Genomic DNA, 72,089 nt, shown 5'->3' with positions numbered 1-72,089 from the left:
CTGCAAGATTTCATAAATAATGCAGTAACTGCTAATACAATTCCAATAGACTCTTAGCATCGCTACGAGTGAGAAAGTCTCACCGCAGTCAACTACTTGAACTTGTCGGAAAACATCTTAATGACAAGTCGAGCTTTCTTAATGGTGATACTTACCATCATTGTCCGTCTTCCTTTTAAAATCCATCTGTACCCAATAGCCTTACGACCATCAAGTAGTTCTTCCAAAGTCTATACTTTGTTTTCACACATGGATCCTCTCGGATTTTATGGCCTCGAGCCATTTGTCGGAATCCGGGCCCATCATCGTTTCTCCATAGCTCGTAGGTTCATTGTTGTCTAGCAACATGACCCCCAAGACAGGATTACGTACCACTCTGAAATAGTACGCATCCTTGTCGACCTACGAGGTTTGGTAGTGAATCTGAAGTTTCATGATCATTATCATCAGCTTCCACTTCAATTGGCGTAGGCGCTACAGGAACAACTTCCTGTGCCCTGCTACACACTGGTTGAAGTGACGGTTCAATAACCTCATCAAGTCTCCACCATCCTCCCACCCAATTCTTTCGAGAGAAACTTTTCCTAGAGAAAGGACCCGTTTCTAGAAACAATCACTTTTGCTTCCGGATCCGAAAAATAGGAGATATACCCAACTGTTTTGGGTGTCCTATGAAGATGCATTTATCCGCTTTGGGTTCGAGCTTATCAGGCTAAACCCTTTTCACATAAGCGTCGGTGCCCCAAACTTTTAAGAAATGACAGCTTAGGTTTCTCTAAACCATAGTTCATACGGTGTCATCTCAACGGAATTACGTGGTGCCCTATTTAAAGTGAATGCGGTTGTCTCTAATGCCTAACCCATAAATGATAGTGGTAACGATAAGAGACATCATGGTTTGCACCACATCCAATAGGGTGCAGCTATGATGCTCGGACACACCATCACACTATGGTGTTCCAGTCGGCATTAGTTGTGAAACAATTTCCACAATGTCTTAGTTGTGTACCAAACACGTAACTCAGATATTCATATCTATGATCATATCATAGACATTTTATCCTCTTGTCACGACGATCTTCAACTTCACTCTGAAATTACTTGAACCTTTCAGTAATTCAGACTTCTGTTTCATCAAGTAAATATACTTAGAATCTACTCAAATCATTTGTGAAGTAAGAGCATAACGATATTCACTGCGTGCCTCAGCACTCATTGGATTGCACACATCAAATGTATTACTTCCAACAAGTTGCTCTCTTGTTTCATCTCACTGAAAACGAGGCCTTTCAGTCATCTTGCCCATGTGGTATGATTTGCATGTCTCAAGTGATTCAAAATCAAGTGAGTCCAAACGATCCATCTGCATGGAGTTTCTTCATGCGTATAAACAAACAGACATGGTTCGCATGTCTCAAACTTTTCAAAAACGAGTGAGTCCAAAGATCCATCAACATGGAGCTTCTTCATGCGTTTTATACCAATATGACTCAAATGGTAGTGCCACAAGTATGTGGTACTATCATTACTATCTTATATCTTTTGGCATGAACATGTGTATCACTACAATCGAGATTCAATGAACCATTCATTTTAGGTGCAAGACCATTGAAGGTATTATTCAAATAAACAGAGTAACCATTATTCTCCTTAAATGAATAACCGTATTGCGATAAACATAATCCAATCATGTCTATGCTCAACGCAAACACCAAATAACAATTATTTAGGTTTAACACCAATCTCGATGGTAGAGGGAGCATGCGATGCTTGATCACATCAACCTTGGAAACACTTCCAACACATATCGTCATCTCACCTTCAGCTAGTCTCCGTTTATTCCGTAGCTTTTTATTTCGAGTTACTACCACTTAGCAACCGAACCGGTCTTTAATACCCTGGTGCTACTAGGAGTACTAGTAAAGTACACATTATAATGTATATCCAATATACTTCTATCGGCCTTGCCAGCCTTCTCATCTACCGAGTATCTAGGGTAGTTCTGCTTCAGTGACCGTTCCCCTCATTTCAGAAGCACTTAGTCTCGGGTTTGGGTTCAACCTTGGGTTTCTTCACTAGAGCAACAACTGATTTGCTGTTTCATGAAGTCTCCCTTTCTTGCCCTTTCCCTTCTTGAAACTAGTGGTTTTACTAACCATCAACAATTGATGCTCCTATTTGATTTCTACTTTTGCGGTGTCGTCAATAGCTCAAGGATCATCATATCTATCCCTGATATGTTATAGTTCATCACGAAGCTCTAGTAGGTTGGTGGCAGTGACTTTGGAGAACCATCACTATCTCCTGTGGAAGATTAACTCCCACTCGATTCAAGCGATCGTAGTACTCATACAATCTGAGCACATGCTCAACGATTGAGCTTTTCTCCTTAGTTTGCACGCTTAAGAAACTTGTCAGAGGTCTCATACCTCTTGACGTGGGCACTAGCCTGAAATCCCAATTTCAGTCCTTGGAACATCTCATATGTTCTGCGATGTTTCAAAAACATCTTTGGTGCCTCAATTGTAAACCATTTAGCATTACGCACTGAAGTATCATGTAGTCATCAAAACGTGTATGTTAGATGTTCGCAACATCCACAACTGACGCTCGAGGTTCAGCACACTGAGCGGTGCATTAAGGACATAATCCTTCTGCGCAGCAATGAGGACAATCCTCAGTTTACGGACCTAGTCCGCATAATTGCTACTGTCAACTCTCAACTAAATTTCTCTAGGAACAAATCTAAAACAGTAGAACCGAAGCGTGAGCTACGACATAATTTGCAAAGACCTTTTGACTATGTTCATGATAATCAAGTTCATCTAATCAAATTATTTAATGAACTCCCACTCAGATAGACATCCCTCTAGTCATCTAAGTGATACATGATCCGAGTCAACTAGGCCGTGTCCGATCATCATGTAAGACGGACTAGTCATCATTGGTGAACATCTTCATGTTGATCGTATCCACTATACGACTCATGTTCGACCTTTCGGTCTCTTGTGTTCCAAGGCCATGTCTGTACATGCTAGGCTCGTCAAGTCAACCTAAGTGTTTTGCATGTGTAAATCTGGCTTACACCCATTGTATGCGAACGTTAGAATCTATCACACCCGATCATCACGTGGTGCTTCGAAACAACGAACTTTCGCAACGGTGCATAGTTAGGGGGAACACTTTCTTGAAATTTTATGAGGGATCATCTTATTTATGCTACCGTCGTTCTAAGCAAATAAGATGTAAAAACATGATAAACATCACATGCAATCAAATAGTGACATGATATGGCCAATATCAGTTTGCTCCTTTTAACCTCCATCTTCGGGGCGCCATGATCATCATCGTCACCGGCATGACACCATGATCTCCATCATCATGATCTCCATCATCGTGTCTTCATGAAGTTGTCTCGCCAACTATTACTTCTACTACTATGGCTAACGGTTAGCAATAAAGTAAAGTAATTACATGGCGTTTTCATTGACACGCAGGTCATATAACAAATTAAGACAACTCCTATGGCTCCTGCCGGTGGCATACTCATCGACATGCAAGTCGTGATTCCTATTACAAGAAAATGACCAATCTCATACATCACATATATCATTCATCACATCCTTTTGGCCATATCACATCACACGACATATGCTGCAAGAACAAGTTAGACGTCCTCTAATTCTTGCAAGTTTTTACGTGGCTGCTATAGGTATCAAGCAAGAACGTTTCTTACCTACGCCAAAACCACAACGTGATATGCCAATTTCTATTTACCCTTCATAAGGACCCTTTTCATCGAATCCGATCCGACTAAAGTGGGAGAGACAGACACCCGCTAGCCACCTTATGCAACTAGTGCATGTCAGTCGGTGGAACCTGTCTCACGTAAGCGTACGTGTAAGGTCGGTCCGGGCCGCTTCATCCCACGATGCTGCTGAATCAAGATAAAACTAGTAACGGCAAGTAAATTGACAAAATCGACGCCCACAACAACTTGTGTTCCACTCGTTCATAGAAACTACGCATAGACCTAGCTCATGATGCCACTGTTAGGTATCGTTGCAGAAATAAAAAAAATCTATGCATCACCAAGATCAATCTATGGAGAGACCAGCAACGAGAGAGAGGGAGTGTGTAACACCCCGGATGTAACTTTCCATATTTGTAACTCCAACTCCTGCCATTTTCGGCTATGTGTTATGATATTCCCTTCGTGGTCGGGTTTTGTATTTCATTTTGAATTTTGTTCATGTCTTGCATTTCATATCATGTCATCATGTGCATTGCATTTGCATACGTGTTCGTCTCATGCATCCGAGCATTTTTCCCGTTGTCTGTTTTGCAATCCGGCGCTCCCACCTCCTCCGGCGCACCCCTCTTGTTTTCTTTCGTGAGCGGGTGTCAAACGTTCTCAGAATGGACCGAGGCTTGTCAAGTGGCCTTGGTATACCACCGATAGACCATCGGTCAAGTTTCGTTCCATTTGGAGGTCGTTTGGTACTCCAACGGTTAACCGGGTAACCGCAGATGCCTTCTGTGTGTTGCAGCAAAACCCCCTCTCTAAACAGCCCAAAACCCACCAAACTCTCTTCCATGCTGTAGGTCGTTCGATCACGATCGTGTGGGCGAAAACCGCACCTCATTTGGACTCTTCTAGCTCCCTCTACCTATATATTTGCACCCTTCCCGTTTAACATTCGCGGTCCAACCCTAACCCTAACCCTCCGCGCCGCCGGACGCGTCCGCCGCCGGCCGGACACAGCCGCGCCGCCGCCCCCGTCCACTCGCCCGCTGCCACCTGTCGCCGACGCGCCTCTCCACCACGGGCCAGCCGCCGCCCAGGGCAGGCCCGCCCGGGCCCGAGCTCCGCCGCCCGTGGCCGCTTCCTCCCGCACGCGCCCCGCCCGCGAGCTCCTCGCCCGTGGCCGGCTCCTCCCGCCGCGGCCCCGCCGCCCCCGGCCGGCGCCGCCCCTCCGGCGCCCTGGCTTCGGCGCCCCGCCGCCATCTCCCTCTTCCCGAGCTTCGGCGGGCAGCAGCTCCAGCGCCTCGAGCTTCCCCGTTGCTCCCGATCCAGATCTGAACCAGCAAGGTTGACCCCGAGACCCCGAAATTTCTCTAAAACATCAACATATTACCGCATGTGTCCATGTTCAACGCATCATAACTCTCTGCATTTAGCTCCGCTTCGCGCGTGTAATATATCGAAATGTTCGTCTCGTGATGCTCTACATTTTGTTTAATTGCACCATGTTCATTAGAGGCCATCTTGATGCCCAAATCTCTGGTGCAAGAGTACTAGTTGCTGTTATCTGCTGTTACTTAGCAGAACTTGGAGATTTGTTATTTTTGTATCATTTAATCTGTGCATCTTATGGGCATGAGCTCTACATGTGTTTTGTTGTATGCCATGCCATCTTTCGAGTGGTGTATCCCGTGTATTTTTGTGATCTCTGTGGTGACTTGCACAAGAATGCAAACTAGGCCCCGTAATGTTTCTGATTTCAGGGATTTAGTGATTTCTCAGAGTCCGTCTGCTGTTATTTTGTTGCCATGTAAACTTGATGCTACAGAGAGATCCATGCATAGTTTGGAGCTGTTCAGTAAGGATGTTTTGTAGATATTGTTGTAATTGATCCATTCCTGCCCTTGTTTGCAATTATGGAGTGCCATAGCATGACTCAATCTTGCTCTACTTTTGCTATAAAATATTTCTGGCAGATTGTTTACGTGTTATTCAATTTTGCCCAGCTTGTTGTAGTGGATCCATACATGCTATGTATTTTCTCTTGCAATGGACAGCTTCATAAACATGCCATCTTGCTATAGGTATGCTTGTTTTGTCATGCATTGCTTTGTGGTGAGTGCATCAAGCTCACCAAGATGCCTTCATATTATTGTTTCTGTCATGCTCTGTTTTTCTGCTAAGTCTGAAACCTGATAACGAAACTTGCTATGTTTACATGGTTGCCATCATATCTTCTGGTCCTTTTTGGCTTATGGTCAGTAAGGGAATTTTGTCCTATGCATTTAGTAGAACACTGCCATGCCTTGTTTGCCATGTTAAGTTCCTGTAGCATGTTGATTTCATGCTCTGAACATTGCTACCTGATGCTGTTTTCTGCCATGTCCAGTAATTTCACTAAGTCTGTGAACCTGTTATCTTTTGCACTTTTGCCATGCTTGTTCGAGCTTGTTATGTTGTGATCTAGCCATAGCTCAGTGTTCATCTTTTGTCAAGCATCTCCTGTAGATTACTGTCATATGCTTTGTTTCTATGTTGTGGTGCTGTAGCATTGTTAGTTGTTGCATTCCAAGTGCTATCTTGCTGTTAATCGCAGATTCGTGTCATTCTTGTTTTGCTTGCCATTTGCAAACCGTGCATCCGTTTCCGGTGATCTTTATATCGATTTCGACCGAAATCATCTCATCTTTCCAGTGGCATGCTTGGTTTGCCAAGTTACTGCATTGTTCATATTTTTTCATCCGGAGCACGCATATGCATCGCATATCATATCTTGCATATCATACATGTTTTGCATCATGTTGCTTGTGCATTTCCCGTGATTGATTGTGGTTCCGTTGCTTGTGTTCTTGTCTTAGGTAGAGCCGGGAGATGAGTTCGTGAACGAGGAACCTGTTGAGTACGCTTACGAGGATCAAGGTTTCGACAACTCTGAGAACCTTGCAGGCAAGATGACCACCCCTCGAGATCACTTCTATCTTTGCTTTGCTAGTTGTTCGTTCTATTGCCATGCTGCGCTACCTACCATTTGCTATATCATGCCTCCCATATTGCCATGTCAGCCTCTAACCATCCTTTCCTAGCAAACCGTTGTTTGGCTAAGTTACCGCTTTTGCTCAGCCCCTCTTATAGCGTTGCTAGTTACAGGTGAAGTTGAAGTTGGTTCCATGTTGGAACATGGATATGTTGGGATATCACAATATCTCTTATTAAATTAATGCATCTATCTATATTTGGTAAAAGGGTGGAAGGCTCGGCCTTATGCCTGGTGTTTTGTTCCACTCTTGCCGCCCTAGTTTCCGTCATACCGGTATTATGTTCCTTGAGTTTGCGTTCCTTACGCGGTTGGGTGATTTATGGGACCCCCTTGACAGTTCTCCTTGAATAAAACTCCTCCAGCAAGGCCCAACCTTGGTTTTACCACTTTCCACCTAAGCCTTTTCCCCCGGGTTTTCGCGAGCTCGAGGGTCATCTTATTTTAACGCCCCCCGGGCCAGTGCTCCTTCGAGTGTTGGTCCGAACTGAGTAGACTGCAGGGCCCCCTCTTGGAAACTCGAGGTCTGGTTTTACTCGTAGGATGTCTCATCCGGTGTGCCCTGAGAACGAGATATGTGCAGCTCCTCTCGGGATTTGATGGCGCATTGGGCGGCTTTGCTGGTCTTGTTTTACCATTGTTGAAATGTCTTGTAAACCGGGATTCCGAGACTGATCGGGTGTTTCCGGGAGAAGGTTTATCCTTCGTTGACCGTGAGAGATTATGATGGGCTAAGTTGGGACACCCCTGCAGGGTATTATCTTTCGAAAGCCGTGCCCGCGGTTATGAGGAAGATGGGAATTTGTTAATGTCCGGTTGTAGAGAACTTGTCACTTGACCCAATTAAAATACATCAACTGTGTGTGTAGCCGTGATGGTCTCTTCTCGGCGGAGTCTGGGATGTGAACACGGTTTGAGTTATGAATGACGTAAGTAGGAGTTCAGGATCACTTCTTGGTCATTACTAGATGACGACCGTTCCGTTGCTTCTCTCTTCGCTCTCATTTGCGTTGGTTAGCCACCATATATGCTTATTGCCGCTGCAGCTCCACCTCATTACACCTTCCTTCCTATAAGCTTAAATAGTATTAATCTCGCGGGTGTGAGATTGCTGAGTCCTCGTGACTCACAGATTCTACCAAAACAGTTGCAGGTGCCGACGATGCCAGTGCAGATGATGGGATCGACCTCAAGTGGGAGTTCGATGAGGAACGTGGTCGTTACTATGTGTCTTTTTCCTGATGATCAGCAGTGGAGCCCAGTTGGGACGATCGGTGATCTAGCATTTGGGGTTATCTTATTTTCATTTGGATCTTGACCGTAGACGGTCTATGTGTGTATTTTGGATGATGTATGATTTATATTTATGTATTGTGTGAAGTGGCGATTGTAAGCCAACTCTTTATCCCCTTCTTGTTCATTACATGGGATTGTGTGAAGATGACCCTTCTTGCGACAAAACCACAATGAGGTTATGCCTCTAAGTCGTGCCTCGACACGTGGGAGATATAGCCGCATCGTGGGCGTTACAAGTTGGTAATCAGAGCCATCCCCGACTTAGGAGCCCCCTGCTTGATCGAATCGCAGGCGTTGTTGAGTCTAGAGCAAAAATGTTTTGAGTCTTAGGTTTATATATATCGGAGAGTAGGATTCTTTTTACTCCTCAGTCCCTTCGTCGCTCTGGTGAGGTCTCCTGACGTAGAAGTTTTGACTCTTCTCTCCTCGAATTTCACTAAAAAAAAATTTAGGATCACGCGGGTATCTTGGAATCTTTCCGATGGTTTTGTGACGAGAACATTGTTCTTGGTGCCTCCTGACATTAAGGGGTTGTGGCAGTGTCCCGGGGAGTTGAGCTCCGAGGTGTTGTCGTCACAATTTTATCGTTGCAGTTCTGGAATACCCAAGTTTCGCCGACATCGAAATCTCTTTTATGCAGTTGTTGGTGAGATCACCTCGACGCCACCCAGTACTGGGGCGGGAGTTCGGGAGTATTGCCATAACTTGTATGACGGATGCTTTTCGAAGGTTGAGGTAAACGATTTCCGAAGGTTTCTTGGTTATGTGTTGACGGATGGATACAACTGGATCTAGGGATTGTTAGTTTGGGTGATATATTTTGTGTCCCCTGTATCCCCAACACCAGATTGCATAACCAGAAAGTTTCGGGAGTTTATAAGTGGGAATTCAAGTAGCTCTTAGGATATCTTTCCGACAGACGCATGATATGAGATTGGGGTTCGACGTCTATTGGTCCGCCTGTACACGGTTGGTTTTACAGTGGTCTCGTAGTGTCTTAAAGGGTCCTTGGCTATGCCGACTCGGGGACGCTTTGTATGTCATGTGCACAGCCTTGTACATGATGGTGTTGTACGATTGAGCCCGTGTGGGCCCCACCACGAAAACTTCGGACGAAATCTCTATCATATGTTTGTTCCGGCTTATTCTGCAAGCCAATACTTTGTTTTGTTTTGAATTGTGGTATTCGAGTTGCTTCGAAGTCATATGTTGATTCCATACCTTTTTCAAGTGGATTCTCAACTAATGGAAGTTTGATCATATCGAAATGGACTTCGTGACTGGTTTTCCAAAGTCCAAGCGCGGAAATGATGCTATCTTCGTTGTCATCGACAAGCTTTCTAAAGTCGCTCATTTCCTTCCAATCAAAGAATCCATCTCAGCAGCTCAGTTGGCAGAGCTATACACCTCCAGAATTGTCTCCTTGCACGGCATTCCACAATTGATTTCTTCTGATCGTGGAAGCATCTTCACCTCTAAGTTCTGGGACTCCTTCCAGAAGGCCATGGGCACCAACATTCGCTTCAGCATAGCCTTCCATCCTCAAACTAGTGGCCAAGTCGAGCGAGTCAATCAAATTCTTGAAGATATGCTCAGGGCTTGTGTCATTTCCTTTGGCATGAAATGGGAAGATTGTCTTCCATATGCCGAATTCTCCTACAACAACAGCTTCCAAGCGAGTTCGGGCAAAGACCCATTCGAGATTCTCTATGGCAGAAAGTGTCGTACTCCTCTCAATTGGTCAGAGACTGGTGAACGCCAACTTCTTGGCAATGACTTAATCACAGAGGCTGAAGAAATGTGTAAAGTCATCCGTGATAATCTCAAAGCCGCGCAATCGCGCCAGAAGAATTACTATGATAGTAAGCACCGTGATGTGGCTTTCGAGATCGGAGACCATGTCTACCTCCGCGTCTTCCCAATGAAAGGTACTCGTCGCTTCGGTATCAAAGGGAAGCTTGCCCCTAGATACGTGGGTCCTTTCAAGATCAATGGCAAAAGAGGCGACCTCGCCTATCAACTTGAGCTTCCTTCCAACTTCGCGAACGTGCACGATGTGTTCCATGTGTCACAGCTCCGCAAGTGCTTCAAGACTCCTGAGCGCACTATCAACTTCGAAGAGATTGACCTCCAAGAAGATCTATCTTATCATGAGCACCCCGTTGCAATTCTTGAAGAAACTGAGCGCAAGACTCGCAACAAGTCAATCAAATTCCTGAAAGTGAAGTGGTCGCACCATTCCGACCGAGAAGCCACCTGGGAATGTGAGGACCATCTCCGTTCCGAATATCCGGAGTTCTTTCAGTTCTAGATCTCGGGACGAGATCCTCTCGTAGTGGTGGAGTGTTGTAACACCCCGGATGTAACTTTCCATATTTGTAACTCCAACTCCTGCCATTTTCGGCTATGTGTTATGATATTCCCTCCGTGGTCGGGTTTTGTCTTTCGTTTTGCATTTTTTTCATGTCTCGCATTTCATATCATGTCATCATGTGCATTGCATTTGCATACGTGTTCGTCTCATGCATCCGAGCATTTCCCCGTTGTCCGTTTTGCAATCCGGCGCTCCCACCTCCTCCGGCGCACCCCTCTTGTTTTCTTTCGTGAGCGGGTGTCAAACGTTCTCAGAATGGACCGAGGCTTGTCAAGTGGCCTTGGTATACCACCGGTTAAGTTTCGTTCCATTTGGAGGTCGTTTGGTACTCCAACGTTAACCGGGTAACCGCAGATGCCTTCTGTGTGTTGCAGCAAACCCCCCTCTCTAAACAGCCCAAAACCCACCAAACTCTCTTTCATGCTGTAGGTCGTTCGATCACGATCGTGTGGGCGAAAACCGCACCTCATTTGGACTCTCCTTGCTCCCTCTACCTATATATTTGCACCCCTCCCGTTTAACATTCGCAGTCCAACCCTAACCCTAACCCTCCGCGCCGCCGGACGCGTCCGCCGCCGGCCAGACACAGCCGCGCCGCCGCCCCCGTCCACTCGCCCGCTGCCACCTGTCGCCGACGCGCCTCTCCACCGCGGGCCCGCCGCCGCCCAGGGCAGGCCCGCCCGGGCCCGAGCTCCGCCGCCCGTGGCCGCTTCCTCCCGCACGCGCCCCGCCCGCGAGCTCCTCGCCCGTGGCCGGCTCCTCCCGCCGCGGCCCCGCCGCCCCCGGCCGGCGCCGCCCCTCCGGCGCCCTGGCTCCGGCACCCCGCCGCCATCTCCCTCTTCCCGAGCTCCGACGGGCAGCAGCTCCAGCGCCTCGAGCTTCCAAGTTGCCCCCGATCCAGATCTGAACCAGCAAGGTTGCCCCGAGACCCCGAAATTTCTCGAAGTTATCAAGATATTACAGCATGTGTCCATGTTCAACGCCATCATAACTCTTTGCATGTAGCTCCGCTTCGCGCGTGTAATATATCAAAATGTTCGTCTCGTGATGATCTACATTTTGTTTAATTGCACCATGTTCATTAGAGGCCATCCTTATGCCCAAATCTCTGGTGCAAGAGTGCTAGTTGCTGTTATCTGCTGTTACTTAGCAAAACTTGGAGATTTGTTATTTTTGTATCGTTTAATCTGTGCATCTTATGGGCATGAGCTCTACATGTGTTTTGTTGTATGCCATGCCATCTTTCGAGTGGTGTATCCCATGTATTTTTGTGACCTCTGTGGTGACTAGCACAAGTATGCAAACTAGGCCCCGTAATGTTTCTGATTTCAGGTATTTAGTGATTTCTCAGTGTCTTTGTCTGCTGTTATTTTGTTGCCATGTAAACTTGATGCTACAGAGAGATCCATGCATAGTTTGGAGCTGTTCAGTAAGGATGTTTTGTAGATATTGTTGTAATTGATCCATTCCTGCCCTTGTTTGCAATTATGGAGTGCCATAGCATGACTCAATCTTGCTCTACTTTTGCTATAAAATATTTCTGGCAGATTGTTTACGTGTTATTCAATTTTGCCCAGCTTGTTGTAGTGGATCCATACATGCTATGTATTTTCTCTTGCAATGGACAGCTTCATAAGCATGCCATCTTGCTATAGGTATTCTTGTTTTGTCATGCATTGCTTTGTGGTGAGTGCATCAAGCTCACCAAGATGCCTTCATATTATTGTTTCTGTCATGCTCTGTTTTTCTGCTAAGTCTGAAACCTGATAACGAAACTTGCTATGTTTACATGGTTGCCATCATATCTTCTGGTCCTTTTTGGCTTATGGTCAGTAAGGGACTTTTGTCCTATGCATTTAGTAGAACACTGCCATGCCTTATTTGCCATGTTAAGTTCCTGTAGCATGTTGATTTCATGCTCTGAACATTGCTACCTGATGCTGTTTTCTGCCATGTCCAGTAATTTCACCAAGTCTGTGAACCTGTTATCTTTTGCACTTTTGCCATGCTTGTTCGAGCTTGTTATGTTGTGATCTAGCCGTAGCTCAGTGTTCATCTTTTGTCAAGCATCTCCTGTAGATTACTGTCATATGCTTTGTTGCTATGTTGGGGTGCTGTAGGATTGTTACTTGTTGCATTCCAAGTGCTATCTTGCTGTTAATCGCAGATTCGTGTCATTCTTGTTTTGCTTGCCATTTGCAAACCGTGCATCCGTTTCCGGTGATCTTTATATCGATTTCGACCGAAATCATCTCATATTTTCAGTGGCATGCTTGGTTTTCCAAGTTACTGGCTTGTTCATATTTTTTCGTCCGGAGCACGCATATGCATCGCATATCATATCTTGCATATCATACATGTTTTGCATCATGTTGCTTGTGCATTTCCCGTGATTGATTGTGGTTCCGTTGCTTGTGTTCTTGTCTTGGGTAGAGCCGGGAGATGAGTTCGTGAATGAGGAACCTATTGAGTACGCTTACGAGGATCAAGGTTTCGACAACTCTGAGAACCTTGCAGGCAAGATGACCACCCCTCGAGATCACTTCTATCTTTGCTTTGCTAGTTGTTCGTTCTATTGCCATGCTGCGCTACCTACCATTTGCTATATCATGCCTCCCATATTGCCATGTCAGCCTCTAACCATCCTTTCCTAGCAAACCGTTGTTTGGCTAAGTTACCGCTTTTGCTCAGCCCCTCTTATAGCGTTGCTAGTTACAGGTGAAGTTGAAGTTGGTTCCATGTTGGAACATGGATATGTTGGGATATCACAATATCTCTTATTAAATTAATGCATCTATATATATTTGGTAAAAGGGTGGAAGGCTCGGCCTTATGCCTGGTGTTTTGTTCCACTCTTACCGCCCTAGTTTCCGTCATACCTGTCGTGGAATTGTCACGGCAGATGTCCTCAAGCTAGGACTTAGTCGTGGAGCCATCGTCGCTAGGAAGCTTGAAGGGGTTAAACGGGACAAGGAACACGAAGGTTTATACTGGTTCGGCCCCTTACAGTGAAGGTAAAAGCCTACGTCCAGTTGAGGTGGTATTGATTAGGGTTTCGATGACCAGGGAGCTTAACTGCTATGCCTGGCTCTCGACGAGATCTTGCTTACCCCTAAACCGCTGCCGGGTCGTCCCTTTATATAGAGAGGTTGACGCCCAGCAGCTTCTGAGAGTCCCGGCTGGCTCATAAGAGTGTCCGGCTCGGACTCTCAACTATTCTTGCCTTATACTACAAGTTTTACCATAATGACGGTTGTAACTACGGGCTTAAGTCATCTCAGAGTCTTAAGCCCATCTTTTGGCCCACCGTCTTCAAGCTTGGCGCCAGGCTTCAGGTGATGACCCTTATGAGTAACCCGGCCCCACCAGGCGGGTGACTCCAAGGTTTATATCCTCAACATTAGGCCCCAGATTGATTTGAGCCGGCTCATGTCAATCTTCAATTCTTTCGACAGAAAAACCTCCGGCTTACAATTGTGTGAGGGCCATAACCCGGCGTGACGTCACCCTCTGGATTCCGGGTAATCCGCCGTGACGTCATCTTCCATTAAGTCCATCTTTTACTCCACCATATCCGCAACGGATCTTATCTTTACTGCCATCCCGAAAATCGAGGCACCTCTCAGGCGAGATAATCATGCCGTGACCTCCTCGTTTCTCGCGCCCACTTATGAGTCTGGCCTTATAAATAGCCCGACCCTCGGGTCTTTTCCATTCTCCCCCTTCTGTCGTCCTCTTCGTCTCGCTACTCTTGCGCTGCTCGAGCTCCACCGCCGCCGCCGCAACAGAGCTCCGCGTCCTCGTCGACCTTGGCCGCTGCAACAGAGCTCCGCGTCCTCGTCGACCTTGGCCGCTGCATCACTCTGCATCTGTAAGTTCCTCGCCACTCCATAGAGTAGATCCACATTAGGCTCTTGCTGTTCTTCCCGTGTTCTTCGCCGTTCCTCGCAAGTCCCGGTAGTTTTTATTTTTACCGCCTTTCTTGATCTCCAACTGCATAGGACTGCTGCGGTAGTTGTTTTACGCCCATTCCAATGTTCATAGATCCCTTCTTACTGCGTACAGGCTCTGTTCAGGCTTATGAACTTCCTCGGCGTCTGTTTTAGGTCTAGAAATCTTTCCTTTTATTCAACCATTTTGATCCAAAATTTTCACCACGATCTGTGAAACTTGTTTTCACCACACTTAGTAAAAAACTGCATCTGCTGAGCTATGGCGGCTTACATTTCTGGCTCAAAGAAGCCACGCGCCGTGAAATTTTTGTTGGGGAACGTAGCAGAAATTCAAAATTTTCTACGCATCACCAAGATCAATCTATGGAGTAATCTAGCAATGAGAGGAAGGGGAGTGCATCTACATACCCTTGTAGATCGCGATGCGGAAGCGTTGCAAGAACGCGGATGAGGGAGTCGTACTCGTAGCGATTCAGATCGCGGTTGATTCCGATCTGAGCACCGAAGAACGGTGCCTCCGCGTTCAACACACGTGCAGCCCGGTGACGTCTCCCACGCCTTGATCCAGCAAGGAGAGAGGGAGAGGTTGGGGAAGACTCCATCCAGCAGCAGCACGACGGCGTGGTGGTGATGGAGGAGCATGGCAATCCCGCAGGGCTTCGCCAAGCACCGCGGGAGACGAGGAGGAAGAGGGGAAGGGCTGCGCCAAGAGAAGAAGAACTTCGTGTTCCGGGCTGCCCCTTTGCCTCCACTATATATAGGGGAAGAGGGAGGGCTGCGCCCCCACCTAGGGTTCCCTCCCCAGGGGTGGCGGCAGCCCCCAAACCCATCTAGGGTGCGGCCAAGGGGAGGAGAGGGGGGGCGCCACTAGGGTGGGCCTTAAGGCCCATCTGGACCTAGGGTTTGCCCCCTCCCACTCTCCCATGCGCCTTGGGCCTTGGTGGGGGGGCGCACCAACCCACCTGGGGCTGGTCCCCTCCCACACTTAGCCCATGCAGCCTTCTGGGGCTGGTGGCCCCACTTGGTGGACCCCGGGACCCTCCCGGTGGTCCCGGTACATTACCGATATCACCCGAAACTTTTCCGGTGACCAAAACAGGACTTCCCATATATAAATCTTTACCTCCGGACCATTCCGGAACTCCTCGTGACGTCCGGGATCTCATCCGGGACTCCGAACAACATTCGGTAACCACGTATATCTATTCCCTATAACCCTAGCGTCATCGAACCTTAAGTGTGTAGACACTACGGGTTCGGGAACCATGCAGACATGACCGAGACGTTCTCCGGTCAATAACCAACAGCGGGATCTGGATACCCATGTTGGCTCCCACATGTTCCACGATGATCTCATCGGATGAACCACGATGTCGGGGATTCAATCAATCCCGTATTCAATTCCCTTTGTCTATCAGTATGTTACTTGCCCGAGATTCGATCGTCGGTATCCCGATACCTTGTTCAATCTCGTTACCGGCAAGTCTCTTTACTCGTTCCGCAACTCACATCATCCCATGATCAACTCCTTGGTCACATTGTGCACATTATGATGATGTCCTACCGAGTGGGCCCAGAGATACCTCTTCGTTAACACGGAGTGACAAATCCCAGTCTCGATTCGTGCCAACCCAACAGACACTTTCGGAGATACCTGTAGTGCACCTTTATAGCCACCCAGTTACGTTGTGACGTTTGGTACACCCAAAGCATTCCTACGGTATCCGGGAGTTGCACAATCTCATGGTCTAAGGAAATGATACTTGACATTAGAAAAGCTCTGAGCAAACGAAATACACGATCTTGTGCTAGGCTTAGGATTGGGTCTTGTCCATCACATCATTCTCCTAATGATGTGATCCCGTTATCAACGACATCCAATGTCCATGGTCAGGAAACCGTAACCATTTATTGATCAACGAGCTAGTCAACTAGAGGCTTACTAGGGACATGGTGTTGTCTATGTATCCACACATGTCTCTGAGTTTCCTTTCAATACAATTCTAGCATGGATAATAAACGATTATCATGAACAAGGAAATATAATAATAACCTATTTATTATTGCCTCTAGGGCATATTTCTAACAATTTTGCCGGCTCATTTATGATAACACTGTAGACAATTTGAATTACTCTCGCTTCCTTCAGCGGCTTAGATAACCCGATGCATTTAGCCATATGTCATTAGGCCCCTTCATAAGCCGCCACTTTAAACATTGAACTGTAAATTCCCTCCGGCTTATAATTAAACCGGACATATTCTTTTATCATAGGCTTCCGACTTGCACCATGCGTCCCAAATCTCCCAAAGCACCCATCACTTGCAATTGGATGAGGTCCAACGTCACCGACGAGACCTTAGTAGATTTCGTGAAATCGGGTTACCTGCCCAAGAAGGACGTCATGTCTTACCGCGCCCCTGACCCGTCAGAGGAGAGACCACAGCCAAAGGACGGGAAGGTGGTAATATTTGCGGATCACATGAGCCGGGGCTTCGCACCGCCCGGCTCAAAGTTCTTCAGAGATGTACTGAATTTCTTTGACCTGCGGCCACAAGATATAGGACCCAATTCGGTGTCGAACATATGCAACTTCCAAGTGTTCTGCGGGGTCTACCTTGGAGAGGAGCCCAGCCTTCTGCTCTTTAGAGAGCTGTTCTATTTGAACCGGCAGAACGAGTGCGCCAACGGGCCGAGCTTAGAACTTGGTGGAATCTCCATTCAGCGACGGAGAGACTGCCTTTTTCCTTACGCCGAGCTGCCAAGCCACCCAAAGGACTGGAACCAGACGTGGTTCTACTGCCAAGACACGTCGCCGACTGACGAGAGCCCGCTGCCCGGCTTTCGCCCTTCACGTCTGGAACCAACTCACCCTCTGTCAGACAAGTTAACTCAGGCGAAGCGCCAACCTCTGATCCCCACCATCAACAAAATCAAGGCTCTCCTGGGAAATGGCCTTAATGGCATTGATCTGGTCCAAGTCTGGATCTCGTGGCGGGTGATCCCCTTAAGCCGCCGCCCCGGCTTAATGTGTGAGTACACGGGCCGGAAAGATGACCCCCTGAGACACAGCCGCAACGATCTTCCTGAAGACGTTGCTGAGGACATGACCAAGGCTCTCTTGAACGAGAGCTTGGTAGACTGCGGGAGGACCGGCTTAAGCCCCTTCTGCAAGACCAACCCGGCCCCAGCGGTAAGCCGCTGATCTAAACATCTTATTTTCTTCTGTAGATAGCTTTCATCTGAACCTTTAAGACATCGTCATTGTATGTTCCAGGCTGATGACAAATTCTGGAAGGTCAAATATGACCATGAGGCGGCCAAGAAGGCCAGAAAGGCTAAGAAAGCCGCCAAGAGAGCCGCTCCCCGCAAGAAGGGAAGCAGGCCCACTGCCTCAGAGCTGCTTCAACTGAGTGACAACTCCGAGTCAGAGGTAACCCCTAATCCTGTAAGCTCTTGTTGTATTTCTTGTTTATTTCTGTCCACCTTATCAATGTTGTTTATCGACAGGATGACACCGGAGCAAGTAACCCGGTGGTTGAAGAGGTAATGACACTTTCCTCCGACTCGGAGCCCTTGCCAAGGCTGAAAGTCCGAAGGGTAACCCGGAAAGTAAGATTTTCACATCCTTTAGCTTATCAAGATCCTCAATTTCTTTTGAAGCGACAGATTCATGAGAGCCGGCGGCACACCCGGACCAACAAGGACGCTGACCTCTCCTCCGGTTTACTTGACGCGTCGAGGAAACGCCGGACCGAGGTTATCTCCCACTTGTACCCTTTTCATCCTTTGGCGAGTGTTATACGTCAACCGCTCAGTTCTTCTGATTCAAACTATCAGGAAACCTCACCCTCCTCTGGTGACTCGATGCAATCAAACCTGCCGGCCTTCAGGACCGTACCCGGGTAATGATGATCATCTCTTGTTGTGCTTATCTTTACTCATACTTTTGTACTAACCTTTTTGTCCTTTCAGTGCCCAGGCAAAGCTCAGCAAGAGGGCGAAAAAGAACAAGCCGGTCGAAGAGCCGGACTTGCTTGAACCGGAGGCTGCAGCTCAAGAACCGCCAGTTGCCTCTGCTCCTACAGCCACCGCCCCAACCGACAAGCCAATCGCAGAAACTTCTACTAACCCGGAGACCTCCAGCCTGGCTCAGCCGGCCGATGACCCGGACGTGGTAATCACCCGGACAGAGTTTGTTGAGCCGGGGAGACCCACTGCGCTGGCCAAGTGCTCCGCCAAGGAGGAGTTGCTAGAGCACCGCCGGGCCAATCTGGACCTCACCGACTATGCCAATCTGAGCATCGGAGAGATCATCTCCGGCTATGTCAGTCAGGTGCACAAGAGCCGGGATTTAGAGATCGACATGGTGAATCAGATTCAGCAGAAGTCTGAGGTACCACTCTTCTTGCTTACTGCATAGTTATCTTTACCATACTCTAGCCCCCAAGTCTACTACTGATGATAGAATATGTTGTAGACTTATCTTCCGGCTTACTCGCATGAACCGGTAATTTGTAAATAGAAACGTTCGATATGCATTAGCCCCCAAGTGCCAAGTGTCTTTGCATGGAAAGTGCTTGGCACTTTAAAATTGCATAATAACTGTTCATACTATAACCCGGAAATTATGCAGGCTGCTTGCAAGAAGTTTGAGGCTGACATCTCCGACCTGAAGACCCGCCTGAGGACGCAAGAAACTGAGACCCGGAAGGCCAACGCCAAATTTGTGTCCAGTATTGCTGCTCAAGAGAAGCTGAAAAAGGACTTTGAAGCTGAACGGAAAGCTTGGGCCGAAGAGAAGGCTACTCTGGTGAGCCGGGCCGAACAGGCGGAGAAAGCTCTGACGGAGAGAACCGCCGAACTTGCCGGCTTAAAGCGCCACGTGTCACAGATGGTCGCCGCCATCTTCGGTAAGTTATTCCACCGGCTTTCATCAAATTTATGATCTTTATGGCTCGTAACTCCCATCATTGCCAGCGGCTTATTTTACTCTGTTTAAACAGGTCCCAGAAGCGCCAACCTCAACCAAAGTGTGCTGACCAAGTTGAAGGCCGTGTACACCCTGGTGGAGCAACTCTACACCGGGTCACAGCGCGCCTTGGCCGTGGTGGCTTTATCCAATGAGGTGCCGACTCACGTGGCGGAAGTTCTTCGCCGGCTTGCCGTTCTTCCTCAGCATGTCCAAGAGCTGCAACGGGCCTCTGCAAGAGCCGGAGCCATAGCTGCTCTGAGCCGGGCCAAGGCGTTCCTTCCAGAATTAGACCCGGCGGACATTGCCCTTGGCTATCCCAGCTTGAAGGAAGACGGCACCCCCTTCGACCAAAGGGACTTTGCAGCCTGCGTGAAGATCGTGCGCCCGGTGGCCACCCTGATCGGAAATGACACGGATCTGACCAAGTACCAGCCGGGTTACGATGCCGAGAATCAGAGGATCCCCACTCCGCGTTATGAAGCCATCAGCTTAGTCCCGCCGACTCGTAAGCACACCTTTGCCCGGAAATTGACCCGGCCGGGTTAATTGACGAGGAAGCTCAATTTGAAGCTCTAAGCGGCATTGACTGGAAATTGTCAACTTTCCAGGTCTTGGGAACAGCCGGAGGAGCGGAGAGGGATGAGCCGGAAGCGTCGACCCAGCAAGCATCTTAACTCTGTAGGCGGCTTATTTAAACAATGCTTCACCCTTTTGGACTCGATGAGTCTTGTAATAGAATAGGACCAACACTTTAACTTTGCCGTGCCATCGTGCACGTGTTGAATGCTGAATGCCATTGAAGTTGCTTCCTTATATTTCTCCGGGTCATAATTGATCATTCATTTTCCTTAAGCTCAAATGGTTGCTTTTAACTATCCTGCATAGAAAAACAAATCACAAGTCTCTAGGCAGCTTACCGCACTGAGAATCATAGTCTCATACATATATAACCCGGAATATGAATCTAAGTCACCAAAGATTGGTTCTCAGTTATGTCCTTGATATAACCGTAATAACACACTTACCGGCCATCAAGCACACTTCCGGTTTATATAACCCGGGTAATGAGGTTGGTACCTCTACTCCGGTTTACCAGTCTTAATAACGCCGATTGTGTTCGACCAGCACTGTGAATCAAAGTTAAGCCGGCAAAGTGAGACCCGCCGTGCACACTATTGAAACAATCAGAAGAACTCGTTGTAGATCAGAAAAGCTTAGGGGCTTATGGTTCGAATACGACCAGAGACCCGTCCCAAAGGGGTTATGCTAAGATTCGAATGCGATCATATAGCCCCCAGTGGGTGTGGCGATGCCAATCAAGAGGGTACCGACAGCTATGTTCTCTTTGGTTCGAATACGACCCATGTTTGAACAGGAAGCCCCCAAATGACTTTAAGAGTTGTTTAACGACGCTGATTCGAATACGATCCACGTCGGTTCCCAAAGGGGGTTGAACTATGATTCAAATATGATCAAAGAAAACTCCCCAATGAGCTCGGCACTTTGCCAATCAAATGGGTATCGACAGCTATGTTCTCTTTGGTTCGAATACGACCTATGTTTGAACAGGAAGCCCCCAAGTGACTATATTGCGTATGGCTAGATTCGAATACGATCATAAGCCGGATCCCCCTTCAAGTTACCAAGTGATCTTGCAATGAAAACAACACGTTCAGCTTTGGAGGAGAAAAAAGGACAGAGGTCCTGCTTTATTGCTTATCATAATATTTACATGGCTTAGAGAAATATGTACATTATGAGAGCCAGTGGCTCAAGTGTATTAAGGCCGAAGCTGAGCTATGTTCCACGGCCGACGGGTCTCTTCCTCCGACTTACGTGAATCTTTGTGCTCCCGAATGTCAATGAGGTAATATGACCCGTTGTGCAAATTCTTGCTGACCACAAAGGGCCCTTCCCAAGGCGGGGACAGCTTGTGCGCATCTGTTTGATCTTGGATGAGCCGGAGCACCAGATCGCCTTCCTGGAAGACCCGGGATTTAACCCGGCGACTGTGATAACGGCGCAGGTCTTGTTGGTAAATCGCTGAGCGAGCTGCTGCCACATCACGCTGTTCGTGCAACAAGTCAATAGCATCTTGGCGCGCCTGTTCATTATCCGCCTCAACATAAGCCGCCACTCGAGGCGAGTCATGACGGATGTCACTGGGGAGGACTGCTTCCGCTCCATAAACCATGAAGAAAGGTGTGTAACCCGTAGACCTGTTAGGTGTAGTATTGATGCTCCATAACACGGAGGGCAACTCCTCCACCCAACAACCCGGCGTCCGTTGCAAAGGGACCAAAAGCCGGGGCTTGATGCCCTTCAGAATCTCCTGATTAGCTCTCTCAGCTTGACCATTGGATTGAGGATGAGCCACTGATGAAACATCAAGCCGAATATGCTCTCGTTGACAAAACTCCTCCATGGCGCCTTTGGATAGATTGGTACCATTGTCAGTTATAATGTTGTGCGGAAAGCCAAAGCGAAAGATCACCTTTTTCATAAACTGAACCGCCGTGGCTGCGTCACACTTGCTAACTGGCTCTGCTTCAACCCACTTTGTAAATTTGTCAACTGCCACCAAGAGGTGGGTCTTCTTATCCTTGGACCTTTTAAAAGCCCCAACCATATCAAGCCCCCAGACCGCAAAGGGCCAAGTAATTGGGATCATCCTCAGCTCCTGAGCCGGCACATGAGCCCGTCGCGAGAACCTTTGGCAACCATCACATTTACTGACCAAGTCCTCCGCATCTGCATGAGCCGTCATCCAATAAAAACCATGATGAAAAGCCTTGGCCACAAGGGACTTTGAGCCAGCATGATGGCCACAATCCCCTTCATGAATCTCACGCAAGATCTCTTGACCTTCCTCAGGGGAGACACAACGCTGGAACGCTCCCGTAACACTGCGGCGATGCAGCTCACCATTGATAACAACCATTGACTTAGACCGCCGGGTTATTTGTCTGGCCAAAGTTTCATCCTCAGGCAAATCTCCCCGGGTCATGTAAGCCAGATAGGGCACTGTCCAATCCGGGATGATGTGGAGAGCCGCCACCAGTCGTGCCTCCGGGTCAGGGACAGCCAAGTCTTCCTCTGTAGGCAACTTAACAGAAGGGTTATGCAAGACGTCCAGGAAAGTATTAGGCGGCACCGGTTTTCGCTGAGAGCCCAGCCGGCTTAGAGCATCAGCCGCCTCGTTTTTCCTGCGATCGATGTGCTCTACTTGGTAACCCTGAAAGTGCCCAGCAATGGCATCAACTTCACGGCGATAAGCCGCCATGAAATGGTCCTTGGAGTCCCACTTTCCTGATACTTGTTGAGCCACCAAGTCTGAGTCGCCGAAGCACCTTACCCGGCTCAAGCTCATCTCCTTAGCCATCCGAAGATCGTGGTGCAAGGCCTCGTACTCAGCCGCATTGTTAGTGCAAGGAAACATCAACTGTAGCACATAATGGAACTTGTCACCCTTAGGGGAAGCCAACACGACTCCAGCCCCCGAGCCCTCCAATTGCCTGGACCTATCGAAGTGAATAGTCCAATATGTGTTATCCGGCTTTTGCTCGGGCACTTGTATCTCTGTCCAATCGTTGATGAAATCCACTAAGGCTTGAGATTTAACAGCAGTGCGTGGTACATATTTCAGACCATGAGGCCCGAACTCTATAGCCCACTTAGCCACTCTCCCTGTGGCCTCTCTATTTTGAATGATATCTCCAAGGGGGGCAGAACTGACCACGGTGATAGGGTGACCCTGGAAATAATGCTTAAGCTTCCGGCTTGCCATGAACACACCATAAACAAGCTTCTGCCAATGTGGATACCGCTGTTTGGACTCGATGAGCACTTCGCTGACATAATAAAACGGCCGCAGAACCGGATGCTCTTTACCCTCTTCCTTGCGCTCCACCACCACAGCCACACTGACGGCTCGTGTGTTAGCAGCCACATACAGCAATAAAGGCTCCTTGTCAACCAGGGCAGCAAGGACTGGGGGCTCTGCCAACTGCCTCTTCAAATCCTCAAAAGCAGTATTAGCTGCATCATTCCAGACAAAGTCATCAGTTTTCTTCATCAACTGATATAATGGCATGGCCTTCTCACCCAAATGGCTTATAAACCGGCTTAAAGCAGCGATGCGACCCGCCAAGCGCTGGACGTCGTTTATACACGCCGGCTTAGCCAGGGAGGTGATGGCCTTGATCTTTTCCGGGTTAGCTTCAATGCCTCTGTTAGAAACCAAGAAACCCAAGAGCTTGCCTGCAGGAACACCAAAAACACACTTGGCCGGGTTAAGCATCATCTTGTAGACCCGGAGATTATCAAAGGTTTCCCTCAGATCATCTATCAAGGTTTCCTCCTTCCTGGATTTAACCAAAATATCATCCACATAAGCATGAACATTGCACCCAATCTGGTTATGAAGACAGTTCTGCACGCAACGCTGATAAGTCGCCTGTGCACTCTTGAGTCCAAAGGGCATAGACACATAGCAGAAGGCTCCAAAGGGAGTGATGAACGCCGTCTTCTCCTGGTCCTTAACTGCCATTTTAATCTGATGATATCCAGAATAAGCATCCAAGAAACTTAAGCGCTCGCAACCCGCCGTAGCATCAATGATTTGATCAATACGGGGAAGGGCAAAAGGATCAGCCGGACACGCCTTGTTCAAGTCCGTGTAGTCCACACACATCTGCCAGGTGCCGTTCTTCTTGAGTACGAGTACCGGGTTAGCTAACCACTCTGGGTGAAAGACTTCAACAATAAACCCGGCCGTCAAGAGCCGGGCCACCTCTTCACCAATAGCTTTCCGCCTCTCCTCATTAAACCGCCGAAGGAATTGCCTGACCGGCTTAAATTTCGGATCAACATTGAGAGTGTGCTCAGCGAGTTCTCTAGGTACACCTGGCATGTCAGAAGGTTTCCATGCAAAAATGTCCCTATTCTCACGGATGAACTCGATGAGCGCGCTTTCCTATTTTGGATCCAGATTGGCACTGATGCTAAACTGCTGAGATGAATCACCTGGAACGAAATCAACAAGTTTAGTCTCATCAGCCGACTTAAATTTCATTGCTGGCTCATGCTCCATAGTCAGCTTTTTCAGAGAGGTCATATCTGTTGGGTCAACATTGTCCTTGTAAAATTTTAACTCCTCTGTTGCACAGACAGATTCTGCATAAGCTGCATCGCCTTCCTCACACTCCAAGGCCACCTTTCGGCTGCCATGAACCGTAATGGTCCCATTGAGACCCGGCATCTTGAGCTGTAAATACACGTAACACGGCCGTGCCATGAACTTGGCGTAAGCCGGCCGCCCAAATATGGCATGATACGGGCTTCTTATCTTGACCACCTCAAAGGTCAATTTTTCCACCCTGTAGTTGTGCTCGTCTCCAAAGGCCACTTCCAACTCGATCTTGCCGACTGGATAAGCCGACTTACCAGGTACCACACCATGGAAAATAGTGTTTGACTGGCTGAGGTTCTTATCAATCAACCCCATACGACGGAAAGTCTCATAATAGAGGATGTTGATGCTGCTGCCTCCATCCATGAGCACCTTAGTGAACTTATATCCTCCCACCTGAGGAGCCACCACCAAGGCCAAGTGACCCGGATTATCCACCCGGGGAGGGTGATCCTCCCTGCTCCACACGATAGGTTGCTCAGACCATCTTAAATAGCGTGGAACCGCTGGCTCAACAGCATTCACAGCCCTCTTATGAAGCTTCTGATCTCGCTTACACAGACTGGTGGTAAATACATGATACTGTCCACCGCTAAGCTGCTTTGGGTTGGTCTGATAACCCCCCTGCTGCTGTTGATGACCCTGGCCAGACTGCTGATTAAAGCCCCCTTGACCGCTCTGAGGATTAGAATTTGAGCCGCCGCCCGGGCCATGAAAGCCGCCGGCGCCTGAGCCAACGCTCGGGCCATTGTTGCCGTTGAAGGCGTTGGAATTCATAAAAGCCTTCATGATTGCACAATCCTTCCATAGATGAGTAGTTGGCCTCTCTCTAGAGCCATGCCTTGGACAGGGCTCATTCAACAGCTGCTCCAGCGTCGGGCCTGACCCGCCGGCTCGGGGAGGGGCCCTCCCCTTGCGCCTCTGGCTATTACTCTGTGAGCTGGCGTTGGCCACAAACTCTAGGCTGCCGTCGGCCTTACGCTTGCCACTTCCTTGGTTCCCCGGGTTATGCTGAGGACCCTTGCCATTGCCGTTCTTCTTTCCCTTCCCTGTCCTTTCATCGTCTGAAGCGGGGTCCTTGGTACTATCAGAATCGGCGTACTTGACGAGAGCCGCCATCAGCGTACCCATATCATTGCAGTCGCGCTTAAGCCGCCCGAGTTTCATTTTCAGGGGCAGAAAACGACAATTTTGCTCCAACATTAAGACTGCAGAACCGGCATCCATCTTATCCGATGAATGTATGATCTCTTTGACCCGGCGAACCCAATGTGTTGTAGACTCACCCTCCTGCTCTTTATAGTTAGTCAAATCCACTATTGACATAGACTGCCTACAGGTGTCTTTGAAATTTTGTATGAACCGGGCCTTTAGCTCAGCCCAAGACCCGATGGAATTCGGCGGTAGCGCTTTCAACCAAGTGCGGGTAGGCCCATCTAGCATCATGGTGAAGTACTTGGCCATCGCCGCTTCACTGACCTCCAGCAGTTCCATGGCCATCTCGTAACTTTCGATCCAGGCTCCGGGTTGTAAGTCAGCTGTGTAATTAGGCACCTTCCTAGGGCCTTTGAAGTCTTTGGGTAGACGTTCATTGCGGAGAGCTGGCACTAAGCAAGGGACACCTCCAGTCCTCGTAGGGATACCCACCTCGACGGAAGTCGTCGGATAAGCCGGGGGGTCTGGTAAGCCGTCAACCGAGGCACCTGCTCCGCCTCTTGCCGCGCTCTGTCTTGGTCTGCTGCATGAAAAGCTCCGTTATGAGCCGGGCCATGGCCAGGGGGCGGGTCATGGCGTCGGACATTACTTGAGCCGGTCGCTGAGACCATGTGTCTGCTATAACTCGGGCTCCGGCCTGGACGAGGGGTCGAGTGGATCCTGTCCCGGCTGTAAGAGTACGCCTCTTGCTGTGCCAGCGCTGTCTGAAGGAGTTCCCTGACCCGGCGGGTTTCAATAGCCATTGGAGAGTCGCCGTCAATTGGGAGGGCCGCCAGTCGTGCTGCTGCGGTGACCATGTTCTCCAGCGGGTTAGCATAATGACCCGGTGGTATTGGCACATACTGAGGCGGGGCAGGGCTCACCCGAGGAGGCCCCATCACTTGTGGCTGAACAGGGGTCCCGGACCCAGGCACTATGATCCCTGGCGGGTTACTAGACCCTGCACCTGGCGTGTTGAAGAGGTTTCGAGGATCGTAGACCGGAGGGAGTCGAGATTGGGCCTTTTGATGCCTCCTTCTCATGACCACATTGGACGCGTTCTGATCCATCGTGAGCCGAAAGGACTGCGCCTGAATCAACTGAGTTTGGGCGTCGAGAGCCGCCCTCTCCGCAGCCATCCTGATCCCTTCCGCTGCCAGATCCTCCTTAGCTTTCACTAGATCTAACTTTAACTGCGCCACCTCCGCGTCATGCTGAGCTTGATCCGCAGGGTCAACCGCGGCGGTCAACAGGGCCGTCATCTTGTCCGTGAGATCCATGAGCACCTGAGCCGGCGAGGGCACCGGGTTTCCCGCCCCAGCGGCAGGGTTCTGAACAGGTTGCGCACCGGCCATGAAGATTCCAACCCGGCTCGGCGGCTCAAACAGGTCCGGAATACTGTCACCATCGGAACAACCCATGAGCCTGCCATCTTGAAGTTGATACAACGAGTTTGACTCATCTGTCGACGACTCGCCGTCAGAGCCGGCGGCCGTCTCATCACCAGATCCAGGTCCATCAGAGAGCCCTCCATGGATACATCCCACAAAAGCATGCTTCAAGGCAGGCAGGGCTCGGGCGGGTCGTGAGCGCTGAGCCGTCTCGATGAGATCGGTGCAGAGGTCCGGCTCAGGGCCCGGCTCACCAATCTTGCCAATGAAAACATGAATTCCGCCGAAGGGGACCCGGTATCCGTACTCAATTGAGCCGGCGTCGGGGCCCCAGTTTGCATCGTCGATGTAGAGCTTGCCGCGACGACTCTTGATCATCCGGCCCACAGCGTATCCCTTGAGCCCTTCGAAGCTGCCCTTCAAGAACTCAAATCCACCGTGCGCTGGCCCCACGGTGGGCGCCAACTGTCGTGGAATTGTCACGGCAGATGTCCTCAAGCTAGGACTTAGTCGTGGAGCCATCGCCGCTAGGAAGCTTGAAGGGGTTAAACGGGACAAGGAACACGAAGGTTTATACTGGTTCGGCCCCTTACGGTGAAGGTAAAAGCCTACGTCCAGTTGAGGTGGTATTGATTAGGGTTTCGATGACCAGGGAGCTTAACTGCTATGCCTGGCTCTCGGCGAGATCTTTCTTACCCCTAAACCGCTGTCGGGTCGTCCCTTTATATAGAGAGGTTGACGCCCAGCAGCTTCTGAGAGTCCCGGCCGGCTCATATGAGTGTCCGGCTCGGACTCTCAACTATTCTTGCCTTATACTACAAGTTCTACCATAATGACGGTTGTAACTACGGGCTTAAGCCATCTTCGAGTCTTAAGCCCATCTTTTGGCCCACCGTCTTCAAGCTTGGCGCCGGGCTTCAGGTGATGACCCTTATGAGTAACCCGGCCCCACCAGGCGGGTGACTCCAAGGTTTATATCCTCAACAATACCGGTATTATGTTCCTTGAGTTTGCATTCCTTACTCGGTTGGGTGATTTATGTGACCCCCTTGACAGTTCGCCTTGAATAAAACTCCTCCAGCAAGGCCCAACCTTGGTTTTACCATTTGCCACCTAAGCCTTTTCCCCCGGGTTTTCGCGAGCTCGAGGGTCATCTTATTTTAACCCCCCCGGGCCAGTGCTCCTTCGAGTGTTGGTCTGAACTGAGTAGACTGCGGGGCCCCCTCTTGGAAACTCGAGGTCTGGTTTTACTCGTAGGATGTCTCATCCGGTGTGCCCTGAGAACGAGATATGTGCAGCTCCTATCGGGATTTGTCAGCGCATCGGGGCGGCTTTGCTGGTCTTGTTTTACCATTGTCGAAATGTCTTGTAAACCGGGATTCCGAGACTGATCGGGTCTTTCCGGGAGAAGGTTTATCCTTCGTTGACCGTGAGAGCTTATGATGGGCTAAGTTGGGACACCCCTGCAGGGTATTATCTTTCGAAAGCCGTGCCCGCGGTTATGAGGCAGATGGGAATTTGTTAATGTCCGGTTGTAGAGAACTTGTCACTTGACCCAATTAAAATACATCAACTGTGTGTGTAGCCGTGATGGTCTCTTCTCGGCGGAGTCCGGGAAGTGAACACGGTTTGAGTTATGAATGACGTAAGTAGGAGTTCAGGATCACTTCTTGGTCATTACTAGATGACGACCGTTCCGTTGCTTCTCTCCTCGCTCTCATTTGCGTTGGTTAGCCACCATATATGCTTATTGCCGCTGCAGCTCCACCTCATTACACCTTCCTTCCTATAAGCTTAAATAGTATTGATCTCGCGGGTGTGAGATTGCTGAGTCCTCGTGACTCACAGATTCTACCAAAACAGTTGCAGGTGCCGACGATGCCAGTGCAGATGATGGGATCGACCTCAAGTGGGAGTTCGATGAGGAACGTGGTCGTTACTATGTGTCTTTTCCTGATGATCAGTAGTGGAGCCCAGTTGGGATGATCGGGGATCTAGCATTTGGGGTTATCTTATTTTCATTTGGATCTTGACCGTAGACGGTCTATGTGTGTATTTTGGATGATGTATGATTTATATTTATGTATTGTGTGAAGTGGCGATTGTAAGCCAACTCTTTATCCCCTTCTTGTTCATTACATGGGATTGTGTGAAGATGACCCTTCTTGCGACAAAACCACAATGCGGTTATGCCTCTAAGTCATGCCTCGACACGTGGGAGATATAGCCGCATCGTGGGCGTTACAGAGTGCATCTTCATACCCTTGAAGATCGCAATGCAGAAGCGTTACAAGAACACAGATGAAGGAGTCGTACTCGTAGCGAATCAGATCACGGTTGATTCCGATCTAAGCGCCGAACAACGGCGCCTCCGCGTTCAACACATGTACAGCCCCGGGATGTCTCCTCTTTCTTGATCCAGCAAGGGGAGAGAATAAGTTGAGGGAGAGCTCCGGCAGCACGACGGCGTGGTGGTGGAGCTTGCAGTTCTCCGGCAGGGCTTCGCCAACCACTACTACTACTACGGAGGTGTTGGGGAGGGAGAGGGCTGCGCCAGGGGAAGGGGTGCGGCTCCCATGCGCATCCCCGCTATATATAGGGGTGGAGGGGGCTGGTTTCTTGCCCTCCAAGTCCATTGGGGCGTTGGCAGAGGTGGGGGAAAGAAACCCCATCATTTCCCTTCCCCACCGATTGTTATCCCCCTTTTTTAGGGATCTTGATCTTATCCCTTCGGGATATGATCTTATTCCTTCTAAGGGGGGATCTTGGTGCGCCTTGACCAGGGGTGTGGGGCCTTGCCCCCACTACCCACGTTCATGTGGGTCCCCCCATGCAGGTGGGCCCCACTCCGGAACCTTCTAGAACCTTTCCGGTACAATACCGAAAAATCCCGAACATTTTTCGGTGGCCAAAATAGGACTTCCCATATATAAATCTTTATCTCCGGACCATTCCGGAACTCCTCGTGACGTCCGGGATCTCATCCGAGACTCCGAACAACATTCAGTAACTGCACACTAATTCCCAAAACAACTCTAGCGTCACCGAACCTTAAGTGTGTAGACCATACGGGTTCGGGAATCATGCAGACATGACCCAGACAACTCTCTGGCCAATAACCAACAGCGGGATCTGGATACCCATGTTGGCTCCCACATGTTCCACGATGATCTCATCGGATGAACCACGATGTCGGGGATTCAATCAATCCTGTATACAATTCCCTTTGTCAATCGGTACGTTACTTGCCTCCTCGCCTCTGTGGCATTCTCACGCAGCTCCTGGCGCCTCCCTGTCTAGTTCCTCTAACCCAAACTCCCTCCACGCGTCACCACGCTCCGGCGACCGCCGCCGTGCCCCTACCCTCGCCTCCAAGCTCGCCTGCGACCCCGGTCGCGCCTACATGCTCAAGGTAAGCTAGCAGTCCTGCAGCGTTGCTCCCCTCAATCCTCCTCGTCCTCTAGCCTGGTTCCATAGTTGCCAATCTGCTCATGCTCGTCACCGGCGCTGCTCCAGTGACCGCAGGGTCCCCATGCTCCTCACCCGCGTGTGGCCTTCCCTCTAGCGCGCGCACGTACGTAAACCTCCTCTGGTCCACTCCCACGAGCTACCGCATTTCCACCCCCATGCACCCGCGCCCGTTGGCGTTGAAACCTAGATGTGGGAGACGATTGGTTAGGGATAATCGCCCATTAGGCCTAACCTAATCACTCGTCAAATAATTTGACTAGTCTAATGATGGTGTGGCACTGCCCAATCACCAGTCAAAACCAATCAACATGGTCAAAACCACTTGACTTGGTCAAAACCGAGGCCAGGGTTGATTTTTGGACCTCATGGTTAGTTGAGGGTGGTAGTTCGACCGGTTTCAAAGTTGAGGGTTGTAAATCAAACCGTGTGGTTAGTTTGAGGTTGAAATGTGGACTTTTCTCATTCTTTTACTATTTCTAGCTTTCTCAACTAGTGCATCTTGGTCGATCTTAGCATTCCTAGTAGTACCTAGGCGCCATTGCTTGGTTGCTCATACTAGGGAATTAGGGATTTTCTCCACGCCCGCGACCCACAAACTTGCCTTTTACCCATACCATACCCACCGGCCACCGCAACAACAATCCACATAGATAATTACCAAATCAACAAAGCGTCCTAAGAAATCATAACATTCTACTGACACGAGCCTAAGAACACATGAAGCAAGAACACAACTATGCTCTAATAGCCAACAATTCAATAACAGAATTGAACAACACACGTTCATAATCATAGCACCACATAATAACATCACATATTAAGTAACAAGAGACGAAGATGAGGTCCCCAGAAATCAGGATCGGCGACTCCGGTCTCAACATCGAGCCTCTCCTCTGTATGTTGGTCACGGTCATAGCGTCGACCTCTACCTCACCAGATCCTTTCTTCCCCTCGTCATCCCAATCGGAGATCAGTAGTGGCGACTGTGCGTGCAAGGCGATGCGTTGCAACCATGCTGGCGCAAGCGAGGCGAGCAACGCGGGCCTGGTTCTAACGATAGTGCAAGCACAACAACAACGGCTACACGCTCAGTGTTGCCTCATTGTCGTCTTGCTTTCCCAGGAGATGGCGTCTGGTCGCGTCACTCAACCCATGCCAGATGGACTTCGATGGTCACATGTCCTCGGGGCATGTCTCTCGTGGGTGCGACATGTGGGAGGCACAGCTGCACGACGACGGCTGGCGGCCTGATGTGGTGGTATGAGTTATTTGGGTGTCCTCCCCGAGGTTACATGCGATGGAGCGGCAGTGTTGGCTGTCGCGAACTCAACCCATGCCAGATGGAGCTCGATGGCCCCATGTCCTCGGGGCACGTCTCTCGTGGGTGTGGCATGGGGAAGGCACACCTGCATGGTGATACGTCTCCAACGTATCTATAATTTTTGATTGTTCCATGCTATTATATTATCTGTTTTGGAAGTTTATGGGCTTTATTATGCACTTTTATATTATTTTTGGGACTAACCTATTGACTCAGAGCCCAGTGCCAGTTCCTGTTTTTTCCCTTGTTTCAGTGTTTCGAAGAAAAGGAATATCAAACGGAGTCGAAACGGAATGAAACCTTCTGGAGAAGTTATTTTTGGAAAGAAAGCAACCCGGGAGACTTGGAGTCCATGTCAAGAAAGCAACGAGGAAGGCACGAGGCAGGGGGCACGCCCACCCCCCTCTGGGCGCGCCCTCCACCCTCGTGGCTCCCCTGACGTACTTCTTGCACCTATATATATATCCATATGCCCTAAAACGATCGGGGAACAGAATAGATTGGGAGTTCCGCCGCCGCAAGCCTCTGTAGCCACCAAAAACCAATCGGGACCCTGTTCCGGCACCCTGCCGGAGGGGGGATCCCTCACCGGTGGCCATCGTCATCATCCCGGCGCTCTCCATGACGAGGAGGGAGTAGTTCACCCTCGGGGCTGAGGGTATGTACCAATAGCTATGGTTTGATCTCTCTCTCTCTCTCTCTCTCTCTCTCTCTCTCTCTCTCGTGTTCTTGAGGTGATATGATCTTGATATATCGCGAGCTTTGCTACTATAGTTGGATCTTATGATGTTTCTCCCCCTCTACTCTCTTTTAATGGATTGAGTTTTCCCTTTGAAGTTATCTTATCGGATTGAGTCTTTAAGGATTTGAGAACACTTGATGTATGTCTTGCGTGGGATACCCGTGGTGACAATGGGGTATTCTATTGATCCACTTGATGTATGTTTTGGTGATCAACTTGCGGGTTCCGCCCATGAACCTATGCATAGGGGTTGGCACACGTTTTCGTCTTGACTCTCCGGTAGAAACTTTGGGGCACTCTTTGAAGTAATTTGTGTTGGTTGAATAGATGAATCCGAGATTGTGTGATGCATATCGTATAATCATACCCACGGATACTTGAGGTGACATTGGAGTATCTAGGTGACATTAGGGTTTTGGTTGATGTGTGTCTTAAGGTGTTATTTCACTACAAACTCTAGGGGTGTTTGTGACACTTATAGGAATAGCCCAATGGGTTGATCGGAAAGAATAACTTTGAGGTGGTTTCGTACCCTACCATAATCTCTTCGTTTGTTCTCCGCTATTAGTGACTTTGGAGTGACTCTTTGTTGCATGTTGAGGTATAGTTATATGATCCAATTATGTTATTATTGTTGAGAGAACTTGCACTAGTGAAAGTATGAACCCTAGGCCTTGTTTCCTAGCATTGCAATACCGTTTACGCTCACTTTTATCGCTTGCTACCTTGCTGTTTTTATATTTTTAGTTTACAAAAACCTATATCTACCATCCATATTGCACTTGTATCACCATCTCTTCGCCGAACTAGTGCACCTATACAATTTACCATTGTATTGGGTGTGGTTGGGACACAAGAGACTCTTTGTTATTTTGTTGCAGGGTTGTTTGAGAGAGACCATCTTCATCCTACGCCTCCCACGGATTGATAAACCTTAGGTCATCCACTTGAGGGAAATTTGCTACTGTCCTACAACGTCTACAAGGAGAAGGTTGCGTAGTAGACATCACATGGCGATGGTCGCGACACCTTCAAGGTCTTCGACTCCACCATGGACACACGTGCCGGCTACAACAGCTGCAGGACGGATGGCAGAGGATGCGGCTACGGTGGAACAATGCCAACTTCTTGTAGACTGGCAGTCTCCGAGAGGAACCTTAACCCCCCGGGTTAGGCCGGGTGGGATGGTATACTTTTTTTCCACCACAAGTGGGAACTCGGTCCTTGGTAAGGCCAAAGAGGGATTCGAGATTTCACCGTAGACTGGGCCGGGCAGTGAAATCATGAATCTGTCTAGTCTCGCCATGGGGGGCATCCGTTTTATTGCTCCATCGTTATTAGTTTCTATTATCTCCCTACACGAACCTCGGTCCAATCAATTTGTTTGGAATCGGGGTTAGGACCGGTTAGAACTCCCATTTCCCGGTCGGAGGTTTGAGCTGCTATGGCAAGCTTTTCTTTCTGAATAGTGGGTATGGGGAACCCACCGTACCAACACGATTGGCTGGTGTTGCTGATACCGGACCCGTTATAGCCCCGATTGGAAGGGCAGGCTAGTCTGAGAGATAAATTTTGGAAAAATTAAGAATTTTAGTATTTTTTTCTTATTATTTTTATTTATTCTTTCAGAAATAGATAAGAATTGGTTTGGTGAATCGAAAACAAGGGTTTTCATCTCGCGAAGAATCAGCAGTTGTGTTGTATATTGACTAAGCTAAATACCATTTTCACTACTTTTGGCCACAAGCGAGATAGAGTTTTTTCTTGAATTGAGTTTGGATTATTCTATTTATTTTGACCTCTGTACTTCGATCGACATATTGGACATAGAATGCCACTCTTTAAAAGGGAAAAAAAAGAGTAATCAACTGTGACACGAAAAAAAATGAATCCTTTTGTGGCTCATCATTTATTGGCAAAGATAGAAAAGGGATTGAGACACGGCCCAGACTCCTACGGGAGGCAGCAGTGGGGAATTTTCCGCAATGGGCCAAAGCCTGAAGGAGCAATGCCGCGTGGAGGTGGAAGGACAATATTTTTCTATTGGGGGTTCTCTCATTCCTTTTATTGAGCGGGTGATTGAATATGACTTGCTAACATATCCTACTCTTCCTTAAGCACTAGTTCTATTCACGATGGTTCAGTTTCGAGATATTGCTGGGAGATCACATTTGTCGTCGCATTCCAAACATTTTGGGCTCACTGGAATAGTTCTAGCAAACTCTGGGCTAGACATTGCTCTACATGATACTTATTATGTGGTTGCACATTTCCATTATGTACTTTTAGTTAGAGCCATTTTTGCTTTATTTGCTGGATTTTACTTCTTTTTCTGGTCATTCTGCTCTGTCGGATCGATGGTAGTCTCAGAGATCTGGTAACCTCCGACATTTTTGACAACACGCTTCCTGCTTCCATTTTGAGTTGCGCATCTTTCTCCCCGGGGCATACTATAGTATCACATCGTAGACCCCCATCCCAACTCGAACTTTCATTTCTTTCCTCCATTTCATCTGTTCAAGTAGTCTCCTTTTCAAGTAGATACACTTTGATACCAGACTGGTGTGCATTCTATGCTTACCCAGCGAGCGAAGGAGCGAGCCAATTCCTCTGTTCCGGTAAAGCCAATTCCTTTGAGGAATTGTTTACTTTCTTTTCTTTCCTCCTGTGAACAAATTGAAGTTGCCTTTAGAATCTGGGATCATAACAGACAGGTATCACTTTTCACGATCAAACAAATGGGAAAAAGGCAGGAATAGATCCAGGGGAGGACGCGAATAAAAAAGGCTACGAGGATCATAAAAATGGAGGTGAATCAAAAGATTCATTGGTTTCATCCAAAGGCTTCTGTCTCGTCTTCCTCGAATTGTTGATCGAGGATCAGGGGGAATGTTTTTATGTGGTTCTAACGATTTAATAACTATCTTTGTAACTCCAGAATGTTTTCAAATGAGATTTCTGTTCTTCCATCAAGAGGAGATAGTTGGCCGCGAGTGGACATCGGTCTGCGTGGGATGATGCAGCGGTGGCGGCGATAGCCCTACGTATGACACATCTGACATCGGGGGGGGGGGCGCCTTCGATGGGCGTGAGCAAGCATCTAGCTCCCGATGTAAGACTTCGCTGATGGGGATTGGGTGCACCAGCGATTTTCCATCGGCATCAGGCAGAACGACATATTCCTCTGTTCACATGGAGGGCGCCAAGGTAATGATTGTGGAGACGTGGTGGGTGTTTTTGGTTGGTTCATGTCAGTATGGAGTGGCAGCGGCCAGATCCGCACCACAACGCGGACGGCCCCCGATGGCTATGGTGACGTTCACGTTGCTACCGCAAGTTTGGCCTGGCATGGAATACTGGTTGGCATGACTTTTGGAAGTCCGTCAGAAAGATTGTGACTGAAACACTATTTCATGTCCAGGGTGAAAACTTTTGTTCTGGCCTTTATTGGTCGGGCTCAGCAGCATCGAAGTTGCGTCGTTACCATGTTGGAGGCATCATATAGTGATTCTTTGCTGGCCTTCAGTGGTTGGTCTCGGCATACATGATAAAAATCTTCACGCTGGTCATATGCGACCGGACAAGACGACAAAAGTACGATTACGTTTATTCCTTCTTGAAGGTGTTGTTGCGGAAGAAGTAGACTTCGTCGTATGGGTTGCTTTCATATCTTGTAAAGATTTTTCGGGTAGTTGCGTATGTTTTGTATTCCTCTTGTTGATAATTTGCATCAACTTTAAATATGAAATGATTGTGTGCACCACAATGATGTAGAGGTCAGGGTCTCTTTTCGAAATAAAACATAATAAGTAGCAAGGTTCAATATCAATTATGCCTCACATCTCACAAGTCACAAATCTCAAGAGTAGTTCTATGTTGACATATGGTTAGGGCTTGAGTGGGGTTGGCCGTGGATACACGTTTGAGATTTTCTCAGAAGTCTTATTTATATGGGCCTAAAGTCCATCTAATACCTAAGGCATCCTGACTCTTTGTGTGTGCTTTTTGCGGGTAGATTCTTTGTTTAATGGTTATAATTGGGTGTCCTAAGATTATGCCTAACAATCACAACTATTGAAGGTGCCCTTGTTACTCCACTGTTATTAGTTAGGATGCACAGTCTAGCAGATAACCATTCCATCTGCTCGAAATGGAGGGGTGGTGGTATAACTAAGTATGGTTCAGCAAATAACTGTTGGTTGCTTGTGCACTTTTTATTTGAAACAAAGGCAAAAGATTTGCCTTATCGATTAATTATGAAGAAGAGGGTTACCAAGCTAATTTACAAAAACCGGGCGGAAGCCGATGCACAAACACCCGAGAGGCGGGCTACTCAGCAAGCATGGAACATCAAACGGCCCTTCAAACCCACAAAAACCGCAACCCTCGACACCCACTGGTTGCTTAGTATAACTGCTTAAAGCCAGCAAGCAAGTAATGGTGGTATAACTGAGTATGGTTCAACAAATAACCATTGGTTGCAGAGATTATCATCTGCTTGATTTTCATGCATGCGCTATAACAGTTTTTTTTTTCAATAAAAGGGGCCACATGGCCCCCATATGTATGCATTATAACGTTGCTGTGGAGGTAGCGAGGCCAAGTTGCAGGGGATCTGCGCCACATTTGGAGCCGACAAGGGGCTCCACAAGAATCTAATCAAAACATATAGGATCTTGGATTACAAAACAGAAGATCAAAAGAAGAAGAAGATGCGTACGAAAAAAAGGCGGAGCAACTTGCAACTTTGGGCCAAGATTCACCAGAATCTATCTAGCTAGAGCCGGGAGGACACATATGGCTTTTATGGGCAAGTAGACACATGCGCGACTGAAACTCCCACAGTGCAGCTGCGCGTGCTAACTGGCAATTTGGCACCACCTGACCTGACCTGACCTGACCTGACGGACAAGCAGTAAGCAACAAGGTCGGCCACCTTTGCACTGATCCCTCGTGACCCCGATCATGTCACGTCTGTCTCGAGATGGGGAACGTCGCCCGCATCTGGGTTCTGCAGTGTGCGGCAGAGCTCATGGTCGACCATGTGATGTGATGGAGGCACCGGCCCACCTGCATATATTCACACGTCGCCCCATGCCCCATCGACCACGCCCACCTGGCCTATGTTCCCCTCTCTTCTCCAATCTGATACTCCTAGTAAAAAAGTAGTACAATGCCAAGCTGGTTGCTGCGATCTGGGTGGAGGCTCGATTCAAAACTTTTCTCCACCGCCTTGCTTGCTTGCTAAACCAGACTCGCTACAATAATCTATACAGGTGAGGTGATACTACGGCCGGAGGCGAGGTCAAACTGCCGGCTCCATCCGCACATGGCTCTTGCGTTGCATTGCATGCACCTCGCCGGGCGGTGCCGTGCCGTGTGCTGGCATGCATGGCGCTACGCTAGCTGGCTAGCACGGAGACAGAAGCGGCCAGTGGCGCCCGGCGCTGCTGCCGCAGAGCCACGCGAACGCGGCGAGTGCTGCGACTGCGAAGGCGCTCGGCGCCGGCGACGACGCGTGGCTCGAGCTCGGCGCGTACTGCCACCCGCTGCCGCTGCCGCTGCCGCTGCCGGCGTCGCGGCTCCGGCCCAGGTAGGAGACGGTGTCGTTGACGTGGGGCAGCGCCGGCGGCGAGGCGCTCGTGGTGACGACGGACGACTTGAGGCTGGGTCACAATCACAGACGGACGGCCAAGCCAAACATTAGTTAGTACGCAAATGTGGTGGACGTGACAAGGTTTTGCATGTGCCGCGTACGCACGTATGCATGCACAGCACGAATGGTCTATGGAGGAATTACCTGGACATGGCGGCGGGGCAGAAGACGACGAGGTAGGAGGCGGTGCCGGAGGTGCAGGTGAAGGTGGAGGTGGCGTCGTCGTAGGCGTAGCTGTATGCGCGCGGGCACGCGTTCTTGAAGAACATGGAGTAGGCCGACGGGCGGCACGCCTCGGGCCCGCCGGCGAACGCGCCGCTGCAGCAGTCCTCGGGCCGCCCGAACGCCTCGCACGCGCTCTTGCACGCGATGCCGGCGCCGTCGGGCCCGGCCACCCGCAGGTCCGCAGGGCACGGCCCGTTCAGGTCCGCCAGGCACCCCGTGGCGCCGCACCCCTCTCCGCCGCCGCCCTGAGGGAGCACGGCCATGGGGATGTTGGAGCCGTCCACGAGGCTCACGTCGTAGAAGTCTTTGCTGCCGGAGCCGTCGAGGGTGAACTCCGCGAGCGAGCAGGGGGGAGCGGCGCCCCCGCCGGCGCACTCCACGGCGCCCGAGCCGCAGTCGCAGGTGGCGCAGGCGAACCGCCCGTCGGCGCCCGTGCCGCAGAGGGTGCGCCCCCACATGCGGCCCGACCACGCCGACGGCGCCTCCACCGCGCGCGACTCCCCCGGCGCCAGCGCGAAGCCCGTTGTGGGTAGCGCCGGCGTGCCCGAGCCGGACAGCAGGCCCGGCCACACCGTGTAGGCGCAGGAGTTGGTCAGCGTGAACGTCGTGGACAATGCAGCCGGGAGGAGCGAGCCCAGAAAGAGGAGGAAGGAGATGTTGAGCATCAGCCGGAGAGTCGTTGCCGCCATTGCAGCAGAAGCCGGCGAGCTTGATTAGGCGGTGATGAGTAGCTAGAGTACGTACGGTTGCGCGATGAATTCAGGAGGAGGAGGAGCTCGATCGAGGTCGGGAAGGTGGTATGCGCGCAATGCCGGCCACAACCATGTGCCGGCGGGTTTATAAGAAGAGAGCTAGCGTGAGAGCGGAGACAGGGGTGGACTTGGACATGGAGGCTCGTGATGGACGGTGGTGGTGGCGGGGGCGGTCAACAGGTTGTCCTCTACTCCTCCTCCTCCTCTGTGCGCCATGAGAGAGAGAGAGAGAGAGAGAGAGAGAGAGAGAGAGAGAGAGAGAGAGAGAGCATCGGGCAGTGCCGGTTGTCCGTGTCGCCTGCCAGATTCTTTGTGCTTACCACATGCTAAGTGATCACTCATGATTACTTGCGGTTTTTACTCTGTTTTCTTTACGTCGTCTCTGCGATCTCGTACGTCTTTGCAGTGGCTTCAAGGAAGCGACTAAAATGATGACTTGTTAATTTGATGAGCCGGGCTGATCAAGTTATGTGTTTTTTTGCATCGGATCACGAGGGATGCATCATGAGGCGAATCTCGGTGGACGGCTCGACGCGCGCGGTAGCTAGCTGCATTTTGCTGTGCTCGCGTGGTTTCAGCGGAGCCAGTCTGCCTCTGCCAGGGTTCGTCGTCGTTCCCGGGACGGACACACCGCGGGCGGGTGGGGTGGGTGGGACTCGTGGCCGGAGAATCTCACTGGCGAGCGCGTGCGTGCGTCCTTCCTCTCAGTCTCCGATGAGCTCGGTGCCGACATCCCGTGACCTGTATCTGTATGGCGCGCGTGCATCATCATGGATGCTCGGTTCCAAAACCTGATCGCTCGCTCCAGTCGCTCGCTTGATCCCACCTCCGTAAGAACATCTCCAATAGATACTCTCTCTTTTTTTTTTTTGACGTGAATAGATGCTCTATTTTAGGCCATCAAAGTTGGCTTCGAGCAAAATTTACAGCATCGAAATTGCCAAAATTTGCAACACCAAAACATTCATATTTAACCGTCGTCCTAAAATACATCACGGCTATCTTCTTGTGAGTGCCCATTTTATGACACCTGGTGGAGCAACATGGTGAGACAAAAAAAAAGGTTGATTTCGTGCGGTCTTTTGCAGTCCCCGCTGCCCTAAAAAAATTGCTCCAGCCGCCCAAGTTCCAAGTCTGTAGCACTTGGTGTTGTATTTTGCACTTGCCCTATCTCTAGTGTAATTTATTTTACATACAGGGCACCTATTAGAGCGGCGTTTTCGACCCTCGTAATGTAACACTAGCAGGCGGAAGCGTGGCGGCACGCCGCATCTGTCATGAAGGCTGTGTGCGTGGCTGCGTTGTTTTTCATATGAAATAATAGAATGCAGTGGATAAGCGAGCTGGCAGTTGATAATGTGCAACCAATTTAACATGCAATAGAAAGCAATATGGTCTAGCTAGTTCACTTGTAAAATTTTAGATCACACTTTGCTCAAAGGGGCTTATATCTATAAACATAAATTACTTAACTGGTATGGATACATGTCCATGTCTTGGAACGCGTTTACAACAATCTGGCCAAAAGGATGTTATTGCGATGCAAACAACATGCTTAAGGCTCACAGCACGCTTGTGCAACAGAAGATACTAACACGACCTACTTAGTTCGACGGGCATAGATGCATATCTGCATCTTGGTTCATATACATAACGGAGTGTGCCTGGTATGACTACTGGATAGAACTATATTCGAGAGGTGGTCTACTTCTCCGTAGTAGCTTCACTTTCCTGGGCGGTTGCTGCAGGGAACAACTCTTTTGCTGCAGGCCTGCATACAGTTTGCCACGCTTTCGTCAGGCTTTTGTTATAAAACGGAGACATGTATGTCACGTTAGAAAAATGCTGATTACCTCTTCTTCGCCTATGTTTCCACAAGTTTGTTGCTATCTGCTGACCTTTTCTTGCCGCTTGAGCCTATCTTGTCATTACGTGGCTACAAGCCAATCAATGCAACGTGAACAGACAGACAATTTGTACAGAATATAACCTATGTCAGTTTGGATCCGTTTGATATACCTCAGCTGGTTCTGATTCAGATGGTGAATTACTCTGCTGACCGTCCTTAATAGACGGTTGTGTTGCAAGAGGATCTTCAGTTGTTGCAGATGCAGAGGATGAAGGGCCATGAATGTCTAGAACTGCTGCTGGATTACGCATCGGAAACTGTGCAAGTGGTCTTTCGTTGTCGAAGTGATCTGTTGCTTACACTTTGAAATGGTAGAAGTCGACTCTCAGAGTTTGATCATTTGTAGTGAATGTAGTAATTAATTTCTTGCCGTGAAGCCAGAAAATACACAAGAGCTCCTGGGTGCTCCACACCCCTATACGAATATTAAACGTAAAAAATACCAAAAAATTCAAAAAAACTGAAATTTAGGGATATCAAAACTGGGTTCTCAATCTACTCCCGTGTAAAATTTCATGAAAAAATACCAGGAAACATATGCGTGACGAAGGAAATACTGTCCGAACAAAAATCCATCCAAACAGTTTTTTTATACATAGGATTTTTTGTCTTTTTGGCCACGAATACGTTTCTTGGTATTTTTTCACAAAAATTCACGCGGGAGTAGATCAGGAACCCAGGTTTGATATCCCAAAATCTCTTTTTTTTTCTTCAAATTTCTCGGTATTTTTTTGAATTTAATGTTCGTATAGGGGTTTGGAGCACCCGGGTGCTACAAATCCGCTTCCCCGTGAAGCCTCTCTATTTCAGGTGGCAAACCCTTCGCATGGGCTGCTGCACATTCTGCAGTTGTTTCGGTTATTAGTTCTTGCTGCCCAAAGAAAGTAAACTCGGCAAAAGGTGGGTCTGTCTGGTCTTCAGCCTCTACGTGTTTTTAAAAGCCATCGAGCCTGTGCATTTCAGAATATATTTGATCAGGTGATGTACTTAGATTTTCTTGGGCAAAAAAAACTTCAAAACAGAGAAACATTGAATCCATACCTGCATACCGATCTACCATGACCCCAACAAACAGTACCAAAACGGGTTCCCTCTTGGCTCAGGAGCGCGGTGTGTCTGCATCAAAGGAGTGCACAAAATCTCCCCAAAGCATAACTATTGCGTGTCTCCTGCATAATTAGTTAAGTTGCTGAATTTTGTAGAAGTGGTCATTCATGGATGATGTACACTGCTGTAAATGTGAGAAAAATGATAGTATATTGTCGGTTGGTAATAAAGATTTGACGTCTTGGCTCCCGTGCATTTACAGTAGGAGGAAGAAAATCCGTGATTCCTGTAACTAGAGCAATTACATCTGCAAGTTTTAGACACAAAGTATAACTTTAGAGGAAAATAGCACAGATTTTTAAAGCAGGTAGTACATTCCTAGATAGAGATGTGTACCAACTAACCTGACATAAGCACATTTGATCCGATTCGGTTTTCTACTTCAGAGAATGGAAGAGCATTATGAGCGATGAGAGGAAAACCAGGAAGCTGAGGATTGACAGGACACACAATATTTGTATTAATAAAAGAAAGCCTGAAAGGATGATCAGTGGCTCTGTATTTTTCTTTTGCTCTCAGAATCAGGTAATGCTGGATCATGTAGATCACTCCTTCTCAAATTTTGTTCTTAAATTTACTAATCTTATCCGCTGGGATAACACCTTGTGCTGTTTCTCCCCTATGTGTCGAATAGAAAATAGTAATGTTTTCCCGCAAAAAATAATAAATGAACAAAACATTAGAACAAAACTGATCGAACTGAACTCCTAGCCAAATTAATGGAGTGCCGTGTAAAACTATTGGTTACGAAAGAACAAATGTCAATGCAATTGTACATCGATGCCTCATTTCACGCATTGTTTTTTTTAAATACACTTCACAGGTCTCTGCTAGCAAACACTATTCAGCCTACGGATGTTCATGATCTTGGCAAGCATTTGGTGATTGTATGCAAAAAGGTAACAGAAGAATTCCTGACAATAGCTGGTGTTTTTTGCTTCTTGGAGTTTTCATTTGACTTGGTTATTTTCGTACATTACATTAGTAACCGCTCGAATTAGATGAACTATTCAAGTATTCATGGCGAAAACATGGAAGTATCTTCGTGTCCAGCAACAAAACATCTTTGTATTTGTTAATTTACAAATCTTGATTTTTCTTTATAACTAAACCTGGTTCCTACACCGATGCGTCAATCGGACAGTACGTGAGTACGCTATTTAAGCAATAAAAGATCAAGTGATTAACTTTCAGAATGGCAGGAGAAAATAACAAAGCCCAAGTCCTGATCTATTTGCTATAGAGTGAGAAAGGAAAGGGGATATGATTGGTGTTTGTAAGATGACTAAGCTGCAGATTGTTAAACAGTATTACTTGATATCTCTCCTGCCTTCTCTCTTCATCCCCAAATCTGTTTCATGTTCCTCTCCATCTCCACCGGTTGGTCGCTGCCTACCAGTTTAGCACTCGGATCAATCATGCTCTCTACTCACCGCTGAACCAACTAAATCTAGATTGCTGCCCATTACAAAAAAGTTAAGTTTCTACAGTAAGCGCATATATACTCCAATTCTGTATATTGTTACCATGCGCGGTACCAATCGGAGATCCTAGTGCTAAACTGGTATTGAGCTCAAGTAGCTATGTTTATGGATACTGAACTGGACTGAACCAGAGTGCTCTTTTCCCCAGAAACTTTATTCAAAAGAATCCAAATTTCTGGTGATTTCTGTGAGTACCGATATATTTGCAATTAGTAAAAAGGCAGTGACATGTCAAATCGAGCCAAAAGCAAAATGCGTTCAATTTTTTCGTCAAAATTCCTCAAAAAATGATTGAATTTCTGTCAAATCCAGAAAACAAGACTTAAGAACCCTGGGCTGAAAACAAGTTATATCGCGAATGGCATTAGTGTTTCTAATCATATCTCTAACCTGAATATGGCTCTTATTGCTTAAACTGAAGCTGCAGTTGTTCGACCATTAGGAAAAGAGATCAATTACTTGTTGTTGTTGGTTCTCGCCTCTTTATCCACCACAATTAACTGAACTGAAGCTGCAAAATAAACAACATGAGATCAATCTTTCATACTGACAGTGAGAACAACAAATCATTGGATTGATCAAACTTGTCCTGAATCAAAAAAATATCATTCAAACCAGACAGTAAAACCTTGGAATTTTATATGAAAAGAAATAAAAATCAAAAACACAAAGTTTAACCAATTTAACACATCACGAACTATGCATCCATGCATCCATCCTAGGAAAATATGTCTAGATCGAAGCCTGAAGCAAGTATCTGCACCTAAGCATGATCATTTCAATCAACTCTCCACATATTAATCAGAGAACAATTTCGACGGAGTAAAAGGGGGGCTCTGCCTCACCGGTGGGAGCAGCTTGCTAGGCGATGTGAGCGACGTACTGCCCGAACATGGGCAACCTCCACGACGTCTAAGACGAACCAGACCTCACCATAACCACCGGATGCCCGTACTAACACGACGACGAGTCGAGTCCTTGAGCAATTGTCTGAAACAAAACGTGCACAAAAATAAAACTGAAGTTAACGATCCCAAGAATATGGTGGGTACATCATACTTAAATCAGAATGCATCAGATTCTTGTGGTTAAAAAAAGTAATAATGTAGGTGAGATTTTGAACTAATGGTCATTTTTGCTATCTCAGGTAACTTCGGAGCAGAGTAAAGATTGTAAAAATTTACTACGCAGGAGCTAAATTCTCATGTGAGCAGAGATTTCCTACTACATAAGAATAAGATGCATGTGCTAATCAAAATCATATGCTGCCATAGATAAGATTTTTAGAGCGTGCCAAGTCAATTAATTATTGGACTGACTCAGTAGACTTGAATCTTGCCTTGTAGTAATAAACCTTCCAATTCCATAACACTTACTCTGGGGGGAAGACCATTGTTATGCATTATGATTTAAGTTCAGGTTGCAACATTTGTAACTGTATTCTCTAATTCAATGCCATCCAATAAGGAAAATGAAAGAAGCTGCATTCCTGTACAACAATGCTCAGATGTACAATCAGGCAAGCTTTGCCTTTTCCGCCACAGATGCCACTGTATATGTTAGTATATATTCAACTCCTCCCAATTTTCAAAGAGTACAAAGTCAGCATACTTTTTTTTTTGGAAAATGTCAACATGCATGCGTACCTAGCTATAGGATAGTGACAGAAAGAACATCTGAACCAAGGTCAGTTTTTATTGTTTCATGGTTTCGAAAGCAAACTACTCTACTCTAAAACATGTTGAAGAAAGCTAGATGACATTGCATATCGTCGGTAAAAAAAATCTAACTACTGGAAGGAAAATGATGGTGGTATTTGAAAGGGATTAACACAGAAACATTGGAGATATCATATTTAAATCATGTATTTTTTAAACCTTGACATTTTGGTTCTTATCACAACTTCTAAGCATGTGGCAGCATAAAATATATCTGTGACGTCAGGTAAAACGGTTTTCGATTCGGTCACAAACTCCGCTGGGAACTAACCATTAAACTTCCAAATATGTGGAGCAACTCATCCTTTATATCGATCTGATATTGAAGAAAGCTAGTTCTGCTGAAAATTAATTTCCTTGATACCTGCAGCAGAATACTTATCAACACAAGGGGTTGGCATCATATAAGAAAGCTAACATGATAAGATCACGGGATTACCTGAGGAAAAATGCAGAGATATTTTTTCCTCTTCGTGCTTCTCTGCAACTACCTTACTTTGTTGCTGGATCAAAGTAAGGCGATCTACAGTTAGAAAAAGGATCAATAAAGATCATGATTGTTTGCCGGTTAATCAGGCAACAATGGTCCAATATCAAACAAGGATACAAAACAGCAACCACAGTGAAAATCATTCTATGAAATATATGGTAACCTCATAAATCTTTGAGGTACAACAAAAAATAGAATGATGAATTAGAGGAAAATGCGCCATTTTCTATTTTTTAGTAGTTCAGGAACGACAGATAGTATAAAATGAAATCTGTAATATGAATCGGACCAGCAACTTCCTTGAATCTAACATGATTGTATCATTTCATAACATGGGCTTGCACACAAGAATCAAATGGGAGCATGTTAGGCCGTTTCTTCTAGCTAGTTATGATATTGACATGGCGTATTGACAAAAAATATGATGGAAAATATCATCATGATTGCAAAGTACAAGTACAGAGCAAACTATAGAAAGGGAGACCAGAGAACAGTAGAAAAAAGCAGTCGTACACCCTAACCAAAGTCTTTTCCAGCCTGTTCTGTCTTTCCTTCCTCCTGAAGCCTCACATAATCAGCATCAGATCTATTCTTTTCGTGTTCCTCACTGAAGAGCAAAAACACCATATGCCTGTTAAGCAGCATAGTCAAGACTGGATCCTGTTAAAACATGTTCTTAGTTTATAGCACTGTTTCAGAAACACAAAGCAGATCCTGTTAAACAGAACTAAGCTATCTCATGCTGCCATTCTGGGATAGTCAGATGTATCCCTTCAACTTTGTATTCTTCCTAATGCCCTTTAAATTTCCAGCAAAAATAAAACCGTTTGAGTTGACTGAATAAATATGCTACCCAAACAGCACAAGAAAATTTCGCTAGACTCAAGTACACCTGAAATCACTGAGACTACAACGAAACTGTACTGGTATATTGTGCTGAATGCCATGCTCCCTCTACCGCAGCCACAGTACATGTTGTACCGAAGCAGTTTCAACATCTTTCCATGCCCGTCTGGATTGACGATCAATCAGGAGATCGCCTAGCAATGGCACAGATGCTATATGCCTGCAAAGGAAGTGGCTTGAAAGTTGTTCCATAATTCAGAGTGCCACGTAGTCCTGGAGAACTGGAGAAGCAGATCTCAGCTCCAAATAGTATAATTTCTGAATACTGCAAAGTTCCAGATTCCAATTCAGTATGCTACACCTTTAATCGATCTACGAATTCAGTTTGAGGTTTCTCTTTCTTTTCTTTCAGCTTCAGCAGCTCATTTCCTATCACCAGGAATAATAAGGAACTGAAAAAACCAACTAACTAACTAACCAATGTAGTCCAATGAATCATTGGACAATGAAATGAACAGTATAATCCATATATAATCGGTAGCTATCTAAACTCCTTCCGGAGAGAGTATCTGCCGGCCTTCAGCACAGCACCGGCCAGCCCGTTCTTCACGGCCGGCTCCGCCGTCGCCGACCCCTCGTGCGGCTGCGGCTGCTGGAGCAGGGCCTGCTGCCACTGGGCAACCGCGGACTCCACGGCGAAGAGGTTGGTGATGTCTCTGAGCGGCACCCGCCTCCGCGACCTGCCGAGCCGCTTCAGCTTGAAGCTCCTGACAGCCACGCCATGAGGATGGGCGACGGCGGCCGCTGGCGGCAAATTCTCCTTGTCGGCGCGGTCAACTGCCATCTCGAAGAAGAGCTGCCGCTCTCGGGATTGGGGTTCGGCGATGTACTAGGCGGCGAGGTGAGTCGGTTGGAGCTTGGGATGGGACTGGAAGGATCTTCCATGGGTATTTGTAACGAAGGTAAGAGGGAAGAAGAGGGAGGAGGATGAAAAGATTTGAGTTTCGGGGGAAAATTTCCGCCGGAGAGGAGTGGGAGGGAGCGGACGGATCTGTGTTTCCTGCCGATTTTGGGCGGAAGGCTCCAAGAGCCAGGCGAATCTTGAAAATTTTCGCGAAATGTTTGGAGGAGATCGGGATTCGGGGCGGCGAATGGAAATGGGGGAGCGCGCTGTAAACATTGGTGCGAGGGAACGTGTGGAGGGAGATTAAAAAAAAACAGAGTATTTTTTTGAGACATTTTTTTCAGAGTTTGTGAATGGCTGTGTTCGCACGGGCGGGGTGTGGGGTGTGGGGAAATATCCAGTACTCTCATCCTTAGGGTGCTCCCCATGCTCCAACTTCAAATAAATCAATTTTAAATGTTTCAAAAAATTCTGGAAAAATATATGCATGTTTACAAGGAATTTCTGAATTCTGTGACTACAACTCCTAAAAATTTCAGGTCCAAACTCTAAATGCACTTTGAGAAACAAAAATGTAAAATCTAGCATGAATAATGTCATAAAAAGACAAAAGCAACATTTGACACTATTTATATCTGAATTTGTCTTTTTTATTCTCAATGTACATTTCGATTTTGGACCTGAAATTTTTAGGGGGTGTAGTCACTTTCCTTTTGAACATTCACAAATTTTTTCAGAAATTTTGAGACATTTAAATTTAATGTTTTAGACTTGGAGCATAGGGAGCACACCAAGGATAGGAGCATCTGATATTTTCCCGGTGTGGGCAATCCCAACTGCTATTTGACGCCTTAAAGACAGGTTAGGTTACATTTTGCTAACCGACGCCCCCCCCCCCCCCCCCCCCCCCACCTCCACAGCACTATTATCTAGATGGGCGGCCCATGTAGATTCTTTTCACCAGTTTTCTCATTTTGTTTTTTTCGTTTTCTTGCTTTCTTTCTTTTTCGTTTGATTTTCTTAATATTTTTTAATTCTTTTTACATTTTTCATTCATAGACTTTTCCCAGTTTTATTTTCAATTTTTGTGAACTTTTTTATTTCAAATCTGTCAAAATTTCCCAAATTTCGTGAACTTTTTTAAATCTTAGTTGTGAACTTTTTTCATATTAATGACCTTATTTTTTTTCATTTTTGCAAATTTTTCCAAGTGAATGTTATTAAAACTCATGATCTCTCCTCCAATTTTTTTATTTTTCCCAAATTTTATGTACTTTTTCCAAAACAATTAAACTTTTTTTTACTGAAATGTGATCTTCTTTCTAATCTGCGATTTTTTTGAACCCCATGATTTTTGGAACTCATGAACTTTTTCAAGTTCGTGAACTTTTTTCAACACCGCGGACTTTTTTGAATCCCGTGATTTTTTTCAAATCCCACAAACATTTTTTTAACTCGTGAACTTTTTCTCAAACCGTGAAATTTTGTAAATCATGTGAACTTTTTGTTGAGTAAGTGAATTGTGAGTATGCATTTTTCCAAAGTTAAATAAAGACCCAACATGTATTCTTTCTTTATCCTTTTTCACTGGGACTCCGTCTATTCAAATGATTCATTTCATCTATGCATCATGTTCTTCTCTCAAAATAAGTAAGTACCCCTATTCTTTATGATGACAAATCTCTCCTTTTCGAATAGGAATTGACTATATTTTTTCTTTTCTTTGAAATCCTTCTTTTTGCAGGATAAAGATAGAAGCTTGCCTATGGAATTGACAGTTTCTTCACTACAATAAGTGATGTTCAAGTTCTGTTCAATCTGTAGCTATTTTTCCTTGAGGTGCAGTTTGGAATTAATAATTTTTAGGTTCTCCCTACCGACCTAGTTTTTCGTGTTTATCAATTTGTGAACATTTTCCAATTTCATAAAAAAATTCTAGATTTACTTTTTCCCAATTTCCGTGAACCTTTTCATTTAAAATATGTGAACTTTTCCCAAATTTCATGATTTTTTTCAAATCTTTTCGTGAACTTTTTTTTTTCAAATTAGCGAAATTTTTGCGAACTTTTCCAAGTCACTTTTTTTCAAATAGATGAACTATATCAAATTTGTGAACTTTTTCTTCCAAATTTTATGAATGTTTTGCTAATTTGTTGAACATTTCTCTAATTCATGAATTTTATTAAAAAGTTGTTGAACTTTTATAAAAAGTTTTTGAACATTTCCATTTTTGGAAAAAGTCAAGTCAATGGTCAATTTTAGCATGAAGCAATTGTCTACATATCAGTCAAAACACAATCTGGAAGGAGTAGGGGATATTGCCTTCACCGATGGGACATATTGTCAGGCGATTCGAGTGACATACCAGACCCCGGAGTAATCGGGATGCCAGTACTGTTAGCGACATGCTGCTCCTCATGTGACGGAACTTGACGCGCGATATGAACCTCACCGGCCATCATACGGACAACGACGCACCAGGGGAAGGCATTGCCAAGAATTTGGAGTTGGTCATGGCCGGGTGTGGCAGGGCGGCGTGGCTAACTGGGCTCCGAAGGGAGGAGCAAGGTAGCGTAGGGTGTTGGGGAACGTAGTAATTTCAAAAATTTCCTACGCACACGCAAGATCATGGTGATGCATAGCAATGAGAGGGGAGAGTGTTGTCTACGTACCCTCGTAGACCGTAAGCGGAAGCGTTATATCAACGCGGTTGATGTAGTCGTACGTCTTCACGACCCGACCGATCCAAGTACCGAAAGCACGGCACCTCCGAGTTCTGCACACGTTCGGCTCGGTGACGTCCTCGCCTTCTCGATCCAGCAAGAGGGGCGAAGTAGTAGATGAGTTCCGGCAGCACGACGGCGTGGTGACGGTGTTGGTGAAGAACAATCTTCGCAGGGCTTCGCCTAAGCACTACGAAAACTATGACGGAGGATAAACTAGAGGAGACGGGGTTGCCGGCACACGGCTTGGTGTTTCTTGATCTGTCTTGGGTGCTAGCCCTACCCCTCTATTTATATGTTGAGCCTTGGGGTTGAAACTTGGAGTAAAAGCCTCCACAAAGTCGGTTTCACCCGAAAGGCAAGAGTCCTTCTCGGACTCCAGGGCCAGACGCCAGGGTTCCCGGCGTCTGGACCGAGACGCCAGGGACCCTGGCGTCTGGCCCCTGGACTCCGCAAAACTTCCTTTTGCGCTTTCCAAAAACCTCGTGGGCTTTCCCCTTTGGCCCAGATAATGTTCTCGTGCCCAAACATTTCGGGAAACATCCGGAACCCCTTCCGATGGATTCCGGAACCTTTCCGGAGATCAAACACTACTATCCACATATCAATCTTTACTTCCTAACCATTCCGGAGTTCCTCGTCATATCCGTGATCTCATCCAAAACTCCGAACAACATTCGGTCACCAACATACATAACTCATAGTACTATATCGTCAACGAACGTTAAGTGTGCGGACCCTACGGGTTCGAGAACTATGTAGACATGACCGAGACACCTCTCTTGTCAATAACCAATAGCGGGACCTAGATGCCCATATTGGCTCCTGCATATTCTACGAAGATCTTTATCGGTCAGACCGCATAACAACATACGTTGTTCCCTTTGTCATCGGTATGTTACTTGCCCGAGATTCGATCGTAGGTATCTCAATACCTAGTTCAATCTCGTTACCGGCAAGTCTCTTTACTTGTTCCGTAATACATCATCCCGCAACTAACTCATTAGTTACAATGCTTGCAAGGCTTATAGTGATGTGCATTACCGAGTGGGCCCAGAGATACCTCTCCGACAATCGGAGTGACAAATCCTAATCTCGATCTATGCCAACTCAACAAGTACCATCGGAGACACCTGTAGAGCACCTTTATAATCACCCAGTTACGTTGTGACGTTTGGTAGCACACAAAGTGTTCCTCCGGTAAACGGGAGTTGCATAATCTCATAGTCATAGGAACATGTATAAGTCATGAAGAAAGCAATAGCAACATACTAAACGATCAAGTGCTAAGCTAACGGAATGGGTCAAGTCAATCACATCATTCTCCTAATGATGTGATCACGTTAATCAAATGACAACTCATGTCAATGGCTAGGAAACTTAACCATCTTTGATTAACGAGCTAGTCAAGTAGAGGCATACTAGTGACACTTTGTTTGTCTATGTATTCACACATGTATTATGTTTCCGGTTAATACAATTCTAGCATGAATAATAAACATTTATCATGAAATAAGGAAATAAATAATAAATTTATTATTGCCTCTAGGGCATATTTCCTTCAGGCTCCCACTTGCACTAGAGTCAATAATCTAGATCACATCGCCATGTGATTTAACATCAATAGTTCACATCACCATGTGATTAACACCCATAGTTCACATCGTCATGTGACCAACACCCAAAGGGTTTACTAGAGTCAATAATCTAGTTCACATCGCTATGTGATTAACACCCAAAGAGTACTAAGGTGTGATCATGTTTTGCTTGTGAGAGAAGTTTAGTCAACGGGTCTGCCATATTCAGATCCGTATGTATTTTGCAAATTTCTATGTCTACAATGCTCTGCACGGAGCTACTTTAGCTAATTGCTCCCACTTTCATTATGTATCCAGATGAAGACTTAGAGTCATCTGGATCAGTGCCAAAACTTGTATCGACGTAACCCTTTTATGACGAACCTTTTGTCACCTCCATAATTGAGAAACATATCCTTATTCCACTAAGGATAATTTGGACCGCTGTCTAGTGATCTACTCCTAGATCACTATTGTACTCCCTTGCCAAAATCAGTGTAGGGTATACAATAGATCTGGTACATAGCATGGCACACTTTATAGAACCTATGGCCGAGGCATAGGGAATGACTTTCATTCTCTTTCTATCTTCTGCCGTGGTCGGGCTTTGAGTCTTACTCAATTTCACACCTTGTAACACATGCAAGAACTCTTTCTTTGACTGTTCCATTTTGAACTACTTCAAAATCTTGTCAAGGTATGTACTCATTGAAAAAACTTATCAAGCATTTTGATCTATCTCTATAGATCTTGATGCCCAATATGTAAGCAGCTTCACCGAGGTCTTTCTTTGAAAAACTCCTTTCAAACACTCCTTTATGCTTTGCAGAATAATTCTACATTATTTCCGATCAACAATATGTCATTCACATATACTTATCAGAACTGTTGTAGTGCTCCCACTCACTTTCTTGTAAATACAGGCTTCTCCAAAAGTCTGTACAAAACCAAATGGATCGCACCAGTCCATAAATGGATCCCACTCACTATCAAAGCGTTTATTCCAACTCCGAGAGGCTTGCACCAGTCCATAAATGGATCGCTGGAGCTTGCACACTTTGTTAGCTCCCTTTGGATCGGCAAAACCTTCCGGTTGCATCATATACAACTCTTCTTCCAGAAATCCATTCAGGAATGCAGTTTTTACATCCATTTGCCAAATTTCATAATCATAAAATGCGGCAATTGCTAACATGATTCGGACAAACTTAAACATCGCTACGGGTGAGAAGGTCTCATCGTAGTCAATCCCTTGAACTTGTCGAAAACCTTTCGCAACAAGTCGAGCTTTATAGACAGTAACATTACCGTCAGCGTCAGTCTTCTTCTTGAAGATCCATTTATTCTCAATGGCTTGCCGATCATCGGGCAAGTCAACCAAAGTCCACACTTTGTTCTCATACATGGATCCCATCTCAGATTTCATGGCCTCAAGCCATTTTGCGGAATCTGGGCTCACCATCGCTTCTTCATAGTTCGTAGGTTCGTCATGGTCTAGTAACATAACCTCCAAAACAGGATTACCGTACCACTCTGGTGCGGATCTTACTCTGGTTGACCTACGAGGTTGAGTAACAACTTGATCTGAAGTTTCATGATCATCATCATTAACTTCCTCACTAATTGGTATAGACGTCACAGGAACCGGTTTCTGTGATGAACTACTTTCCAATAAGGGAGAGGTACGGTTACCTCATCAAGTTATACTTTCCTCCCACTCACTTCTTTCAAGAGAAACTCCTTCTCTAGAAAGGATCCATTCTTAGAAACGAATGTCTTGCCTTCGGATCTGTGATAGAAGGTGTACCCAACAGTCTCCTTTGGGTATCCTATGAAGACACATTTTTCCGATTTGGGTTTGAGCTTATCAGGATGAAACTTTTTCACATAAGCATCGCAACCCCAAACTTTAAGAAATGACAACTTTGGTTTCTTGCCAAACCACAATTCATAAGGCGTCGTCTCAACGGATTTAGATGCTGCCCTATTTAACGTGAATGCAACTGTCTCTAATGTATAACCCCAAAACGATAGTGGTAAATCGGTAAGATACATCATAGATCGCACTATATCCAATAAAGTGCGGTTACGACGTTCGGACACACCATTGCGCTGTGGTGTTCTAGGTGGCGTGAGTTGCGAAACTATTCCGCATTGTTTTAATTGAAGACCAAACTCGTAACTCAAATATTTGTCTCCGCGATCAGATCGTAGAAACCTTATTTTATTGTCATGATGATTTTCCATTTCACTCTGAAATTCTTTGAACTTTTCAAATGTTTCAGACTTATGTTTCATCAAGTAGATATACCCATATCTGCTCAAATCATCTGTGAAGGTCAAAAAATAACGATACCTGCCGCGAGCCTCAACACTCATCGGATCGCATACATCAATATGTATTATTTCCGATAAGACAGTTGCTTGATCCATTGTTCCGGAGAACGGAGTTTTAGTCATCTTGCCCATAAGGCATGGTTCGCAAGCATCAAGTGATTCATAATCAAGTGATTCCAAAATCCCATCAGCATGGAGTTTCTTCATGAGCTTTACACCAATATGACCTAAACGGCAGTGCCACAAATAAGTTGCACTATCATAATTAACTTTGCGTCTTTTGGTTTCAATATTATGAATATGTGTATCACTATGATTGAGATCCAACGAACCATTTTCATTGGGTGTATGACCATAGAAGGTTTTATTCATGTAAACATAACAACAATTATTCTCTAACTTAAATGAATAACCGTATTGCAATAAACATGATCAAATCATATTCATGCTCAACGCAAACACCAAATAACATTTATTTAGGTTCAACACCAATCCCGAAAGTATAGGGAATGTGCGATGATGATCATATCAATCTGGGAACTGCTTCCAACACACATCGTCACTTCACTCTTAACTAGTTTCTGTTCATTCTGCAACTCCCGTTTCGAGTTACTAATCATAGCAACTGAACTAGTATCAAATACTTAGAGGTTGCTATAAACACTAGTAAAGTACACATCAATAACATGTATATCAAATATACCTTTGTTCACTTTGCCATCCTTCTTATCCGCCAAATACTTGGGGCAGTTCTGCTTCCAGTGACCAGTTCCTTTGCAGTAGAAGCACCCAGTCTCAGGCTTAGGTCCAGACTTGGGCTTCTTCACTTGAGCAGCAACTCGCTTGCCGTTCTTCTTGAAGTTCCCCTTCTTCCCTTTGCCCTTTTCTTGAAACTAGTGGTCTTGTCAACCATCAACACTTGATGTTTTTCTTGATTTCTACCTTCGTCGATTTCAGCATCACGAAGAGCTTGGGAATCGTTTCCGTTATCCCTTGCATATTATAGTTCATCACGAAGTTCCAGTAACTTGGTGATAGTGACTAGAGAACTCTGTCAATCACTATCTTATCTGGAAGATTAACTCCCACTTGATTCAAGTGATTGTAGTACTCAGACATTCTGAGCACATGCTCACTAGCTGAGCAATTCTCCTCCATCTTGTAGGCAAAATATTGTCAGAGGTCAAATACCTCTCGACACGGGCATGAGTATGAAATACCAATTTCAACTCTTGGAACATCTTATATGCTCCGTGGCGTTTCAAAACATTTTTGAAGTCCCGGTTCAAAGCCATAAAGCATGGTGCACTAAACTATCAAGTAGTCATCATACGAGCTTTTGTCAAACGTTCATAACGTCTGCATCTGCTCCTGCAATAGGTCTGTCACCTAGCGGTGCATCAAGGACATAATTCTTCTGTGCAGCAATGAGGATAATCCTCAGATCACGGATCCAATCCGCATCATTGCTACTAACATCTCTCAACTTAGTTTTTCTCTAGGAACATATCAAAAATAAAATAGGGGAGCTAAACGCGAGCTATTGATCTACAACATAGATATGCTAATACTACCAGGACTAAGTTCATGATAAATTAAAGTTCAATTAATCATATTACTTAAGAACTCCCACTTAGATAGACATCCCTCTCATCATCTAAGTGATCACGTGATCCAAATCAACTAAACCATAACCGATCATCATGTGAAATGGAGTAGTTTTCAATGGTGAACATCTCTATGTTGATCATATCTACTATATGATTCACGCTCGACCTTTCGGTCTCAGTGTTCCGAGGCCATATCTGCATATGCTAGGCTCGTCAAGTTTAACCTGAGTATTCTGCGTGTGCAAAAATGGCTTGCACCCGTTGTAGATGGACGTAGAGCTTATCACACCCGATCATCACGTGGTGTCTGGGCACGACGAACTTTGGCAACGATGCATACTCAGGGAGAACACTTTTATCTTGAAATTTAGTGAGAGATCATCTTATAATGCTACCGTCAATCAAAGCAAGATAAGATGCATGAAAGATAAACATCACATGCAATCAATATAAGTGATATGATATGGCCATCATCATCTTGTGCTTGTGATCTCCATCTCTGAAGCACCATCATGATCACCATCGTCACCGGCGCGACACCTTGATCTCCATCGTAGCATCGTTGTCGTCTCGCCAACTATTGCTTCTACGACTATCGCTACCGCTTAGTGATAAAGTAAAGCAATTACAGGGCGATTGCATTGCATACAATAAAGCGACAACCATATGGCTCCTGCCAGTTGCCGATAACTCGTTTACAAAACATGATCATCTCATACAATAAAATATAGCATCATGCCTTGACCATATCACATCACAACATGCCCTGCAAAAACAAGTTAGACGTCCTCTACTTTGTTGTTGCAAGTTTTACATGGCTGCTACGGGCTAAGCAAGAACCGTTCTTACCTACGCATCAAAAACCACAACGATAGTTCGTCAAGTTAGTGCTGTTTTAACCTTCTCAACACTACAAAAAAATACACTTCCGTGATGATACGTGTTTATCACAGTAGGTCACGTTTTTTGTCATGCATGTACATCCATGACGATTTTATGACAGAATCAAGATAGTCATACCTGTGCTATCGTAGAAGTGTTCCATGACATTACCAAAATTATCATCACGGAAGTGTCCACATCCATGACGATAAATCGCGCGTCACAGAAGTGCTTTCGTCAAGGGTGACCGACACGTGGCATCCACCGTAACAGAACGCCGTTAATCTATCGGGTCGGGTTTTGGATCCGATAACCCGTTAACAGCCCCGACCAATGGGAAATTTCCACGTGTAAAATTCTTATTGGCCGGACGAAACACGTGTCAGCTCGTTAGTGGGTCAGATAGGCGCCTATGATATGTCGACACGTGCCACGGCCCACCACTGGCCCATTTAGCTTACAAAGCCGGCCCGTTTGACTTGGTCAAAACTTAACGGGCTGGCCCATGAAAAGCCTGTTAACGGTCTCTTCGCAAATAGCCCATTTTACGGCCCGTTAACTCACGACCCGTTAGGCCCTAAAGGAAATCGGCCCAACAACGTCATGTGGGCCGTCGAATATAACACCAGCCCATTTCACTTTCGGCCCATGTATGGCCCACGACGTCTTTTGGCCCATATGAGGCCTTCGTATCTTTCGGCCCTTTACAGGCCCACGGTGACTCTAGCCCATAATGAACAATAATTTTCTTTATACCCGTTAACGGCCCGTGATTTACATGGGGGTTTCCAGCCCATGTTAGCTTTCGGCCTATTGACGGCCCATACGTTCTTGGGCTCCTTTTCGGCCCTCGATTACTTCCGGCCCGTTACTGGCATGTTCCCCTAATGGGCCAAATTCGGCCCATGGCAAGAGTCAGCCCGTTACTGGCCTGTTCCCCTAATGGGCCAAATTTGGCCCATGGCAAGAGTCGGCCCGTTACTGGCCTGCTACCCTAATGGGCCCAATTCGGCCCATGGCAAGAGTCGGCCCGTTTCTGGCCTGTTAACCCGTTGCGCCGTTTCCAGCCCGTCCTATATTCTGGCCCATTAACGACCCGTTATGCCTGTGACAGAATTAAGCCTTTGCTGTCCTACGGCCTGTTAACGGCCTGTTACCGTGCTGGGCCGATACCAATTACGCCCGACTACGGCCCATGTAGACCCATTTATCCGACGGCCCGAGGCCAACCGATTACAGGCCCATTTATCGACGGCCCGTAGGAGACCCATGGATCCTACGGCCCGTATATGGCCCATGGTAGTTGCGGCCACTAGCAAACCAGGGAAAAAGAAGACTAGGAAATAAATAAGGCCAAAACTAATGCTAGGCTATTAAGGCGATTGCACAGATTACATCCACTCGGCATCAAAGATCGCCACCAGTGCAAATATAGGGAATACCCTACACTATACAAAAATGGCTTGCTGTTTTCTTCAGCCGGTGGCTGCACGTTAAGAATAAATTTTGTATCGCACCAAAACAAATTACAACTATATAACAAAAGGAAGGTTGGCATAAAACTTAACAGTCTAGTAGATAAATGCACCACCAGAAGTTCAGAAGCTCAGTTCATTTGACCTGACTGTTACGTTTTCATGCTGTATTGTCCGATGGAGCACCATAACCCTCGCCTTCATTTCCCCTAGGCTCCTGAACAACATAGCAAATGTCTGATAGTCTGGTTTCAAAACCATGCATATCTTGACGACATTGAGCAATGTTTCTCCTTGTTTGACAAAGGGTCTCTGTTAGGGAATGGACTTGTGTCTGGAGCGCAGATACAACATTGCTTTGAGCTTGCATATCTTGATCATGAGGCAGTTTGGACGATATTGCCTTAACAACCAACCCAGTATTACGCAGGAATGTGCTTTTGGCACTGTTAGTGGACAGGTACTGACCCACTGCAGCAAGAGCTGACATTGCGGTTATAGTTGCCTCGCCACCTTCAGAAGGTGGCGGTTCCACCATTTTTTCCATAGCTTGCTGAAAAGTTGAGGTTTTACATTATTAGTACCAGAACAGAAGATATTAAGGAGGCAGCAAAACCAAACAAAATAGCTTTGGTCTATATACAGAACTTATTCTGGTGAACCCATGTAAAATATTAGTTGTATTTTATTGCAAAGTACATAATAAAACCAGGTTCCAAACATATGACCATATACCATCGCTAATGTATTGTCTATTTCTTCACATTGTATTGAGGGCTAAGGATAAAGAGACGAAGTTTATAATACGGTAAGCATAGTATGACATCATTCATATCACAAAACAACTGAGAACAGACAAACAGGCAATTGTAACGTTGTGTGGGCAAGTCCAGCACGGAACTAGATTACGGGTCAAGATCAAAGGAACATCACTCCTCTCTTTTAAACCTTGTAAGGTGCAATGATATGCTAAGACAATTGTGTATAAAATTGAAAAGAGTAATAGACATTGGCTGCAAACCATACAGTTCAAGGCACAAGTCAGAGTAAGTAGTAGTTAAAAGGCATGAGGATTAAGGACTTACAACAGCGGCTTTGACTGGTGTAGTCATGCCCTTCTTCTTGCTGGTGTGACAGTCCTTGATGATTTCCACAACATTTGGTTCAGGTACTTTTTGGTCCTTGCGGGCTTTCCTCTGCATTTCGAACAAGTCAATATAGATCTGATAATATGGTACAGCGAAAAGAGTGAAACAGCAGTTAATTACAAGAGCCTCACAGTGTGCAATATAGCTACGAGATCCTGTCGTCTGTTGGAATTTCACTTTCGTACGGTTGGCCTTGCTCTTTGAACAGTTCACCTACAAGAAGATAGATTTGTGTGGCACATGCGTAAATAGGACTTCAACATGTGATCTGATCACATATATATATATAATGTACCTGATACTTCGGATCAGACCAGTGTTTAACAAGGCCCCTCCAGTCTTCATCCAATATATTTTCCACTGGAGATGTTTGGGAAAGTTCACTGTTAGCCTTGCCTTCAAAGTGAGTTTTCCTCAAGTTATACCGATACTGTCGCAGAGCAGACTTGAAAACATGGGTGCAAGCTTGTCTGGTTGCACCATCTTGGCTATCCAACTTGAACCTCATCAGTTGAAAATTATGGGAGTCTCATTATCAGCAACCTAGAAAGTATGGGACAGAGCAAGACGATATTACTAGTTTCCATACATAACCATACTTACAGATAAATGGTCGAGGAAGGTGTTGAACTGGGTTTTGTCTTTGTCATTCCTGTACTGAATCCATGTTGGGAGGATACGTACATGACACCTAACGGCAACCGCTGCCTCTGATACTAACTTGGCTGACTCTGTAGCATCACGTGGCCTTTTTAAACCTGCCTCAAAACGGATCTCCATTCTTCCTCCTCTAGATTTAGTTAACCTATCGAGCATTATCCCTGATGTTTGTTTCCTCTTGCGCCTAGGTGCTAGTCCAACAACGAACATAGGAAGTGTTAGTGTACATCAAACTGTGAGACTACATATAAAGAAGCATACAACTGTAACTTGACTCTAGCAACTACCTTCTTGCTGTTGAAGCTCACAAGGTTCATCTGATATTGCCAACTCGTCTTGTGTCAAGAGTGCTTGGGAAGTAGTGTCAGGTGGCAAGGGAGCTTGGAAACGTGCTGCTAGCTCAGTTGATGCACGAGTAAGTCGTGCAACTGGTAGTACCGTGGTAGGTGTTGCAAGAACTAGGGCTGTCTCTGCTTGTTTGGTGGCAACTATTTGTTTCTGTTTGGCTTTTTTTGCAACTCGTGTAGCATGGGATGCCGTGTTTGTAGAATTTTCCGCTGGACTTTGACCTTCTATTGCACCATCAGTACCAGCAGAATCTGCAGGATTCATCCGCTTCTCATTCCCTGCCATTCTGTGTTTCTTCCTCTTTCTCTGTGCCATGTTAAGTCAAGCCGACAAGAAAAACAAATAACAATTTAGTTCTTCAGAACAAATTGATGCGTGATGCAGACGAACTGAACTTTGATGTTAGACAACCACATGATAGGAGGATGTAATATGTATGAAAAACAGGACGGAAGAGATAACCAGAACTATGATGTGTAAACTAAGAAGAAGACATTTCACCAAATTAGAAGCAATGCAATGGAAGGTAGACACCATATGAAAGATGCTACAAATATCACTCTGCCAAGTTAACAGTGTCTCATCATAAATGGCGTTTAAACAAATGTGAAGCAGTACAAGAAATAAATCATATGCAAGATGCAAACAACATCACACTACCATGTTAGAGGTCTCTCGTCATTAGTGCCATTGCATATTCACAGCATTGCATATTCACAGCTTATGATGTGTAAACTAAGGAGAAGGCATTTCAACAAATTAGAAGCAATGAAAGCTAGACACCATATGAAAGATGCAACGAATATCACTCTACCAAGTTAAAACTGTCTCGTCATAAGTGCCATTTCAACAAATTAGTAGTACAAGCTAGAAAAGAATGTGAGATGTAACCTATATCACACTCCGAAGTCAAACGTTCTTATGATAAGTGATTGTTGCAGGTTACACAACAGTAGTAATTTGATGTAAGAACATGGTGTGATAGACAGATATTGTATGTTCTAGAAACAGGAACACGTGTCTTATTCAAGTATAATGTGTAAAGTAAGCAGATGGAATTCAACAAAATTAGAAGCAATACAAGCTAGACATCACACATAACATGCAACCACATATAACAGTGCCAAGTTAGAGGGAGCACCGGTGATGCTACACTAGGGGAGACGTGCTCATCATAAACACAGCTTTGTTGAGTGTCTATGCATGTGTTGTCTTGGAAATCATCTTGGGGATGTGGAGGAGTAGAAACTGTAGAGGCCCTCCGTTCGGAAGGAGCACCTTTATCCGATGCCTTGCTAACTTCCTTCCACTTTATTGATTTTGAATTGTCAAGTAAAACCGACAAGAAAAAGCAATAAAATTCTCTCTTCAGAACTCATTCATGCATGATACTGACAATCACTACTTTGATATAAGGCAAACACATGATACCAGGATGGAATATGTACGAAAAACAGGACGGCATGGCATGTTCACAACTGTTTGTGTAAACTAAGCAGAAACCATTCCAGCAAATAAGAAGCAATGCAAGCTAGACACCACATGAAAGATGCAACCAATATGACTCTGCCAAGTTAAAAGCGTCCCATCATAAATGGAATTTCAACAAATTAGAAGCAGCACATGCGATAAATCATATGAAAGATGCAACTAATATCACACTGCATATACTAAAGGTGTCTCGTCATGTTGATTGATGCGGGATACAAAAAAACAATAGTTTTATGTAAGGACATGCTTAATAGACAGATGTACTATGTACTAAATACAGGAAGGCATGTCACATTAACAGGTATAATGTATAAGCTAAGCAGACTAGCACATGCAGTTTAACCAGATTGGAAGAATTACAATCTAGACACCATATGCAACATGCAACCACATATCATGCTGCCAAGTTAGAGCAAGCACCTGCGATGCTAGTGTAGGGGAAATGCTGTAATCAACTACAGAGCTACGTTCACTATCTTCATCTAGCATTTCTATTTCTTGAGAATCATGTCGGGAGGCTGATGCTGCATTCTTTAAATGAGGAGTAGTCCCCTTGCCTGCCTGCCTCGTCATAAGTGATTCATGAGGGATACACAAGAACATTAGTTTGATGTAAGAACATGGCTAATACACAGATGTACTAGTATGTACCAAAAACAGAAAGGCATGTCATATTCAAAGGTATAATGTGTAAGCTAAGCAGATGCAATTTAACCAAATTGGAAGCAATACAAGCTAGACATCCGGCTGGAGTGGTGAGCATGATCATCTAGGACCTGAGAGCCTGGTGGGAGGCGGGCTGCTTCGCCACCATCGCAGCTTTTTAGTTGGCTTCCAGGAGATGCCTATCTTTGCTGGGCTTGTCACTGGCCCGGCTAGTGCCCTGACTAGCTATTTGTCTTCTGGTGCTCACGGGATGGTGGTTCATGTAAAAAAATATCTTTCCTTATCTTACCGACTTCGGCCTTTCGAATAGAAGCTAGACACCATATGTAACATGCAACCACATATGACACCGCGAAGTTAAAGCAAGCACCTGGGATGGTGGTTCATTGCGAGCGAGGTCATCAACTCCAGAGCTACGTTTATCGTCTCCATCTGCTGACACTGCACCCTTTATAGCGCTGTAACGTGTCTTGCCTACCCGCACACCAAGCTGGAGCGACTTCTCTCTTTTCTTTTTGGCTTCTCTCATGGTAGCAGAGTCTGAAATACCCTTGCATAAAAACACAATAGTGAGAGTAAGGGTGAAGTGTGTGCAGAACTAGTGCACTGTAAAAGTAGCAGATAGCAGGTGGCTGAAAAATAAATGACAGGAGACATATGATAGCTCTACAACATTGCATGGCAAACAAAATTAGATTCTACTCCGTATGATTTTGTAATACATGAGCACAGGAAATGCAGGTACTCCTCCAGCACACCACCACATGTGGTCATATCTAAGATAACAGTCGACTGAAAATAAATAGGTCAGTCAATTTTTTTAATGAACCATCCGATCTATAAGGAACGGGCAGATGGCCTTCGTCTACCTCCCGCCAGTCACTGTTGACGATCTTTCTCGAACCGCCAGCGACCACCGGCCCAGACCCCTGCCTCCGCCGCCCCGCCCTCCCATCGACCTCCCCCAGGCCATCCCTTTAATCCCGGCCGACCTCCAGATTGGGCGCCAGTAGCTCTAGGCCACACACGCCCCTAAGATAAACACCAAGGTGCTGCTTCCCCGGCGTAATAGGCATACTAGCGCCTGTTACACCGGGGAATGCTTCCGTTAATTGGGAATCAACTGGCCAGAAATGAAATTCAGGGGGGCGACGGACCTCTAGCTAAGGTGAAATAGTATATGAGGAGAAACCTTGTGCATCGCGAGCTACTAGGAACATCTAGTATCAAGAAGAAGCGGTCAACTAGTGTCTTCTGTGGGATGAATACCGTGCAAGCAGAGACGTAAGATTTGCACGAATAAGGGAAGAGGAGTACCTTTTTCGGTTGCCGGTGTGGTCACCTCCACATGTCGCGCAGATCTTCTTCTTTTTACCGGGGAAACCGATGTTCTGGAGGGTGCAGGCTTGGACGAACCCATGGCCAAATTGTTGACTGTGTTGCCGTGGTCGTATGTCGGCGGAGGGGAAGCAGATCCGAGGCGGCGAAGGACGGCGTCGCAGGAACAACTCCGGTGCGGTGGAGGGTGGCGAAGTTGGAGCGGCAGCGGTGAGGCGCAGGACGGCGTGGTTGAATTGGCTCGGGTACGGACGGCTCGGCCTCGACTTCAACTACTAGCCGTGGAGGGCGTTGCGGTTGAGGTTGCGGTGGACGACGACGTCGGGGTATCGGCTCCAGCATGATGGAGGAGGGCGGCGGTTGATGGGTGGGATGGGGTGGCGGACGGAGGACGCCGGGGTTTCGCGGCTGGTGGAGAGGTAGTTTTGGCGCCCACGGAGTACGAATGGGGAATCAGACGGGTGGGCGGGAACCATGTTTCGGTCTGGGACGCGCTTGTTTTTGGCTTTTTCGAACAGAAGATGGGACGCGCTTGTTTGAAATTTGGGGAAAGTACAAACTTTGCCCCCTCTTAAATTTCGGACCTACTGCGGGTCGGGGGTAGGATGGTAATCCCAGGTGTCCCAAATAGTGGGCGGGAGCGATTTCGGCCGCGCGCATGTGTGCTTAGGCGGCCATTGTGTATGAATGTTTTTCGGATGCGGTTGCGTGGCATCTAGATGAAGCTACAAACCTACCCCGGTTTAGACCTTTGGACGTCGGGCCGGTAGGTTTCACGGGTCGGAGTTATTAGAAAAGTAATTTCCTTGTACTACCAAACATTGGTCTCACGCGGTTTCGAGCGAGTAGAGGCTCTTTTGGCGCTTCGTTCGAAATTTTGAAACACAAGCATTCACGTTTAGACTACTCTTGAACTATGAGGATTGACCTAAATAGACAACGTTATATTTGACCTTGTATGTTTGAAAACCTCATTAAATTATCCGCTTCTTTTTGAAATTTTGACACTTGAAAATCCTATAACTACGATTATTTTGGAATGGAGGAGCTAAATTTGAATCTATTTTGTACACGACTACATATGCTATTATGTACAAAATCAGAGCAAAGATTGGTGCCCCCATAATTTAGGTATGGTTTACAAATGCCATGATATCAAATTCAAATAATTGAATGGACTTCATGTTGAATTCGATTTTTTTAAACCACCTTAAGTTGAATTCAAATGTATGCTAGTTCATAGGTAGCTATTTATAATGTCCATTGTGTAACTTTCGTATGTATAATGTGCTTTACACACACAACATGAACTATACTCACATTTATATTCAATTGCTAAAGCGATGCATTGTCTGGAGTTCAAAATACTAACTATATGGATCAATTGTGTCAAATAATAACATAGACATGCTCAAATTCGATAGAATCTAGATGTCTGATGGATCAATGACCGCTCCTTATGCGAATTGCAAATATCATGATCCCATCCTAATATTTGGATACAATTTATATCTTTAGTCAATGTGTAGAGCAGTCTTTTACGTGTAGTTTCACTCTCCATCGGTGGTCTCTCACACATGCTCACACACTCTCTCCCGAGGTGTCTTTCTTGCACACATGCTCTAGATATAACCCTCCCTCCCTCTCGTAACCATTTACAACTGTTTTCACTAACCTTTATCACAAGCACTCTTCCTCTCGCAAACTTACACACGCACAATCCTCATCGACCCTTTCTATATACATGGACCTGCCTACGTGTCTCATGTACGCACATTATCTTTACGCCTGTCTCTCACGCATTGTCTCACACCTCTCTTCCTAATCGATGAGTATGATTCTAGCAGAGCATTCTGTAGGATGCCCCTTAAAGTTAGGTTGGATGAATAGTAATATCAGAGATAAAGGGGTTACCTTAGTCCGAGAACCTAGGGTTACAAATCCTAGCCGGCTTTGTCAGTGGACATAGAGTCCTTCACAGTTCTGCTATCTTTGTCTTGTATGACTAGTCATCCATGGGTCTTCCTAAAGGCGTCACGGGCCGACCAATGTGGCGCAGGTCGGAACCGAACGAAGGGCCTCACCTCGACCCACCGGACCTCACGCGGTGACACACCCTCTGCCCCCACGTCTCATTATCTTCTCACACCCCACATACCAACACAAACACCACACACACAGAAAATTTCTCCTGGTGCCTCTATTCCCTCCCCCCTTGCATATACACACTCAAGGGAATGGAATCTCTTGTCATGACGTCATATTCGTCTCTCTCTCTCTCTAGACCACTCTCATTTCTCGTGCTATCTCTCCCACGCCCCCCGTTGGCCCCTATATCCATGCCTCTCTCGAATACGTAATACACACACATACCTCTCTAGGCCCCGCCAAATGCATCAACTACACATTCACACATGTTACATCACGTACCCCATTGATCTAAAAAGCCCTCTCTTCACGTTTATTTCGCATACAACATTCCTTTTGAATAAAGTGTGGCCAAAAAATTATTTTAGAGTTTCTACATATATACAACATTACAAAGTTATATGGAGGAGTACGAACGCTAATTTGCATTGCATGGTGCCCACAATGATATTTATTCCGCACTGTGAATTTGTATATTTTTATACTATATACAAAGTTAGTCATAATAAAGAGAAACGAAGAGCATCTCTCTCTCTCCATCGCATACCCCCTTGTACGCCCCTTTCACGTATGCACACAAAACTATCTCCAGGTCCTCTAAAAGTAAGCCCCCAGAAAATTCACGCATGTTTCATCTTTCTCTCGCGATATATGCAATGACGATCATTGTATTTGAAGCGAAAGCACGATACATACATTGGACTTCAGAATCCACTCATTACGGTCACCATTTATGTTTAGTGGTTATTATACAGTCACGGGCTCACCGTACAACTCTGTATTTGCTCATGACATGACTAGTTGACCAGTTAAACGCTCCACGTGGCACCTCTAGTGTTGCATCACATTATCTCACTACCATCGTGCCCACCTGTCGACTTGTATCTACTCTACATCTACACTCTTATAAAATACATAAAATACACTCTTATAAAAACAGAGTTGGTGATGATGGTGTGCCTGCCATCCTGCAATATAGGCCGTCCGATTTATATCTGACGGATAGGAAAGAAACTATGGCAATTTTGCAAAAAGGTACCCACACACCTCTCCACATTTGCAATAAGGCCTTCCCTCGTTCATCCTTTTCTCTCACAAGATAAACAAGTCATACAAATGCATCTTGATGTTACGTGCAACGCACGGGCATCTTGCTAGTAAGAATGAAAACAAACGACAAAAAAATATTTGGACGGTGGTTCGAAGTCATGACCGCGGGCACAACGGACAAGGTGGCCTTGTATTGGTATGCTGAGCCGTCTGTTTTAACACATAGGAGCTGGTGTGGTTATTATACACACACGCACGCATGCACACGAACTGCATCCACGCAACACTCACACAAACACATGCACCCACGCACGCACGCAACACTCACACGTACACACGCAGCCACGCACGCACGCAACACTCACACGCACGCACGCACGCACGCATGCATGCACATACCAGTACACCACACGACCAACACACACTCTCACGCTCAAGTGCTCAACCTACACGTGCATGCGCACACATCAGGCCCTGACAAACACATACACAACCAGGTGATTCCCGCGCATGGGTTGGAGCCTTGTCACGCCTGCGTAAATTTGTGTTTACTGACCTTTTGCCTTTGCGAACTGACATGTGGGACCCACAAGGAACGTGGTCAATTTAACTAGTCAACATGGCGCCACGCAGACTATTTGGCCGGTCAACAGAGTGCAATCCGATGCTGAACTGTGAGCAAGTGACCGTATAATCACCGCAAAACGTATATAGTGACTGTAATCAGCTTATTCTGAAGTTCGGTGACCGTATTACGCTTTTCTCTCTGTAGGCCCTCCAAAACTACATCTCTACACGTTCTCGCATGTTACATCTAACAACTATGCAATACAACACTACTACTACACTCTAACACAATAAATCATATGTGTTTCTAGTTTTACTAGATATCATATTGTTACTTATAATTATTCAGTTTGCATACATTAAAATTGCCTTTGAAATGTATGGCCAGTATCATCTACCGCGCGGGAAAAATCCCGCCCTTTCCTGTTTAATCGGGTTTGTATCGATGGATCGTGCGAAACAGCAAAACTATAGTACTATACAGTACCAAAAGTGACAGTTCACTGGGCCGTCGTGTCGTCTACTCCTCCGTCGTAAGAGTGGAGCGCTCGCTTTCATAAATCTTCTAGTCCCTTTCGCCGACATGTGGGACATCAAGCTACCGGGTCCACGTGCCATACCGGAATACAGTGCAGAGCAGCCGGGGTGAAGCACCCCAGTCATGGCGCCGGCGTAGTAATGAGCAATGAGGCGTCAAATCACAAGCTGCACCTTTCCCGCAGTTAAGTTGGAGGGACGAAGCAACCATCATTTCACTCGTTGCTGAATCCGCTTCTCCCTCATCTTCTTCAACTTAACCACGTGTTGCTTCTGCCGTTGTTCTACCTCATGTGGGACGCGGATCGGCTTGGTAAAGCACTGACACGTGGGACCGCATGTTAGCAAACCGCTAGGACAACGTCCTCCGAAAATAAGAAGCCTAATCCTAGACTTACAAAGGGCTACGTAGCTGCTACATATACTTTCCATCTAATCTATATATGCCCCCCCTGATTTTCAGGTGGGGTGGGCCTAATCCTCTCCTTTAATCCAATCAAATAGTCCCACATCACATCAGTTCGTAACTTTACGTAAACCATTACGTGGATGTAGCATTGCTCAAATAAGAAACCTCCCCCGCCATCTGCGTGGCAAAATCACCTCCTTTTTACTAATCTTGATTCTGTAATTTTTTAGATCAATATAATTCAGATTTGTATAGATAGCACACAGGAGCAAAACCAAGTGGTACGATTAAGGGCATCCACAATGTGTAGCCAAATGTGAAAATAGCTTTTGGCATCGTGGGAACCATTGTGGACGGTGTTGCCAAAGCCAAAAAGATGGAACCGAAGCTCCCTGATTGAAGGAATAGAAAAATGCAACGTCTCTCCTCTTTCTCCCATGCTTGGACGCATGTAGTACATTATAGAGCACATAGTCTACTCCCCTGTCCCTTCTATCACAAATCACAAAGCAGTGAGGCGTCAAATCACAAAAGCACGGACAAAGCAACCATCATTTCACTCTTCGCTGACTCTGCTTCTCCATCGTCTCCTTCGAGAAACCATCTCACCGCACTAGTACTACTAGTAAAGGACTTCCTGGATGCAAATAAGGCGGTTGTCTCGGCTTGCAGGCGGCACTTGCGAACGACTTACCATGGTCTCCCTCAATGGTGTTCTCCGTCGAACGCACTTCGCCAAACCACCAAAAAAAAAGATATCGTCGACGTCACCGCAATGGGGAAGGAAGTCAAATATAGTTACTACCTCCATTTTTTTGTACACAAGGCCAGTATATCAAAATTACAATTTGCAAAGGGCCACTAACACTAATCGAGGCAAAATTGATGGGGTTAGCAACCAAGGACATTAATATCCCCTGCATGCATGCAGAAGTGAGAAGGTTGGTTTGCATGGCGCTGCATTAATCAAGCGATGAGGAGTGAGATGGTTAGCTCTTTGGTCTTTGGAGAAAAAAATACGCATTAATTGACACGTGAAACGAGGATTTGTATCGATTAAATCCCGCGAAGGAAAACCCCGCCTTTCTTTTTTAACACTAGTACTCCTAGTACGTACGTACTTATCTTGTTTGGGTCTAGGCCTTGCATTGCCAAACTTCGCCACACATTTTTGCCAAGCTTGCCTAAAGTTTTCAAAATGAGAAGGAGGTACACTTGCGCACGGCTGTCGCGGTCGCACCGCACCCTCACACGGTCGCTCCTGCACGCAGCGGTCGCTCCGCACCCTCACACAATCGCTCCTGCATGCCGCAAACCCAACCAAGGGAACGCACCCTCACTGACACGTGCTGTCGCATGTGAACAAACCAAACTCAGCCATCCTATCACTGACACATAATTTTCGTTCATAGAGTATGTTTATCCAACCGCATGTTGGGGAGTATCCGTACGGCCCGTGCGGTGGTCTGTTGGGGAAGAAGAAGAGGTGAGGAAGAAGGAAAGAAGGGTTAGGAGACGTAGGATATTCATCCAACCGCCTGAAATGGTAGACTGACCCAAGTCAGGCGACTTGCATAACAAATATATGTTTTTACACAGCAAAAGATCCATAAAAACAACAACATAAAGAAAAACTATCACTGCTTGCGGAAAGAGACGGCCTCGTCGTCTTTGGCTGCCGGCGCGAACCAGCCGACGTGTGTCTCCGCACCGTGGTTGTCCTCGGCCTCCAGCTACTCGTTCAAGCGGAGCGTGCGGGCGCTCTGCACGGACGAGAGCACAGCCCGGTTCAAGTCGAGGACGTCTGGTTCCGCCTGCAGGAGGGCCTTGATGGCAGCGTCATCCGCGCGCTCCGCGTCGAGTCGAGCCTCCGCCGCCCGGTTCAAGTCCAGGACGTCCGGTTCCGCCTGCAGGAGGGCGTCGATGAGAGCGGCATCCGCGCGCTCTGCGTCGAGTCGAGCCTCTGCCGCCCGGTTCAAGTTCAGGATGTCCGGTTCCGCCTGCAGGAGGGCCTCGATGGCAGCGGCATCCGCGTGCTCCGCCTCAAGTTGAGCCTCCGCCGCCCGGTTCACATCCACGACATCCGGTTCCACCTGCAGGAGAGCCTCGATGGCAGCGGCATGCGCCCGCTCCGCGTCGAGTTGAGCCTCTGCCTCCCGGTCCTCCTTTAGTATCGCCATGTTGAACCGCTGGTCCGCCTGCACCATGGGGGACTCGGACGCCGGCACGAAGTCGACGTCCATCGTCTCATACCCATCGGGGGCCTTCTGCGCCGCGACCTCCGCCATGAACATTGGATCGGCTTCCTCCTCGTAGCTTGGCTCCAGAGAACTCGGGGATTGGCCTGCCGCAAAGCGAGCTTGGGAACGGAGGTCTGTGGCGCCGACCGCCGCCGCGATTTCTGCGCGGCGCTCCGGCGTCAGCATCTTGTAGTAAGTGATCTTGCGGTGCACCATGGATTTCCGGTGAACTAGGGGTCGCTTGATGCGGGCTAGGGGATCGAAAGGTGGGGGAATGGGCTGGAGATTTGGTGTGGTTTTAGGGCAGTGGCTGGCGTAGGCCGAGCAGCGAAGGTTCTGGTGTGAATAGTGGTTCCGGTGACGACCGGTCAATCGGTTTTGACTGTACATCGCTCTTGTCGCGTTCGCGTTGCAGCCCGACACGCTGGACCCTCCACGTCGCTCACCGAATGGAACGCGCTTCGTCTCGCATTTTCGCTCGCTTGTGGGACCGCAGTTGAGAGCAAACCGACGTCCCTCCCCCTCCCCCGCCCACGTCATTTATTATACCACCACTCCCTCTGTTTTATGCGGAGTAAATAAAAACAGAGGGAGTATACTATGGATGAGGATCCCCTGACGTGGCCGAACCCATTGAGTAACTGACATGCGGGGCCTAGCAAGCATGGGGTCCGCCAGTAAGTGACCGAAAGGGAGGGTAAGGCAGGGATACCTACGTCAGAGGATCCACTTCCACTATACTACTTTGACCAAATGTTAGAGTAATAATATATGACATGCAACTTACAAAAATGTTAGAGTAATAATATATGACATGCAACTTACACAAAGCATACAAGGTCTAATGCGTTTTTCGAGGCTAACTTTGACCAAATGTTAGAGTAATAATATATGACATGCAACTTACACAAAGCATACGGTCAAATTCGTATGTGAAAGGAGTTTCCAATGATATAATTTTCACATTATACATCTCATGTACTATTAATCTTGTCAATAGTCAAATTGGAAACCATCTCGAGTACAAATCTAGGAGTACGTACGAATCTAACAATATTGATTGGGCGTTGTTGAATGTTGATACCTTTTTGATCAAAGTAGAGAT

At 46.6% G+C, this 72,089-nt stretch overlaps 1 protein-coding gene and 1 long non-coding RNA gene across 5 annotated transcripts; both read right to left on the bottom strand.

The window, feature by feature from the left end:
* Window positions 1-37,303: 37,303 nt before the first annotated feature.
* Window positions 37,304-39,619, bottom strand: LOC109740714 (thaumatin-like protein 1b). The gene is made up of 2 exons (XM_020299767.4): window positions 38,488-39,619; window positions 37,304-38,353 (listed from the first exon to the last, which is right to left on the bottom strand). The coding sequence occupies exons 1-2, from the start codon at window positions 39,255-39,257 to the stop codon at window positions 38,098-38,100; spliced, it is 1,026 nt and encodes a 341-aa protein (XP_020155356.1). The 5' UTR covers window positions 39,258-39,619; the 3' UTR covers window positions 37,304-38,097.
* A 1,146-nt stretch (window positions 39,620-40,765) lies between these two features.
* LOC120965245 (uncharacterized) lies at window positions 40,766-48,091 on the bottom strand. Of its 4 annotated transcripts, none has more exons than XR_006664477.2 (9): window positions 46,542-48,089; window positions 45,978-46,061; window positions 45,810-45,902; window positions 44,666-44,810; window positions 42,681-44,331; window positions 42,271-42,583; window positions 41,340-42,179; window positions 41,174-41,256; window positions 40,766-41,091 (listed from the first exon to the last, which is right to left on the bottom strand). It is a non-coding gene; the product is annotated as an uncharacterized lncRNA (long non-coding RNA). The 4 variants fall into 4 exon arrangements; XR_006664478.2 differs by having other exon boundaries at window positions 46,550-48,089; XR_006664479.2 differs by having other exon boundaries at window positions 42,681-42,765; window positions 44,211-44,331; window positions 45,978-48,087.
* Between the last annotated feature and the right edge of the window lie 23,998 nt (window positions 48,092-72,089).

This window comes from Aegilops tauschii, chromosome 5 (genome assembly GCF_002575655.3).
Source record: "Aegilops tauschii subsp. strangulata cultivar AL8/78 chromosome 5, Aet v6.0, whole genome shotgun sequence".
NCBI lineage: Eukaryota > Viridiplantae > Streptophyta > Magnoliopsida > Poales > Poaceae > Aegilops > Aegilops tauschii.
The sequence above is the reverse complement of the archived record's forward strand: the minus strand, read 5'-3'. Positions and strand labels throughout refer to the sequence as shown.

What these genes read in the sequence shown, in the direction of transcription:
- LOC109740714 (XM_020299767.4), bottom strand. Translation starts at nt 39,257, where the DNA reads ATGGCGGCAACGACTCTCCGGCTGATGCTCAACATCTCCTTCCTCCTC. An exon ending in TGCCCCGCCGCCATGTCCAG is followed by an intron (nt 38,354 to 38,487) that starts GTAATTCCTCCA and finishes ATTGTGACCCAG; the next exon opens with CCTCAAGTCGTCCGTCGTCA.